This window comes from Aplidium turbinatum, chromosome 11, assembly GCF_918807975.1.
Source record: "Aplidium turbinatum chromosome 11, kaAplTurb1.1, whole genome shotgun sequence".
In the NCBI taxonomy this organism is placed as follows: Eukaryota; Metazoa; Chordata; class Ascidiacea; order Aplousobranchia; family Polyclinidae; genus Aplidium; species Aplidium turbinatum.
Window position 1 is genome coordinate 16,122,513 of NC_137482.1, and position 60,948 is coordinate 16,183,460.

The 60,948-nt window shown below is 37.9% G+C and overlaps 5 protein-coding genes across 6 annotated transcripts; 3 read left to right on the forward strand and 2 right to left on the reverse strand.

Moving 5' to 3' along the window:
• Positions 1-6,794: 6,794 nt before the first annotated feature.
• LOC145779578 (peroxisomal biogenesis factor 19-like) lies at positions 6,795-9,466 on the reverse strand. The gene has a single exon (XM_082591201.1). The coding sequence runs from the start codon at positions 9,375-9,377 to the stop codon at positions 8,580-8,582; it is 798 nt and encodes a 265-aa protein (XP_082447327.1). The 5' UTR covers positions 9,378-9,466; the 3' UTR covers positions 6,795-8,579.
• A 5,596-nt stretch (positions 9,467-15,062) lies between these two features.
• LOC145779308 (asparagine synthetase [glutamine-hydrolyzing]-like) lies at positions 15,063-27,338 on the forward strand. Its single transcript, XM_082590862.1, has 12 exons — positions 15,063-15,348; positions 15,878-15,946; positions 17,444-17,527; positions 17,856-18,009; positions 18,500-18,691; positions 20,110-20,211; positions 20,333-20,460; positions 21,093-21,219; positions 21,455-21,596; positions 22,529-22,676; positions 22,909-23,064; positions 24,224-27,338. Exons 1-12 carry the CDS (start codon positions 15,169-15,171, stop codon positions 24,437-24,439), a joined length of 1,698 nt encoding a protein of 565 aa, XP_082446988.1. The 5' UTR covers positions 15,063-15,168; the 3' UTR covers positions 24,440-27,338.
• A 1,514-nt stretch (positions 27,339-28,852) lies between these two features.
• Positions 28,853-30,667, forward strand: LOC145780140 (uncharacterized). The gene has a single exon (XM_082591852.1). The coding sequence runs from the start codon at positions 28,920-28,922 to the stop codon at positions 30,636-30,638; it is 1,719 nt and encodes a 572-aa protein (XP_082447978.1). The 5' UTR covers positions 28,853-28,919; the 3' UTR covers positions 30,639-30,667.
• Positions 30,668-31,720: 1,053 nt separating this feature from the next.
• LOC145780141 (actin-related protein 2/3 complex subunit 2-A-like) lies at positions 31,721-34,950 on the reverse strand. Its single transcript, XM_082591853.1, has one exon. It carries the CDS (start codon positions 34,852-34,854, stop codon positions 33,955-33,957), a length of 900 nt encoding a protein of 299 aa, XP_082447979.1. The 5' UTR covers positions 34,855-34,950; the 3' UTR covers positions 31,721-33,954.
• Positions 34,951-48,435: 13,485 nt separating this feature from the next.
• Positions 48,436-59,486, forward strand: LOC145779511 (TBC1 domain family member 15-like). 2 transcript variants are annotated; one of them, XM_082591118.1, is made up of 15 exons: positions 48,436-48,581; positions 49,940-50,035; positions 50,913-51,037; positions 51,393-51,617; positions 51,979-52,113; positions 52,262-52,388; positions 52,789-52,992; positions 53,263-53,391; positions 54,111-54,214; positions 55,177-55,251; positions 55,439-55,575; positions 56,084-56,184; positions 57,120-57,317; positions 57,706-57,822; positions 57,936-59,486. In XM_082591118.1, the coding sequence occupies exons 1-15, from the start codon at positions 48,519-48,521 to the stop codon at positions 58,062-58,064; spliced, it is 1,965 nt and encodes a 654-aa protein (XP_082447244.1). In that variant the 5' UTR covers positions 48,436-48,518; the 3' UTR covers positions 58,065-59,486. The 2 variants fall into 2 exon arrangements, with proteins under 2 accessions (XP_082447244.1, XP_082447245.1); XM_082591119.1 differs by having other exon boundaries at positions 48,519-48,581; positions 49,933-50,035.
• The last annotated feature ends 1,462 nt before the right edge of the window (positions 59,487-60,948 follow it).

The following is a 60,948-nucleotide window of genomic DNA, read 5'->3' on the forward strand; positions in this document are numbered from 1 at the left end:
CACTACAAAGATTCTCTCAGCAAAACATGGCAACAAAGTACAGTCGAATAGTGGCGGCCTTTCATTCGGCCACTCCTTTAGCTCTGGTATGTTATAACAATTGATTTCCAACCGCAATGAAAACAAGGTAAGATTTTCATAATTGTTATGTATGGAACCTATACCATGATAAGTCAGTAACAATCTGGAAATTCGCCCTTTGTACGCAGTGCATACTTGAATCTTTCTGGAGTTTGGTGTAAGCAGTAAATTATACGTTGAGCCCTTTCGTGAATTAAATTTACGAATTTTGCCGTTCAAGAAAAGATGTCATACCATTTGAATACAAAACAAAAAGAAAAGTGGATTATTGTGTGCACCGACACGGCTCAAACGAGCAAAAAAACACACCAAAAACTCACTTTGCGATCAAAATTACAATGACTGGGCATTCCATTGAATTGTAAAGTGCTCTGCCATTAATACTATAAATACATTTTTTTGAATAAAATTAGATTCAAATAAAAACTAAGCCTAAAATTGTCATTGAAAATAACGCAACAACACTTTAATTTTTGGAAAGGTTACACCACACAGAAGGAACGTGACGTCATAAAGGAATGGATACTTCAGCTAATTCAACAACTTAAGATGCAGATTCAACAAGAATCTTTTCTCAGTGTTCAATTCTACCTCTATACAGGGAAAATAGTATTTTCAGCTATGACAGAGCAGGTATGAAACCAAACATTGAAAAGTCAAGTCCAAACATGAACGAACATTGGGCACTCGATCAAAATAGCACCGTTGTTTCTCATAAGTCAAAATATGCCCAGAGTTGTTTAAAAATGCTTCTAAAAAAAGTGTCGCTTTGGTAACATGTTGATTTTGTTGCGTAGAATTAGATTTAATTTGTAAGCATATTCTGGCAACACCTGATCTTGTTGTTGTGTGTTTGTCAATGTACTTGTAGTATGATACAGCTTACAGTCAAAATGAGAGTATGACGTCAAAGGCTAATTAACTGTTCTGCTTCACAAGGTTTAGTGATTAAAGACCTGAGTTTAAAAACTACTTTAAGTTACTTTTTGTAGACATTGACTTATCATCAAAACTATGTTGTAGCCTACAATAGTCAGTTAAAAAGACTTAATTTTGCTGTAACACTCGCTTGTGTTTGCAAAGAAATAAAAAGACCAGCTCAGTGGCTGAGTGGCTTCGCCAATGCCTCTGTTGCTGGTAGATCTGAGATTGATTCCAGGTCAGACAACTCGAAGACTTTAAAAACGGTACCGCCATTGTGTTCTTTTTTGCATAACGCAGTAAGAATAAGTTAGGTAATAATGTGATGACATCGTAAACCTGATATAAAATCAAAAGTTAGCCCTATCGCTGAAAGACTTTAGCTGTTATAAAGCGACAATAAATGAAACCACAACATTATTAAAAAAATCAAAGATTTAACAACTTTCAAAAACTTTAACGCGTTTTTTCTCAAAAGTTGTGTTTTGTGGCTTATGTAGTTTTTTAACTCAAGTTTTTAATTTCACAAACCACATGATTTAACCCCATTCAGAAAGCAACTGTTATTTCATTGATGTGAGGCTAATTTAAAAGCAATAGCATTGAATGCTTTTTGTGACAAGGCGGTTCTCAAGAAACACTGAAAAACAGAATACGCAGGATACAATCGTAATAATGGTTGCTGATGCTGTCACTGTGTCATCCGAGTAACTTGGTAGGCCTATATTATCTTCAATTTCAATATCGATGTTAAAATACACCTTCTTGAGAACAAAAATCACAACCTAGTCTTGATGAAGATTGACGCATACCCCTCCAAAAAAACAGTCAATACAATGTTACCCTATCGAATGTTTGTTAGCATTCATGCTATCGAAAAAGTTTTTTTTTAACAAAGCGTTTTCGTATGCTACAAATAATAAATACGCATCTAATAAAAGTTAAGGTGCAACGAAAGTCATTTCTTGTTGCATTGCAGAGACTTTCTAGTGCAGCGTTTCTTAACCGGGGGTGCTAGCACCCCTTGGGGGTGCTGGAATAGACTGTAGGGGGTGCTAAATGCATGCAATATAATATCAAAAAATGCCATTTTACTTTTCTGCATTTTTTCGTCTTTTTGCCAGTATCAGCAGTTGTCACATGAGTTGCTGTTATTGCAGTCATCTCCTAGTCAAGTACTCAAATTGATCCTGATCGAGTAGATTGTGCGAACTTACCTGGTGGGTGCTTTGCTGTAATATTCTTGCTCACCTTTCGCTTCCAAAAACCACCATGGCAAAATACATTCCCACAAATCACTCATATCCAGAGTAAATACAGCAGCCCTTCTAGGCAGTAGGCTACATGAGTGATGATAATAGACTAAAGGAGGAGCTGATTGACATGCAGGTGAATCAGAGTTGTCCCACGAAATTTCGTCCTTCCGCATGCTGATTTCTGGTGTGATCAGTTAACAGCATATCCTGCATTGGCATGGAGCAGCATTGGAATTGATCGTTCCATTTCCGACTACCTACCTGTGTGAAAAGGCGTTCTCCACCATACTCCAAATCAAAACAATTGGCAGGAACCGCCTTCAACATGGGTTGCTCCACAATATGAGAGTGGCCAGGCCCGTAACTAGCTTGGAGCAGCAGGGGGGGCAAAAAGTATTCTAGAGGGGGCCCAACTTTTACCTTTCGAATCATGTACGAAAACGACGTTTGTACACAATGTGGGTATATTCACGCAAGAACATTAATCGTAGGCCTAATACAACGTTTACATCAGACTAGTTTATCATAGAAACAGTCAGTGGCGTAGCCAGGAATTTAGAAGAAAAAAAGGGGGGGGGGGTTGACGGGCGACAGGCAAAGCCCGACAGCGTCTTCGCCAAAGGCGACACCCAGCAGCGGGGGGTCAGGGGAGACCTCCCCCAGAAAATTTTGAAAAATTACTTTGAATTTGGTGCATTCTGAGAGCATTTTCAACAAACATGTGGGTATAAATATTCCTGTAAAATGGTACTGTCCGGTGGCATAGCAAAATGATAAGATCATGTTTTCTAGGGCATTTTTCGGTAATAAAGCTAAGTCTCTATGTTTTCTTGTTGCTAATTCCTGGCTGAGATATTTGAATGTTTGGTATTGGCAAAACTCGCTCTTTTAATGCAGTTTCGTTTAAAATTAGGCAAACTTTGTTTTAGAGACAACATTCTACCCAGTAGCGTAGCCAGAAATTTTGAAAGGGGGGGGTTGACGACCCAGCGGCGGGGGGGCCTCCCCAAAAATTTTTTAAAAATTACTTTGAATTTGGTGCATTCTGAGAGCATTTTCAACAAAAATGTGGGTATGAATATTCCTGTAAAATGGTGCTGTCCGGTGGCATAGCAAAAGGATAAGATCATGTTTTTTTCGGCATTTTTCGGAAATAAAGCTAAGTCTGTATGTTTTCTTGTTGCTAATTCCTGGCTGAGATGTTTGGTATTGGCAAAACTCGCTCTTTTAATACAGTTTTGTATAAAATTAGGCAATTTTTTTTTAGACTAAGCATCAATCTCAATATCGTGACGTCACACGTGTGACAAAGGGGGGGGTTGCAACCCCCAACCCCCTCCCTGGCTACGCCACTGATTCTACCACACCCTTAAACACACAATGTTTACAATTAAACACAAGAAAATTGAGTGTAAAACTGAAAAGTCAGCGAACAGAGCTAATTTAACATAATTTTTTTCAGGGGGTGCCAACGTTTTTGCAGGGGGGGCTTCGCCCCTCCTGCGCCCCTCCTAGTTACGGGCCTGAGAGTGGCTTTGACCAACACGAAGCCTCGAATAGAGAAATTGGTCACACATAAGCAACAACAGAAATCACATTGATACATGATTGCGTAACTAGTTACCCAGCTGGGTAACTTGAGTATGCAGGCCCGGATTTAGGGGGGGAGGGCAAAGGAGGCAGTTGCCCCGTGCCCCCCCGACTTTTGAAGGGCCCACCTATGGGGAAAAAAAGGTGATTTTGTGTTATTTTTTTCCTTTTGGCTATTAAAGTTTCTGCAAAATGCTGTGCAGTACTGGACTGATGCTACTGTAGACGTAGAGATGGTTTTTCGCGCCGTAGACGCGAAAAAGTTTTTTGCACGGGGGTCCCCCGATCTAAAAGTGTCCCGGGCCTCCCATCAGCTAAATCCGCCCTGTGAGTATGCTTAAGTTTGTCCATGTTCTTTCACTATTCTCGGGTTTTCCTATTTCTTTTTTCACCAATGATGACAGTAGTTTTGAAGAATAAACAAAATGATCAGTTTGTACTTCACTTTTCTTTCGATAGTGCAGGCTAAAGTTTAATAGCGGCGCCGAAATTTTGTATTTTTTGTCGCCTAACAAACTGTGCAGTTGTTTTAAGCAGGCCCGGATTTAGGTTTTTTTGACTTTTGAAGGGCCCCCCTACGTGGAAAAAATGTGATTTTGTGTTATTTTTTCTTCCTTTTAGCCTTTGAAGTTTCTGCAAAATGCTGTGCAGTGCTGGATTGATGTTACTGTAGACGCAGAGGTGGTTTTTTCGCGCCGTAGGCTTAAAAAAAATTTTTGCAGGGAGCCCCCCGATCTAAAAGTGCCCCGGGTCCCCCATCAGCTAAATCCGGCCTTGGTTTTAAGAGAGTTGATTTACTTACATATGGTTATAATTGAATTTCTGTTGGTGAATGAAAGCCAAATACCAAATCTTGAATCAACTTCGTTAAAACAATGGCACAGTTTGTTAAACAACAAGAGACTTCATTACAAAATATATCGCCAGCGATCTGAAGGAATGTCAAAATTTTGGCCTCTACTAAACTTTTGGTCGGCACTGTAGTAGCCTAGTCGTATGCCAACGATAGTTAGGGGTGCTAGACTGTTCAGGCCTATTTACAGGGGTGCTAGAGTCAGAAAAGGTTAAGAAACGCTGTTCTAGTGACTGACCAGCTTAAGATTCATTGTTGTAAACCAGAGCAAACAAAGTGAAAGCTCTCTAGCACCAACATGCGTAAGCGCTGAAGGCATTGTTTGAAAGGCAGTGAGCATGAAGAAATTAGATCAGTGAAAGTTGACTTACCATCACAAGCGTGCATAAAATCTAGGATATTAAAATTGGAAATAAACATTTTACGATTAAAAGCCATAAAATCTACCAAAAATACTTTGAAATTGAGATAATAGCATTAAAACTATGCGCAACGGAGCATTTGTTGAGGCTACCACTCCTACCAGCTAACAAACAAACAAATGACAACCAGCCAGGGTTGGAAGTAACGACTAGTTGTCACTATTCGATAGCGTTATCCGTTGCTTTTTGAATATCGAATCCTTATACCCATTCCTTTTAAAAATAAATATCGAATGCGCGTTATTCACTGCTTTTTTATGCAAGCAACAAAATCATTATTCGTTTTTCTCTAGTCGATATTTAGAAGATAGCTGCCGAATAATTTTTTGTTGTTCACTTACTTCGTCGTCAAAACGAATTTACGAGATTTCGTTTTCGGATTACTATCCGATCTAGCCCCCTTCCGGTTTTCGAACTTTAAAGGATTAAGGAAAATTTTGTGGCAACACAGTTCAGAAAAACCATGCCAGTGAGGGTAGTCACTTTTACAAGAAATATTCTGCCACTGCAAACTCTAACTAATCAACCAATCATAAAGCTACGTTTTCCGTGACGTGAAAAAGGGCGAAAAGAAGATCATACAAAGCAAATCAAGTGATGGATTTTCTGTCAGCTGGTTGGCTAGGGGGCTAGAAAATAGTCATTTCGATGACGTGGGTTCGATTCCCGCCACTGCTATTGCTCTTTTTTTTCTGTAACTACCAAATGAAGTTCAAAACAAAGATTAACTCTCTGGCTGAGTGCTAGAAGGGTCACAATTGGACGGTTAGTCTCTTATAACATGTTCTGATTGGTTGGCGGTGTCATTTGCAGTGGCAGAATTTTTCCTTGTTAAAGTGGCTACCGCCAGTGAGAGTCGTTAACAGTATTACCAACCTTGCGATTTTCCTGCAAGTTTGGGCTTGTATTTTATCGACTTTGCGTATTTTTTTTTAGTTTGCGTGTTGCTTGTTTTTTGGCCAGTCAAACTTTTTTTAAACTTATTTTCAGTAATCGCTATCTATTGCTTTTTTTAAGTATAGCCTATCGGTAGCGGAAAGTCATTGCTTTTTTGGGCACTATCAAATAGTGAAATAGTCATTGCTTTTTGACTAACGGCTTCCAACCCTGCAACCAGCATGGGCAAAATACAACTATCAGCAATTGTGCGACAGAGAATCCGCCCCGCTAGCTCAGTGGTTACGCGCCCGACTCTAGATCAAGCGGCGCCGGTTCGGCTCTCTGGCATGCGCTTGAGCAACGCGTATTGCTCTCCATTCAGCGGCACTTAGTGGATGGAATAATTCCCCGGCAAACTCCGCTTTGTCAATCTCGGTCAGTGGTTCAAAGCCTCCACTAGTTTGTGAAACTGCCAGAATGAAGCTCTCAAAGAAGCTTTCCAAATCAATCAATGCTCCCAACATACAAGGCACATTTTATCTTATTCATTGAAATAGGTCAATCCAATTGTTTACTTCGAAGGATTGCTTTGTTTTTCGAATGCACGTAAACATTTCAACCCCTCAAATCCACAGCGGAAGGAGACGAGACAGTGCTGAGAAATGAAGTTACAGTTTAAAGTAGTCAAACAATTAACTAAATTCTTCATCATCGGTTCTACCCAAAAGCTGAACTACTGTCAGCACCAATGTGATTGGAGTCTTTCCTTTGTATTGTCGGTTTCAGTGCATATATATATATATATTTTTTTTTTATGAAAAATGTCACCAAAGAGTTATTCCAAGCAAATATGCCACTAAAATTTTAACAATGTTATTGTTCGTTTAACTACTATTTTCAACCTTTATTCTATCAAAGTGCTACTTTAAAACCATCTTTGCAGCTGTAGTGCACACGTTCGCGAGTCTTTCTTTAATCATCATATTGCAAGGTTCACACAAAACTGCGTAAAATGTGACATTATTTAAATAAATTACTCAAGAACGGAGGGTTAGACCAAAGTTCGTCAAACTAACCACGTGACAGCCAGGATTAGTGAATACTAGTTTTATAATTAACTAGACCTAAACAACGACAGAATGATATTTTCATGGCAGAGTCATTGTATAAACGTGTTTCTGATAGCATTTTACAACTACAGAATTTCACATTAAGCAAACCGTTTTTGCTTTTCTTTACAACTGATTTAAGACATAGAAAAGTATAATATCACTTTTTCTTCGTGACAAAAAAAGTGTGATCAGCAATACTAAGGATTACATAATTAAACGGGTTTTTAGGTTGTAGAAAATGATAATGTGAAACCGCAAAATGGTTTAAAATATTGCTTTTTGATTTTACAAATCATAGCCTATTGCCTCACTGCAGATTAAGGCAGTGAATAGAGCAACTCGTCTACGATAAGAAATGAAACAAACGAAGTTTTCGTTGCATGACACAATCTAAGTAACAATAATATAACCCTCACGCAACCGGAATGGCCCGTTTCGGTGAGTTCGATCCCTTAACGGGGATTTTTTCAATTTTTTTTTTAATTATCGGGTACCGTAGCCTAATTATCATTGCCGTTTTAGGGTTAGGAGTTAGAGGTTAGGAACTCACCGAATCGGACTCACCGAATAGTAGCAGACCCCACGCAACGCACATCTTTGTAAATCAATCAAACCTTGTGTTAAGTGACGTCACGGTCGAGGGAAAACACGACCGAGGTTATAAAGCGCCTGGACGGTACTCAGACATTGGTTCGATGCCTATCAGGAACACGTGGCTGTTTCTTAGTACAACATATTATGTTCTTGAGTCATGTCAAGATTCTTGACATAGTGATTGGTGAACATACGGAGACTGTCTTTCAGTGCACTTAACATCAATTGCCAGCCCACGGACCAAGCTCAATAACAATCTCTCGTCTGGACAAGGAAAATAAATTAAGACTGATCTATGACGTATTTTATTCTTTTTATGAAGTGGCATTTTTCGAGTTTCGCTTGCAATAAACACACGTCGTTTGAGCAATCCATATCTTACACGAAAAAACAGCAATTATGCATTATGCAACATTAAAAAAATTAATTTCAACAACAAAATTGACATAAACAGCATTGCAGAAACTCAGTGCACAACAAAGTATGAGCCATGGACTTCTAAATAGTAGCATCTGGACTGAAAACTCAGTGGGCAACAGTAGGCCAAACAGTTGGTACAACAGTTAGCCAACAGTGGGCCAACAGGGTTAGTTGCTTGGCTGTTGGCCCACTGTTGTACCAACTGTTTGGCCTACTGTTGCCCACTGAGTTTCCAGTCCAGATGCTACTACAGTATTTAGAAGTCCATGTATGAGCTATGCTTCAACTGATTTCTATCAAAAACAAGTATCATAGTGTAGACGAGAAGAAAACAATTACAAACTCTCTGGTCATGAACAGCTCATGGTCTTTACATAATTTAATGTAATTTATCAGCCGCAAAGCATGATCAAACTAGTGATAATTCATAAATTAAACATGAAAAACTGCATCAAGACACAGTACAACCATCAGAAGGAAACGGTTGCGGTTCACCAGTCAAACCTTCGGGAGGTTGCCCGTACTGTTGCATTTCATTTACTGTGTCCATAATGGCTACAAACCTTGCTTTTTTAGCATCATCTGAGTCAGAATCAGTTTCACTTTCAAATTCTATGCAAATCTTTTGAAGGCAGTTTAGTTGTTTTTCATAATTTTCTTTGTCAGCTTTTGATAACGAAGCTTTGTTGTCATCCAACCAAGCTGGGTAATTTTTACACATTTCTTTCATAGGTGGATACAGCATTTCTTTTGAAAGCATGGTCTTCATCATATTTTCCATCATTCCTAACTCAGGAAGTTCACCATCAGCAGAAGAATCGTTCATATCAAGATTCGGAAAGTTTTTCATAAAATCTTCTTGTGGAATGTCTTCTAAACCTTTTGCCATTGACTCCAGAGCTTCTTTCATTTTACCATCAAATCCAACACTACCTCCAGATGCCCCCGATGCATGTGAAGGTGGATCGGTATTCAGTGACATCATGTTCATGTGTTTTGCCAAATCGGGATTCTCTTCATTAAGTTCTTTCAAAGCGGAATTCCATTCCTCCTGCAATTTTGCTGTCATATCATCTCCAAAAAACTCTTTAAACATGTCCGTTGGTGGGGGCACTGACGGACTTTCGTGATGTTCTATTGCCTCCGGATCACCATGATGTTCAGGAAGAGCTTTGCTTCGGCTACTTGAAATTGGTTTTTCAAAATCTTCCAAAGCATCATCTAGCAAGGAATCTAAATCACCTTCCATTGTTCAATACAAATTATTTTGAGTGAATTTATTACAAAGTTAAAAAGAAATGTCAATCAAGACAAACGTCTAATCATATATACTAATATAATACAATCTGCAACAAAAATAATATACAAGGTTCGCCAACTGTTTGCTACAGCAGAAATGGAAATGATTAAAGCGCAAGATATGGCTCTAAAACATTTCAGTTGATATCACTCTACAATTGAGTTTGAAAATAGGTGCCAGAAAATAAAGACCAGTATGTGACATTTTTATTTTTAGCAGGATATATTGTTATGAATCTATACTTTCTGGAATGAAGTTTGTTAAGTCAAAACATTGTGCAATCCTAATAAATGCTTGGGAACATTATTTTATTCGTTCAACTTTCACAACATATCAGATCTTCATTATAATCAGAGATCTGTAAATCAAACAAAACAGAATAAGGTACTGCGTTTGTTCTTTCAGTTCAGTTATTTTACGTGAAGCTTGCATTTTATCTACTTTACTGACATTAAGCATATTTTAGTTCGAGGGTGTTTGTAGTATTCGTTTGTATGTTTGTATGTTTGTATGACTCTTTCATTGAATAAGTTTGCCCACCCCTGGACTATCATAATATAATGGATAGATACCGGTATACGTGGAGTTATTTCTATTTATCACAACAACAAAAACAATATATAATACAGTACGCCAAACATAGCAGAGGTCTAGAAAAAGGCGGAAGTGACAAAATGCAGACATTATAACGTGCTTGATACTAAAACAGGTCAAAATATGACCAGGTCACAACACTTATATAATATATACGGTATTCATTCTATTTGAATAAGACCTTCTGATGATCCGTTAGGTGAAACAATTTGTAAAGGCTTCAGATAGTAATAACTATATTTGATTTAATATATACGGTATACCGGTATTCTTTTTTGTTAAATGGCAAAATTATTATATCTGTAGGGTGGCAATTGACTAGTAGACCAGTGGCGTAGCTAGGGGGAGGCGGACCGCCCCGGGCGGCACTTTCAGACTGTGATTTTTGATTTTGATTATATATAATCTGATAAAAAAACGCATTTCATTTTCACATGCTTTTTCTTGAAGGGGCGGCAAAATCTGAATCCGCCCCGGGCGGCACATTCCTTAGCATTCCCTAGCTATGCCACTGTAGTAGACCATATGGTCCAGAGGTGAGCAAATCCATGATTTATAGGATTCTGGTCCGATCGTGTTTTGCTTTTTGAGATTTAGACCCAATCTGGCAATTTCTAGATATCTCAGATCCGGATTCAAAACAGATCCGAAGTAATTTTATGTCTGGAATTTTATTATAAAAGTGTTTCACCACATGACAGATTCACACTTTTTGTGATTAAACATACTTTACAAAATGGATTCATGAAATTCAGTAGCTTACAACTTAGTAGCCTAGGTGTATGGTACTTAGCCCACTACCATGTATTGCTGTCTGATCACCTCTTATAGCACTTTTGATCAATACATAAAAAGCATTCTGACTTGCCATGTGTTATCTTTCTTCATTCAAATGCATAATCGCAAATTATATTGACACACTCGCTGTGGTTGCTGAAATAGCTTAATCATTAATGCCTATCTCGTAACCAAGGTATGTTTATTTCTCTAACACTAAACATTTTCAACACATACCATACTGTAGTAAATGTGAAGAGAGGGGCGTTCTTCCCGGCTATCTATATAGTAGTAAATATGCAACAAACAAAACTACTGAATTAGAATTTGGAAAAACTATGTTCTTGCAAGTTGCAACATCAACTTTGAATAAAGTTGCCAGAGGTTAATGTAAAAAGAGCCCAAGCTTATGCAAAAAGTAGCCCATTTTATTGGGGGTTCTAAAATGGAGCACAAGCAAAGAAATAGGCTATTATACAAAATTCTTCTAGGGCGCATAATCATCAGTCCCAAACTATAAGTGTTTTTCCAGTTCTTCACATCTCTTTCAGACAGATTGGCAACCATGCATTCACTCAACTGTTTGTTAAAATAACTACAAACAAATACCTAAACACAAAAAATGGTTTAATTGCTTTTCGTGATGAGCTAACGCATCATGAGTGTTCCCCTCAAAACCATCAACAATTTTGACAACCCACCAAGGTCGATCAACATTGCAACTATCTTTTTGTCTTGTTTTTTATTTTTTACTCATATATATTGTTAAAAAAATAAATTCACTAGCCTTTTTTTCTCATTTTCCTAAATTTGTAGGTGTTGCGACCATGCCATATATTAAACTGATTGTCTTGCTTTGGCATCATGCATGTTATAGCGTCCATGTTTTGTCGCTTCTACTTTTTTCTAGACCCCTGCTATATTTGACATATATTGTTTTTCGTTGTGAAAGTCAGAAATAAAAACAAACTGAACTGCACTGATGTCGACTGCATTTACATGGAAACCTGGCATCACTTAGGTTGCCAGAGTTGCCAGATATTAAAGCTGAGACATTCACATTTTTAAAAATTGGCATCTTTACACCAAATTCAATCTTATAAACAATTATACCAAATTGGTAACCCTTCTTGACCGAGGCCTCCTAAAACGTTGCTCCTTAATGAAATAACTACGAATCAGATAAAAATCCTAAACATGATACAATTTTTACATAAAAAAATTATATTGTATTTTTAAAAAAAGTAGCCCTATTGGGCGCCAGCCAAAAAAAGCGCGCCAAACGCGAATTTTTGGCGCCTGGAGAAATCAAAAGTAGCTTAATTGGGCGTAGAAGCGCTCAATTTGTCCGCCCCGATAGCTCAATTGGTTAGCGCGTCACTTCTGAAGGAAGAAACTTCAAGATCAATAGCGGCGCTGGTTCGACTCTTGGGGTGTGCGCTTGAGCAACGCATGTTAAGGACTGCTCTCCATTCAGCGGCATCTAATGGATGGAATAATTTCTTGGCAACAAGGCTTCAACAATCGTAAACTTCACTCTGTCAATCTCGGTGACCGGGCCTGCGTCAGTGATTCAAAGCCTCTACAAGTATGCGAAACTGCCAGGATTAAGCTCTGCAAGAAACTTTCCCAGTCCGAGGATAAAGATTCAATCAATCAATCAATCTGGCAACCCTAACTTTGACCTGAATAAATTTCAGTGTTGCCACAAACGCAATGGTTCAAAACTTTCTCCAGGTTTGGAGATGTTGCCATTAAAATTTGTATCTTGTGTACAAAATTTAAATAAAATGATGAAAATTTAGGATCCAGATGCTGTTTCTTTCAAAAAAGACAATATCCAGATCGGATCCGGTAACAAACAGAAAAATCTTGTAGCGATCCGGTTCCTGTACATTCTCTGGTATGAGCTCTCGATGTTGGGTTGCTTAGCGAAGGCAAGTCGACCCTTGTGTTCTATCAGAAACAACTTAGGTTTGTGGTACGTAACGAAGTACAGCAAAATCCCGAAAACGGATTTAGCTGCTTCGTGCCACAAGCGAGTCGAACCAACTCCCTTGACCAAGAAGCTTGTTTGTTCACGTAGTCACGCGCTAACCAACTGAGTTTGCACGCAATATGCTTGTATAGAGCTTGCAATAGCCTATGTTTGCAATAAAGCTTTGCAATGTATGCTTACAATAAGAGCTTGCACGCAAGCACACCACATACAATATGTCATTGCCAGTAGCATTGCTGGTCGTAGTGGTGCCAGATGTTTCGTCCCTGAGATCTTTCGGCATGGGCCTTTCTTTCGCCCCTCGGCACTTCGGAAATTATCGCCACATTTTCTGGTTGTGCGGATCATCGTGGTTCGGATTTTATTTTATTTGAAGTCCACAAGAGATGAAAAATCTTTTGAGCCTGAGCTTCGAAACTTCATAAAAATTTGATGACTTGGGAGATAGGCTAATTTACCAAAGAAATAATTTGGCAAAAATATTTAATCTGACACTTTAAGAACAGGGGAGAAACAACTGGCAAGCCAGGCGTGGTGGTCCTGAGAGTAGTCTGCTTCAGAACCCGGCCTGGAATGATTTTTAGAGCCCGTAAGTATTCCAAGAAGTCCGGGAACTTGAAGAAATCACCTCGTATTTGTTAGATAGGCTGCGTTTTTTAAAGACGTTTCTAAATTTGGAGTCTGAGTCTCATTGGTGCTGGGCAGTGGTCCCATCCACAAATTTGAAAAAAACCTAGATTTTATCTTAAAAAAACCCAGATTGCCTAAAAAAAACCCAGATGTTCATAATAGCTAATAGAAAAGCTTTGAGATGTCTACTACACTTTCTGCTATCTTTAAATTTTGTACCACCCATCGACTATTCAAATACATTTCATTCTAAACTTACAAGATTTATTTTCTGCAAGTCTTTTTGTCCTTGGAGTCGTTTTTCATAACATTGATGGCAAACACCCTCCATTACTTCGCTCACCAATTTTCTTTTAGGTTTCCAGGTATGACAATTTTGCCCCGCTCTTTTTATGGCCTGTTTTGCTATCAACAAATCTTTCACAAAACTAGCAATTGAACCAAAACTAGTGATACTCACTCAGCAGAGCAGCCTGGTAAAACTGCAATTGAACTTGACTGAAAGTCATTACTGGTACTCAAACTGGAAACTGAATGCATTACTTGTGATCAAGAGGGGGAACTAGCTTATAGCTTTCAAATCAGACAGAATTTATTTTAGATAGGGAACGTTCAAATATTACGTAACGCTTTTTTTCCGAATTTTTGACCCCCCCTCCCCCATGTAACGCCAACGTAACGCTTTTTTCAATCCCCCCCTCCCCCATGTAACGCTTTTTCACTACGAATTCAGCACAAAAAACTACCATTCCGTACTCGAAAGCGTTACGTAACGTTTTGCTTGAACCCCCTCCCCCCCCGATGTGACGCTAACGTAACGCTTTGCATAATCCCCCCTCCCCCTCGAAGGCGTTACGTAATATTTGAACGTTCCCATAGGCTATATTTTGTAGCGAAATAATTACTTAGAATGGTTAATTCAGCTCGCGCTTCCTATAATTTTATGCAAAATCAATAGATATTTAAGAAAAGTTAAAAATGCAGAAAAAAACCCAGATATCAACGTTTTATATAAAAAAAACTTAAAAACCCAGACGGGTAGCAAAAAACCCAGATCTGGGTTTAAAAACCCAGGAATGGGAGCCCTGGTGCTGGGCGTCTGGGCTCAAATTATTCTCTTAACGGTTTTGGTCATCGCTAAAACACTAATTTTACTTACTAACGTTTAAAATAACTTACCAAATTTAGTGGGGAGAGCAGAGAAGTTTTAGCCGGGAGGTAATTGCCCCCACTTTCTCTTGAAATGGCCTTGTCTGCTGTAGATACAAACAGACGTGACACCAGCACACAATAACATGTCGATATCACTTCTATTCTATGACAGCCGAATGTTCTGATCATGATTTCTAGTTCAGATGGTAAAAATGTTTAAATTATACAACGTTATTGTAACTCATGCAAACCGTTGGTTTAAATAATGTACATTTTTTCTTATCTCCTTATGGACTTTGTTCAACATGTTGGCAGCTGTAATGATTGTGGGCTACGGCGTTGTTATGTGATAGTTTCGCTACGAAGATGATGCAACAAAATGTAAGACAAAGCACAGGAAAAAGGCTGGTAAGAGGAAACCTTTTTCGCAGGAAATGCTCGCGGTTAGCGTAGAAAATTTTCATTCGCGTTTTCATCGGTTGTGGAAAGGATTGAAATATTTTAGTAAACTGATTTCTTTGCGTTGTTATTTGTCAGTCAGTTTTGCAGAAGCAACAGACCTACTTTGTCAACGAAACAATCAGCAAAATGTGTGGAATTTGGGCTTTATTTGGTTGCAGTTCAAAAGACATACAGCATTATGCAAGTGCGTTTAAAATTTCCCACCGAGGACCAGATTGTTATCATCTGCAAAACATTAATCGGCTTCAAAACTGCACAATGGCTTTTCATCGCCTGTGTGTTGTTGATAACGTCCGAGGAATGCAAGTGAGTTTTTCGGGTTGTAAAGTAGTTTAAACGAACGGTTGTATTGAGATGTATATGTTCTGTAGGCACATGCAAAGTTATCTATGGAGTAAGTTACCGATTAATACTAACTGTCCATCAGCTTTGTTTGTAGCAGAAAATCTTTGCGATTTTTTGTATTGTTTTCACTGTTGTTGCCGCCGTTGACTTTTGTAAGCTTGTAATTAACACGTCATTAAGTTTGCTGTAAACGGATTAGAATCGTATCAGAAGTTGGTAATTCTGTGGCATAAAGGCAATATCAACTGTGACAAAAATGTAACGGACATTTCATATAGTCCTAAGCACTTGCCGAAATAAAACGTAAGATTGAACCACTACTTGCGTCACTTTGCTCAAAACAGTTTTAGTAGACATAATTGGCCTTCTACGGAACTGAACCAACCAGTTTGTAATTCATGACTAAGCCTACGTGTAGGATTGTGAACAGTATTAAATTACCCAGTGATGACCTGCTGAGTAAAAGTTGAATAGCGTTTTTCTTTTTCAGCCCATGAGATTGACACAATATCCTCACTTAACCCTTATGTGCAACGGAGAGATTTATAATTTTATAAAGGTACGTGCGCTTGTTTCTTGTCTGGAACATTTTCTAACTCCAAAGTTGGACTGCACCTGTGACAAGCAATTTATAGACTGCTAAGTCAACTCAACATATTTTGATTGTTTTCTTTGCAGTGTACTTAATGTGTTAAAAGTCCACCAATGAGTGAGAACCAGCGGCGTGTTACAAACAACAAAAGTAATGACAATTGCACTGGAAAGCTGTTGCAATTTCAGTTTGTCAACTAAATTCACCATTACTGCTCTAGCATTATTCAGACACTTTGTGCGTTAAGCTATATTAATACACAGCGTATTGTGTGGCTAAGCTTCTGTAATGAATCCTATTCAAGATTAGCTTAATTGGTTTGAGCCTACCATTAACAATTAAATTTTTATTTGTTTGTAATTATGGAATTATTGCGCTGTATTATTTGTTTTAAGCGTAAATCTTTGCTGATGTAGTCTATGCAATTTATTGCTTTGAGTACTAAAGCTCACCCACATCAAATGTGTATCCACTAAAGCAGTGCTCTTTAACGTTTTTCCTTTCAAGGCGCACTTTTCCAATCAAACACTGGGTGATTTCATGTCACTCGCCCAACAGCAGACATGGTGCATGCTTGCAAGCCTTGTCACCAGGGTACGAGGTGGTATGAAAGAACAGATTTTGTGATTTCTGCGTTTGTGTGTGCCACAGTATGCTATTCAATTGTGTTTGGATTACATTTGAATCTAGACTGGATTATAACGAAATGGAAACAGCGCTTCCTCGCACCATCAACTTTTTAAGCTGAGCTTGGCTTGAACGTTTAGTCAGATTGATCTATCACAAATGTTTCTTCTTATTTGAACCACACCATACCATCACGTCATCCTGTTTTCATAGTTAGCGCTCTGCATGCTGCTGCATAATGTTATTACTTCTCGGACTGATTCATTGTTTGAGTGTTCATCCAAAAGAGTGATGAAGTGCATAAATGACTGAACTGTAGTGAAACTATGCTACTCACGAGGTGTGAATGTTGTCGACTTCTCGTTCTCGCACAACTGTCCGGGCAACAGTTGCCTTGGTTCAATTGTTCAACACAAACCGAAACTGGAATTATTTAAGTTTAAGAAAAGTAATCAAATGGAAACTTTCGCTCAACTTATTTTACAAATTTTGTATGTCTTCATGCGGTGTGAAATTCATGAATTGGGATGGTAGACTGCCTTCTATCCTATCATCTTTAATTCCTGACATTTTCCATTCCAAAATCTGTCTTTTATTCCATCCCATATTCTGCTTGTCACTCCCATACATACGTTGTCTACAATTTTTGGTAAGTCTTTGTACCCATTCACGCCTGTGGCTGTTGTGGTACACCCTCAATGCAACGTATAGCTTACCCTTGTTGAAGAGCACTGCAAACTGTGCCATGGAAACAAATGCATCAATCTTCAAATGCCCAGTCAATATTTTATTGCAATTATTTAAAATTGTTATATCCAGTCTATTCATTGTTTACAGTTGAAAAAAGAATTTGGCTTCAATTTCGAAACAGCTTGCGACATCGAAATCATTCTTCATCTTTATAATAAGTTTGGAATTGAAGTGAGTTTTCTGAACATTTATTTAAGGTTTAAAAGCAACTGTAGTGACTTATAGTCATTCATATTTTTACAGAAAAACAAAACAAAAACACAGTTATGTCTAAAAAAGGCAGACGTAATCAACGTGTCCACCTGTTGCGTTAAAAAGTGTTTTTTAAGCAACATAGTAGACTAAGCTCATAGCAGACTATAACTTTTGTGCACTGCCCAACAGATATGGGGTACTTGCAAAGGAGGTACGGTACCCGCCTACCTACATTTCATAGTTTTGTTGAAAATTTCTTGTCTATATTGGCACATTGCATTGAGGTTATTAATATTTTTAACAGAAAACTGTCGCTCTGCTGGATGGTGTGTTTGCATTGTTAATATTGGACACGCAGAAAAACCAAGTGTTTCTCGCCAGAGACACTTACGGTGTTCGTCCTTTGTTTTACTTTACTACAAAGGCTGGAATGTTGGGGTTATGCTCTGAGGCAAAAGGTTGGACTAGACACTTTGTTTCGAATTTAGTACATTTCATGTATTTTTAGGTCATCATAAATTTGTTGTAACATTAATATTCAATTGTCAACCTATTGTTTATGCTTGTGATAGTTTACAATAATAAATCATAAAAGTGCTTAGTCAGTAGCAAAGCCATATAGACTGATGGTCTACCGATGATGATGCCGAGGTTCTCGCTTTTTAACTTGTAAAGCTGCAGTGGGCTATATCTATAACCTTGGTGGCACGAAATGAAATGAACGTGCAACTGAGTGGAATGTCAACAAGTCATTACTTGATCTAGCCCCGTAAAGAAGTCAGTTGTGTTTGATTGACGAAACGTCGAAATAAATGCAGGTCATCACCCGAAACACCTTACGATAGTTTAGCTTAGTTTCCTCCAGAAGAGCGTCTCATGTTATTGAACTAAATGCCTAGTGAACAGCCTCATTCGATTTTTGTGCAATAACGATGTTTACTTTTTTAGGGTTAGTAAATATTCTAAATGTGAAAAATGGCGACGACAAAACAAAACTGCTTCAGTGGTTTCCTCCCGCTCACTACATGACGTTCAGTGTTATTGAAGGAGGTAAAGTGAGGTATGAAAATGAAGGCAAGTTTCACTCTTTCGCTGATCGACCAATTCACTGGCAGTATCAAAACTTAAAATTGAGTCCAGGTGAGTTGCTACTTGCTACCACTTTAGGTTAAAGCTTTTTAAATGTGAAATGTTGCCCAACTTGATTAAGACCTTTAGCAAAACTGAGGGTTTAATTTGATTTCCGTGTACGATTGCAATCGCTTAACTTTTTTGCATAGTTCACTTGCAGAAGCCCTGAGTCGCCGTGCAGATCTGCAGTTTTCGGTGTTGTAAGCACGCTCTCTAGTCTCTACCTTGCATGATCAACCACATCAGCGGTTATCAAACTTTTCCAAACATTTTGCTTGGCGGACCCTTTGACATTTTTTGATGATTCGGTAAATTTTTATGATCAGTTAGAAGATAAAAAAAATCACAATAAAGCTTTACAAAAAAAAAATCAAAGAGGAAAAAAGCCTTTGGAACAAAAAGCAACAAAAACACAGTAGCCTACAAAAATAAGATAAAAAGTAAAAATCATCAGTAAAAGAGCTAGTGAAAGTAAAGAAAAAACTATCAAATACCAATAAAAGTTTATTGAGATGGCTGCACTTGTTTTGCTGTAATTAATTTACGACTATTTGGTTTGGTCTTCGATAGCGCAACTTTCCTGTCGTGCGCTACTAGATGCTACCTTTTCTGTCAAACTATCATTCTGTTGCAAGAGATGTCAAAAACTCAGTGGAAATCTAATCATAATAATTCGGAAAACAATATTTGTAATTTGTACCACGGTTGGATGATCGTTAACGATGCTCAGCCACTACTGGACGTATATGAAACTCATTATCGCAGGTGCCTACCCAGTTACTTCACAAACCCCTCCCCGGATATGTATTTATAGCATTGTACAAGCAACATATGTAATTAAAACAAGGGGAATTTATATCATAGTTCATTAAGTTCAAATCTATTTTAAATATCGAATCAAAATTATTAAAAATGAGCTTTTGTTTTGCTGACCCTGTGAAACTGCTATACGGACCCCAATTGGTCCGTGGACCCCAGTTTGGGAACCGCTGGACCAGATGGTGGTATCAACTTGGAAAATAGAAGATGTTATCTTGTTTTGTAACAAAAACGAAACTGGGATCGACCTTGCTGACAAAATGGTGAAAACATACCTTAGGCTACCAAAAAAACGAATAGATGTGGTGTAACATTTTTTTTTGAACATGGTTGATGTCTTCTCCCAATGTGTTCATTGTGTGGCAGGAACTTAACGGCAAGGATAGCACAGTAGGATGATAGTACAACAGAAAAGGGTTAGAAACGAAGGTTGATCTACTTTACGCTATATTAGTATTATGAACCAGCAGCAAGCATAAAGTTTGTGTGTATAGACTAATCTGCTAAAGTCTTTGAATTTTCAGAATCTTGCAACGGAGCCCAATTGTAAACCAAGCGAGTTGTTTTTAATAGGCAAATCGGAGGATTGAAATGCTGTTATTTTACAGATCAAACCGTGGAAGCGATCAAAGCGAATATTCGTGTGTACTTTACCAATGCTGTTGAAAAACGTCTAATGACGAGCCGGCAAGTGGGAAGCCTTCTTTCAGGTAACATTCAGCTAACGATGTTTTTCGAAACATTGAAAATCAAAATTTATTTGAAATAATTGATGTTCCTAGTGTAAATGTGAAAGATAACAGTCCGTTTAAGAGCTAGATTTTTTCGCAGGAGGTCTGGACTCCTCAGTAGTCGCTGCTATAGCTGCCGCTAAACTAAAAGAACGAAACAGCAAACGGCCTTTGCCAACATTTTCAATTGGAATGGGTTCAAGTCCAGACGTTGTGGCAGCAAGAAAGGTATGATGGATAGCCAGGGTGACCAATGTTCAGATCTTAATGGTTATATTGCATCACCTATATCAAAATTAAGCGAAACACTGGATCTATTTGTTGCTTCCGATAACTACCGTTGGCTTAAACCAGTTTCCTTGCTTCCTTTCACGTGTTGGCAAGCTATTAGCCTATACAACTAAGTAAGCTCCATATCAAAGCGTTTTTAAATGCTTATCTTAGACAAACAATTTTCTCAAAATAAAATTTCTTTCGACAAGTATTTTTATATTTGCTTGCAGATAAAGGGCATGTCATTATATTTGTTTTTACAGTAGTAGGCTAGGGGCTAGGTAGAGGTAGGCTACAGCCTACAGTCTACACCCTACAGTAGGCCTACTATGACGTATGAATTTAATCTCGACTTTCTTCTAAAAGCATTATATAGGCCCTGTAGGCTACTACAAACAAATTCACTGATGTAGGACTGTAGGTCTGCGTTACTTTAAGTTATAATCCACAAAAGCTAAAATGCCCATGAAATGTTTCATTTACTGGGTCTTCAACTTTTTATTGGATTATCATTATCATTTTTCGTACAAAAGTGTTTCATGTATGTGACATCTGAGTGACTTTTACTTGATGTGATAAATTTTTAGGTAGCAGAACACATTGGAAGTGAACACCATGAAATAAGCTTTACACCTGAAGAAGGTTTAAAAGCGATTGAAGATGTTATTTATGCAATCGAAAGTTTTGATGTGACTTCTATTCGAGCGTCCATTCGTAAGTAGCCTATGTGAGTTTGCATTTGTGAAGAATAAATTATAGAAAAGATAACCTTTTCATAAAAACACGTTTTGTGTAAGATTTTCTTCGGATAATTAGGCTATAGATAATGTTCATAAATTATAGATAATTATCGGAGTCAAAACTTAAAATTTTTGTGTTTTTTTGCAAACCAAGCAATTTGAAGTTTTGATACAGTTTTCTTCTATAATTACTTGCATCTTTTTTTCAGCAATGTATCTTCTGGCAAAGTACATTAGTGAAAAAACGGATATTATTGTGGTTATGTCGGGAGAGGGCGCTGATGAGTTGGCTCAAGGTTATATCTATTTCCACAAGCAACCGTCATCAGAAGAAGGAGACAAAGAAAGCAGGTAGGCTACTTGGTCCTTTTAAAAAGTAGGGGCTTGATACCTTCCTACAATTCCTCATTTGCTTGCTCTACTGCCTTGCACATAATTTGCAACCTTTATTTTATGGAGTGAAGATAACCCCCCCCCCCCCTTTAGCTCAGTGGTAACGCGCCCGACTCAAGATTATGCGGCGCTGGTTCGACTCTTGGGGTGTGCGCTTGAGCAACACATTTCAGGACTGCTTTCCATTCAGCGTCACTTAGTAAACGGAATAATTCCTCGGCAACAGGACTTCAACAATCGAAAACTTCACTCTGCCAATCTCGGTAACCGGCCCTGCGTCAAGAGCCTCTACAAGTATGCGAAACTGCCAGGAATTTGTCCGAGGATAAAGATTCAAAACCAACCAAACCAACTATTTTTGTCGCACACTTAAGGACGTCAAATTAATCAAAAAAAAAAGATGGCAAGTTATGTTTTTGGCAGTAGGCTACAGCGAGCAAATGAGGGATTGTATAAAGGCATCAAGCCCTTAGCCTGCCCTTCAAAGGAACCAAAAATAAAAACCTGGTTTACGATGTCACTACGTTATTACTCGACTTATTCTTACTGCGTTGAGCAAAAGAGAACACAATCGGTACCGTTTTCAAAGTCTTTGGCGTGACCCAACCTGGAACCGATCTCAGATCTACCACTAGTATTTTAGGGTTGGTAAATTAATAATTATATTTTTATTCTATTTTTTTATTTTTTTATTTTATTTATCTTTATTACTGTTTGCTTTGTGCTGCAGGTGATATCAATCTTATTTTTACTGTAAAAAAACTTCGAGAATTAAGTGGGCTACAGGGTCGATTTGTTGATTAAGGTGGAAATTAAACCAAATCAATTTTACATTGCTTTTTGTCAGCAGCAACGCCTAACTGCAAATGCTTGTATGACATGTCATTCAGACGCTTGTTGGAAGACTTGTACATGTATGATGTTCTACGCACGGACCGTTCCACTGCGGCTCATGGGTTAGAAGTTCGAGCTCCTTTTTTGGATCACGCTTTCACATCTTACTACTTGTCTCTTCCAGCTGAAATGCGAGCGCCAACGGTTGGTGATCTTTCTGTTTTGTTTTTTTTTAACTTGCCACTGCTTAGTTTACTTCAGCAACCTTTGTAATTTTGTCGCAAATTTTTTACTTTTGTTGGTTTTGTTTAGAGCATTTCTATCAATGGAATCAATTTAATTAGGCCTACTTTCGCTTCGTTTATGTTATCATTAGATTTTTTTCTGGCTAATTAACCTGCGGTACTGTGTAGCCTAAGTAACTTTTCTTTTTTAGAAGGGCATTGAAAAATATCTTCTTCGATCTGCGTTTGACCACAACAATCTACTTCCTGAAGAAATTTTGTGGCGGAAAAAGGAAGCATTTAGCGATGGAGTTTCTTCTGTAAAAGCGTCATGGTTTGAGATTTTGAAGCAGCACATAAACGATCAGGTAAGGTAGCCCACGTACGCTTCATCTACCCTAGGTGATGACTGCCGCCAAAAGCGTTCCTTAACATTTAAATTTTAAGCTGTCGTGTAGGCTCTTAATGTGAAGGCTTACAGTATCCTATCCTCTTCTGTAGGCCAACTACAGATGATAGTTCACATGTAAATTAACCTACGCTTTATAGCCTAGGTACCCTTAAAGAGTCTTACACGTTGGCACGGTAGGATTAATGTCCCACAAGTAAGAATAAAGTAATTTTGCGGGTTAATCTTTTCAGCTCATAGTCTACACGTGGCCTATACAATGGAATCCCGGTTAACGACCACCCCAATAATGAGACCACCTTATTATCATGGTTACTTCAGGTTCAGGGTGGTCTTAAATAGCCTATTTCTCTATTAGCAGTGGTTCTCAACCTTTTTTAGTCACGGAGCCTTTTTAATACATTTTCAAGCCTGCGGAGCGGACCCCTATCTAAAATTTCTTAAAAGTTCGATCAGAAAATGTTCAACGGATAACTTAGGCTACTGAGGGGTAGCCTATTTATTGTAGGCTAATACTAAATATAGGCTACACAGATAGCGGATGTAGTAAAAAAATTTTGGAGGGCAGATTTTCAACAACGTAAAAAGTCCTACATCCTATAGGGATATGATCAACCATATGTTGTCCTGTGGTGGTCAGATAAGCGGTGTGTTCCACTGTAGCCTATGTATTCAGTGGCCAAAATCGAGGCTTTTAACCAATCATTGCTTTTTAACATAGCCTACTGTAGTTATTTTTAGTTTTTATTGGTGTTTATGAGGTTTGTGTGTTAATCATGATCGAAGAGTATTTATATTTCGATATTAGCCTACAAACAACTTGTTTCTGATTGAACTCTAGGATGTAGCTTAGCCTATTTGCCCAGTGAGTTCACAACAACCAGAGCTCATTGTGGAAAAAAATTGTAAGTCCATTCAAACAACATCGACCAACCGCCAGGTTCCCCGCTAATTTAGCCGTAGCAAACGTTAATCCTAAAATTTGTTGTAAGCATTAGTCTACGCGACACTCAACATATTGCAAAGATTTATTTGTAGAAATTGAAGCACTGCGTTTCCTTTTACGCATCTTTTAGCCTATTTGGTCAATTAAGTTCATCTATTTTATATATTTTTAGGTTACAGAGGAAGAACTTTCAAAATCTGCTGAGTTGTTTCCACATTGTCCTCCAAATACAAAAGAGGCGCTGTATTATAGGAAAATTTTTGAAGGAAAGTTTGGCCATAAAATGGAAAAACTGATACCATACATTTGGTTGCCAAGGTGGATGGGAGACATCAGTGACCCAAGCGCAAGAGTTTTATCTTGCTACGAAACCGATGAAAAATTGTAACTATTGGTTAACAAATACCACATCCACCATTAGCTTATTGCAGGGGTCGGTAACTAACTGACTATCAGGGCGCGATTCAATGCCGGTCCGGCAAGTATTTATTTGTCAATGCCGGTCCGACAGCCGACACACGAAAAGGATAAATTACGCCATTCTTTAAGTTAACAGATATTTTTACAGATTTGCAATTAAGAGCAACTAATAATGCTAGTTATCATTTTTTATTTTAAAATTTTTTAACAGTTTGATGATTGATTTTTGAAAGTAGGGGAAGACGGGGCAAAGCGGGACACTTTTCGTAAAAACGTAATTTCAGCAACAGTGATGGTTGGATTTAGTTAATTTCTTTTTTAATCGAAAGCCTTAGTTGGTCAGCATATTTGGTTCGAAGATCAAGCGGAATCTTTCCACTGTTATAGTACAAATCAAAAAAAAAAAATTTTTTAAATGTCCCGCTTTGCCCCAGCCGTGGGGCAAAGCTGGACACTTCATTTTTGCATGATTTGGTACTGTTTAACCGCTTCTCTCAAAGACAACTTCTTGCTTTTCACATCTTCTATTGCATTCTTAATATTGATAGCCTATCCGTCCATTTACCTATTTCAGTTTTTCTATTATAGCGACGAACCATTGTCAGAATTAAATTGCGTAGGCCTACCGGTACAATATAAATGAATGCTGATAAATATTTTACAATCTTGAAGGCTAAAAGAGTTATTAACAAAAATTCAATCAACAGAAGAACCACAGATACAATCTAGACTTCTAGAGTCTCATATTGCCCTAATGCACTGTCCCACTTTGCCCTAATAAAGCTGTCCCGCTTTGCCCTAAAGTATAGCCTTTAGAAAATAAAATCTATGCTGAAAACTGTAGGCCTAAAGTTTTAGGTAAAAGTTGCTTTTGTTACCAATAAATGCTGTCTCAATGTCTAAGATAAAAACAAAGCTACAAACAAATTCGCTTATGCTAACGAATGTGGTAGCTACTTTTCTATCTTTTTCTCATAACAAACCATGCCAAAACACATTTTGCTTTCTCACGACACGCGTTGTGCTCTGCCAGTCGCCATTTTTTCACAGCAAATACAGTTTATAGTTGCCTAACTAGTGCTTCCGGTTAGAGGGAGCCAAAGAATACAAAACGTGAGAAATCGCGATGTCCCGCTTTGCCTCGTCTTCCCCTAACTCAACTTAGGCTAGCGGTAGCCTACCTTTAAATAAAAAAAAATGTGTAGGCAGCAAAAAAATAAAAAATAGTCAAAGTCATGTAATTTTCACTTTGTGTGTTGCTACATGTACTTGAGAGGTTACTGATATTTTTTTATTCACTTATTACCATAAATCAGTTTGTGCTGCAAAATGATTGCCGATCCCTGCATTATTGCATACTTCGTGCAAAAATTGCATTTGTTATTGGAAACATTGATTGCCTAGCAATATTTTTTCGATTGTTTTCAGCTCACCCAGTTTGTACAAAGAATTTAGATTTGTATAAAGTCAAGCAATTTTGTAGGCTACCGGTAAGACTAGAGTGGGTGAACGCACGTGAAGTAAATAGTCAATCGCTATGTAAAAATCTGCATATGCATAAATATCTTGCATGATTAGTCTATAGCCTACTTATTTTGATTAATGTACAGTGGACATTTGAAATAAAGTAGGCTACAGAATTGGCTACCGGTGCTGAGATTTTTCGTAACTTTGAGACTGTTCTTAAAATACAGAAAACTAATATTATTCAAGGTAGGCCTACTTGCAAGTCCAGATTAATCAATTACTGGCCCGCGGGCCGCATGCGGCCCGTCAAAGAAATTTGTGCGGCCCGCAAAACAATTTGACAATCGCTCATGCATTAAAGACATCTCAAAGCTGTTTTATGCGTTCACTTGTACCCCTTTCCTTTGCTATTTTCTTGCCCTAAATACTAACTTTCAGGGTTTAAAGTTAGAAAATATGAAAACTACAAGGTAAAGTTGTGAAAACACCATATTCACCAACTTCACCTTGTATTTTTAATAGATTCCAATCTATGTCGTTACGATCAAAAAGTTGTGTGGCCCGATAACTCATGTGTAATTGACAAAGCGGCCCGCGACCGCAAAAAGGTTTGTCACCCCTGATTTAGACCTACACCCCGTGTTTTATGGAAGAAAAGAGACAACTACCCACCCCCGACTGGTAGTAGTGATAGGCCATGTAGGCTACTATTCAGAGCTAATTAATGACGTGCAGAATCTTGTGTTGATGTTTGTCAATTCAACCTATTTATATTATTTTCAACTGCGACGAAGCCATTTTGATGCCTCAATGTTGGCTGTTCGTTGATCTTGCTATTTTTGCGTTTTCAAAATCGGTTGTTTCAAATGACTAGGCCAGGGCTACTCAACTAATGTTAGCAAAGGTCCATTTTGACAAGTTGAATATTTTTGCGGTCCGGTGAATATTTCATATGCAACCACGAAAATTAAACAACCAGTAGCTTACGAGCCCCGAAACACTATTCAGGTAGTAGGCTAGGCTATATTACACGACTTGGATTTTTGTCTGACACAAACAAAGAAATAAACAAGGAAAAAATGTATTGTGTTTCTTTGTAGTGTAGCTGTGTGGATCGCCCATCAAAGAAGACGGCAAAGCGTTGGGGGTCTGGCGGCGAAGCCCCCCAGCTCCTTGGATAATCATAAAAATTGCTTTTCCCTAATGAAAATTTGTTTAAAGAGGCCGTAAAATGTGGCAATAAGGTTATTCTTCCAGAAGCCCGAGGTCCACCTTCAACACCCAGAAGGTCCGGATTCGGTCCGCCAGTTGAGTAGCCCTGGACTAGGCTATCGGAGCTGCTGACAAACACATAGGCTATCTTATTTATAGGCGATCATTACAATCTTTTTAGTCTGTTACTCTCATGTGTGATCCAGTATTGACAGGTTTTAATACCCATGCAAAACAACCTCCCACATTACTTAATCAAATAGGCGTAAGGCTAATGTTAAAATTGGAGTTTGAAACTTTAAAGTTTTTCCGAAAGACCTTTACCCAGCTCCAGTGCTCTTGGCCATATCAAAAGATACATCCAATCCAACCCAGGTTGGTCCAAGACTGCTAGCATGAAGGGCATTCAGTTCATCAGTTACTTTTATTTCTAACCATCACAGAAAAACAGTAGGTTACCGTACCATCTGCGAGTGCTAGCGTTCAACCTAGGCTGCTGAAGCTCACTTGATTTCCATTGTTACATCTACTTTTCAAAATGCAGCCCACTGTAGGCAGCCTATAATTTGGATATGAAACTTCTTATTAGCATGTTTTTTGGACAACCATCAATCATTTGTATGAAAAATAGCCTACACCACATTGAGATTACACATTACCGGTAGGCTATGTAGACTACAAGCAGACTGCATCTCCTTACACAGGTTGAAAAAACAACTGCAAAAGCTCCAGCTTTTTACAAAGTCTATATACACTCTGCTTTTGCAAAGTTGACTATACCTTGATAATTAAGTTCAGGAAACCCTTCATTGCTTCACTGGAGGCACAGTTTTGAATGGTTTAGAATCTGGTTTGGTTTTGAATCTTTATCCTCGGACTGACAAAGCCTTGATTAGTTATTCCTGGTAGTTTCGCATACCTACTTGTAGAGGCTTTTGACATAGGGCCGGTTACCTAGATTGACAGAGTGAAGTTTTTCGATTGTTGAAGTGTTGTTGCCGGAGAATTATTCCATTCACTATAGGTGCCGCTGCATGGAGAGCAGTCCTAAAAATGCGTTACTCAAGCGCACATCCCGAGAGTTGATCTTGACCTGGGCGCGCAAGCACGTGACCACTGGATCCGTTACTGATGTTTGGTTAGACCAGCCAACGATTTTCTGAGGTACAAAAACGTACCATTGGACAATATAAACGATAAGCCGGCACACTGTGTACAACATAGGCCTACGACTCGCAAAACGTTTATTGCGCCCGAGGCGATTCAAATATTCGGTAGCCTACCCTATTTAATCGTTGCAACCAGTGTTTGCCTCGGAGGGATACAACAACTTTTAGAGATTTATGTTTTTTCGATTATTCTTTCATTGTCGTAGCGAAACTTTTTTACCGCCCATTAAGTTTTAAAAACAACAATGAGATGTAGGCCCATTTGTAATTGGCTACGCTCATTCGATGGTTGCTTTTTAGATGGGGAGATTTTATATTTTCCTATCTAGGCAGTAAGAAAATAGTCAAATTACATAAACGCTGCATCAACGTCAGCATGTAACACGCCAAATATTATATAGTATCTTGTGTTGCGCCCCTTGTAGCTTACAGGCTTGAATTACACAACGGTGAATTGAACAATCACAAAGTATTATATCTAAACCATAGGCTAACATCTTTCTTTCTGATAATTGTAACTTTCATTTAGGCACCAGGGAAAAACTTTACATCACATGTATGTTATGTATAATTTATTAATGAAGCTGGTTGAGCATTTTTATGGAGAACGACAGTAAAACACGACGCGAAACCTTACTCGAAGATAGAGTTCTCACCAAGGATGAATTCATGGCGGCTAGCATTGGGGATTGTGAATGGCTGGAACAAAGCTTACGAGATGGTCATGATCCCAACAACTTTGATAAACATGGCCTTGCTCCAATTCACGTAGCGGCTCTGCATGGACGGCTGGAGTGTATACAACTGCTAGTGAAAAAATTTGACGTTGATATAAACCTACCGTCTTCAAGCGGATGGCGTCCCCTTCATTTAGCAATCAATAAAGACCACGAAGAAAGAGCATTGTCTTGTGTTGAGTGGCTTCTGGAAAATGGTGCAAGTGTAGAGAGTGCAAATGATAAAAATCTCACAGTCACTCATCAAGCGGCATCTGAAGGTTTGATTGACTGTTTGCAAGTATTACTTGATTACGATGCACCGATAGATACACGAGATTCCAGAATGCAAACACCTTACAGTTTAGCAAGGTTGTGGGGTCATAAGGAGTGTGCACGGCTCGTGCAGCAGGAGGAATGGCAACGAAAAAAAGAAATCGAGGAAAACGAGAAAAAAAAGCTGAAAAAATTAAAGAGTAAATATAAAGGACTGCAACAAGAGGCACTTCAACAGCTACAAAATGAACAGTTGTTCTATAATAACGTAACGTTTGGAAACTGGCTTGAAGAAAAAGGATTTACAGGCAATGCCGTACCCACATACATGAATGAAAAATCTACTGAGCAACTGACTACAGGTATGACACAACGACTTCGCTTTAGTGGTGGTAATGGAGATTATGCTACTAGAATAGAAAAATTTTACCTTGGAAGAGAATCTAACTCTAACACCCAGCACACATCTCGAAATCGCAATGATTCTATGTATGTAATTGTCCCAGAAAAATCTGCAGTGTTAGGCCAAGGTAGAACAACAGACTCCATAGTTCAAAAACTTCTCGAACTGGGGGACATTAAATCATCAAAACTTCTGGGACTTGATAACGTTAAATCATCAAAACAACTTTCAACACCAAACCAAATGGAAAGACTCCTTGTAGTTGGTGGTTTAAAGTCATCAAAACAACTAGGCCTATCGACAGAACACCAATTGGCCAAGCCTCGTGCAACAAATCGCACATCTAAATTCAGAAAATCTAGGAAAAAAACAATAAGCGTGGAAAAGAAACATGAAGTAACACATGAAGAATCTGAGCACGTTCTTGACTCATGCATGGAGAAGATTGACTCATGCAATGAAGAAGACACTGAGTTTTCAATAACTGTTCCGTCATGGAACTTCAGTACCAACGTTAACTCTGATCCAGTCACAGATATAAGAAATCCAGAACCAATACCTCTCAGTACAAAACCATCCGAAGACAAAGTCATCATGTTGTCAGCAACAGCTAATCTTTCCATACATTTGATAAAAGATGAGAATCGCAAGCTTGTGTTAACAGTGTTACGACCTGGAGGAATTGTTGAAAACGCTAATGTAATCATTCCTTCTCTCCCTGCTAACATTATTCGAAAAGCTCTGGGTGGAAAGCCGAAAGAACGGATTCAAATACCGGAAGAGTTTGAGTGTATACATATTTATGATGTTCAACGCAAGAGACGACCCAAAATATTGCCTTATACAGAAATTCCGTGGCACTTGAAGGAATTTATGGATGGATGTTGTATGCATTGTGATGGTTATTGTATAAAATATAATTAAACAAGCAGTGAGTTTTGCTGAGTAGTGCAAATCCACCAGTCATACTTTGTGGTAATCACCATAAGGGAATAGTACGCTTCGAGCAAGGTAGCATATTGTGACTGTTTCAAGCTTAAAGTTCATACAACAACCTACCAAGTAGAAACCACAAATAGGATTTAAAATCATTTGTGATTAACACATGTGAGAGCTCATGTGTTAAACAAAGCAAACCTTTCTCACTAGAATTAGAGTTTCCTTAGTGTTCACTGGGGCTTCTACCAATTTTTGTAATACGGCACGTGGAATAAAGATATTACGTAGAAGCAATCCACCTTTTTATAGTTACATTATTTCTTATTGTTCATCGGTCGCTGTTTTAAAAACGGTTACCACTTTGGGGCAAAATGGTTGGGAGAGGAACGCCTGGTCAATCTGATTAAAACATCAAAAGCCCAATAAAAACATACTAACTCATGTTATTGTTCAGCAAACGCAGAGGATAAAAAGCAAGCTAGTGTTCAAAACGTTTGCTGAACATGAGGTTAGCATTGTCATTTTGGGCTCTCTATTTTTTAACTTGTTACGAGTTCTCGTGAAAGATAAAGCAATCATAAACTTTTCCTCAGTAATCACAATTACGGTTAGTTTAGCTACGTAACACTTGCACTCAGAATATGCTATGGTTTCTTAATGGTAACCATTTTTCAAACAATAAGCTATGTTTAAGTTACTTTCAGCGGTGGGATTGTATATACAATGTACATTTGACAGTGCATGAACAAAAGAGCTTTCCGTTGCAACTTATGTGCTGTTTTGAGTTTTGCAATTGCATTATTAAAATAGTAAGAGAAAGGGTTGATGAAGCTTACTTGAAACCACAATAAAAATAATTTGACTTTCCATGGGGCTATTGTGGATACAAGGGTATGGAAGAACCCATAACTGCCAACACCAAACTTTCAAAAGTGTATTAATTGCAAGGTTCATATTCCAAACAAGCACAGTTTGCATGTCACTGGTTACTCTTAGTTACTCATCTTCATTCTTAGTTACTCTTCTGTCGCATTTAGGGGAGAAATTTTCCAGAAGCATACCGTACATGTGACACTGAAGTTGTAATTACACTGTAGAATATGTTGTAATTACAATCAGCTGAGTTGAATGATATTTTCATTGCGCTGTATGCAAGCTCAAATGCGCACTAACAGTGTAGGCCTAGCTTCAATACAAACACCAACAATACATGATTTGTAAGCTGTGGGTATATTATACAAATAGTTCATATGTTTTTTCATCCCACAATTTCTCCTATTGAAAGTCTGCATCACAACTATACAAGCTTATATGCCTAAGACCTTGAGCATATGTTGAACAATGCATACTAGCAGTAGCCTAAATAAATCTTAAACTAACAGATTATTTCCAAAAATTATTAACCTTGCCATCATCTTGAGTATGAATTATATTCGCTATGTACATCACAATAACAGCAAATGAACAGACAAAATCTCACCCAAAAATACAATGTTTATAATATAAAACACACTTTAAAGCTACCAACTAACAATTTAATAAAGATTCCCTCAGCAAATAGAATATGACTAAAAAGAAATTTTAGCTACAAGCAATGCCGGGGTAACAAATAATATTGAATTGTAATTTCCTTTGCAATACATCGATAAACAATATAAAGTTTCATCTGGTGGGATTTTGTCTCAGTTACTTATAACAAAGCATGTATATGTACATGAGTATAGAAAATGCATGGCTACAATACAATCCATGTATCATTCATTTAAGAAAGTGCACAAAAAACATGGACAATGGATTTAAAAGGTTCTTGTCTTCAAAATCAATCAATCAAGTCTATTTCGGTATAGCTCCACATTCATTTTCTTCCACATTCAAAAACGCTCCAAGAACTGCTAGCATCAAATCTTACATGACATGTGATGACAAATCTTAAATGACATGTAGTTGTTGAAATACATAGTCAAATTGAATACAAACAACTGACAAATTTGCAGAAATCAAATTCACCATTCAATTTCATTTTCAACACATTAGCAATAGCATACAACATTAGTTTCTCACTATTTTTTTTACATAACAAAATGTAAGAGATAGTTGGTCTGTATTAATGCACAACGAAACTCTTTGTTGATTAAACTTCTCTTCAATTAGGAGTTATAAAACTATAGATCACTTTATGATTGGGCTATTTAATAATACCTAACTTTAGGTATTATTAAATAGATGTGCACAACAGTAGAATACAGCTTTTTAAAAATGTTTCTCTCTGTACCAAATCTTGTTTTACCTAAATTACAAGTATATTAAACAAAAATAGTTGAGTAGATCATAAATTCACTGTATTTGCAGTAAATGAAATGGAAACAATATATACTTAACTTACTGTCCATTTCTAGTCAGTGAAGAATACTGTATGCAGAAATAGTTCACATAGAAATCTGCACTTGGAATCTTACAAGGCGTGATACTTATAAGACTGTTCTAAAACCTGTAAGGTCATGTTCCAAAAATGTCTTAAATTATGAACCTCATATATAATATATTATATGTTATACCGTAAATATCCTAAATCAATATCCTAAATGTCAAATAATCAAGCAAACACCAGTTTATAATTATTGGCATTAAAATTATAGTACAGGCCTATATTTCTACATGATATACCATGCAGCACTTTAAAAACATTAATGCTTAGCTTGAATTTTCTGTTTGGGCCATCATAAAATTCTATTGGCTTTTTAATTGTAAAATAGCTGTGTTTAAAATATACAACCATTTATTTTATTGGACATTCAGAAATGTTTTGACAAAAACAAATTCAGTCATGGTTGTATTTTCATGGTTGCATCATTAACATCATTATGCCCTTTGCATTAACAATTAAATTTTCTCAAGTGTTTCTCATAAATTCAAGTCAATGCATTAAAACCCAACATGCTTTAATCACATCTGCCTGATTAGTCCATACCTGTAATCAAATCCTACCTGTAACAACTTGTTGTCATTCACAAAACTATGTAACAAGACTGAATAAATATGATACAAATATTTTGTAGCTTGCATGCATACCGGTAACATGTATGTAACACGGATTTTAAGGTTTAAACAGTATAGAAGATTGTAAATGCAAGGATGGTCTGTTTTAATAATTGTTGCAAAAATGAAACACAATGATGTATCAGCATGTTCAACATTCCTTTAGAAAATACTTGATCAATAACTTTCTGTTTGTAACTCAATTACAGTTCATCTTAAATGACTGAGTTTCGTAGTAAATTTCAGTCAAAAATAACTGTGAACCTTAGCGTTGAAATGTCTTTCCTGAAATTGTTTTCTTTTCCTTGTTTTTATCTTCTGGTCGAGCTCGATTGAGAACCTTCAAAAAATCTGAAGTTTTTGCTCTCATTCTTTGATGCATGTAAGCCTTGCTGCACTTGATGTGGTAGTGCAAATAGTTACGAAATGTGTGAATCAAATCAATGGTGTTGTCACGCACATTAGGCGCAGTGTGTCTTGGAAATAAGACAAATGTAATGTATCCAATATTATCTCCAACTGCAGCATTTTGACCTTGCAATTCCAGTGGAGGATCTCGGTGGCTATATAAAACTTGGGGTGCTGTTTGGCTACGGCGCCTGCTTTCCTTGAATTCTTGCATAAAAACTTTTCCAAATGTAATGTCAGATTCATCACGAAAAACTGTGCTAAAAATCACAGTCACGCGATCCTTTTTGGCTTCAACATACATGGTTTCATCATCCCGATAGTTTATTACTGCCCTTTTACCTACTTCACCACTAGATTGTGCTTCAAAATATTTTTCAAAAACTGAAGCAAAGCAATTTCTCTTGAACTGCCCAGCTTTCTTGACAATATCTTTGAAGTTTGTTGGAACTTTTGTGAGGTCATACAGCAGAGTCACGCTGAATCCATCTTCTGCAGTGGTCTGGTAAAAGTCGGCATATTCTCTTTTAATGAGTTCATCTGCCCCATGTTCCAGCAAGTCCTTGTAAAATTTTAATCCAATACTTATTCTAAGCTTAGATTTATCGCCATTTGGATTCGAAATGTGATACAAAGCTCCATCAAAGTCGGCTACAGTCACTTCTGTGGAGTCCTGTTTCCCTCCTGCAACAGCAGTTTCAAACTTATACGTAAGAGTATCTTCAATTACTCTGTTTGCAGTTTCCAACAGAATCATGCTTTCTGATAAATGGCAAGAAATGTACCCTACAAAAATTGTAAATCAAAATCTGAAACGATGATGCTGCCACAATACCAGGAAACGCAGTCAGTCATCAACAAGGAGTGCCAAATATTTTCAGAGTTGCCATTGAAGCAATATTTAACGCTTTGTTGATGATGATCTTTGAAGCTTTGTTGAGAAAAAAGAATTGAGATGGTTGTGAGTCAAACGAATTTATTTTCACACAATATTTGACTTTCTTTAGAAGGTAGTTATATTTTTCTGAAGCGTGTATTGCACGATTGTTGTTGAATGTACATTTGTTGAGTTCCATGTTTGTTAAATGAGTTGTAGCTTAAAAAATGTTTAAATACATTTCGCTTCGTGAAAGAAGAAGCTTCAAGGTAGCGACGCTGATTCGACTCTTGAGGTGTGCGACTGATCAATACACGTTAAGGACTGTTCTCCATTCAGCAGCATCTAATGGATGAAATAATTCCCCGGCAACATCACTTCAATAATCGGAAAACTCACTCTGTCAATCTTGAGGACCGGCCGCAAATTTTTTTCCCACGAACTTTCTGTCTCATTTCCATATTTCTGTAAGTGTAGCCATTACTGGTTACCGCAAGTATCAGTTTTTACCAATTCATTTTTTTTTTTGCGCGATTTTCAAAGTCAGCAGCCAATTATTGCCATCCAGGTCCAATTCTAAACATTGAACATTAAAAAGCGCAACCTACCTGGAGAGTGGAGACACACCTAGTCTAATCAGGTTTAAACAAGTTGAGAAAACAAATTGATTCTAGTCACCATTACACTTTACAGATTTGCGACCAATTTCTTTATTGCCAACTTTTGCCAAAATTTTCGAAATTTTTTTATATAAACAGATGATGAATTTTATTGACAAATATAATATTTTAACCCCAGCTCAACATGGTTTTCGTGAAAATGATTCAACAAGCTTAGCATTGACAAAAATTTATGATGATTTACTTTCTAACTTGAATGATCACAAATACACATGCTCGGTTTTTGTTGATTTAAGTAAAGCTTTCGATACAGTTGATCATGGCATACTTTAAAAAAAACTTCACCATTACGGCCTTCGTGGCAAGTTTTTAAACGTTTTAACATCTTATCTAACAAATAGAATGCAAAGTACAAAAATTAATGGTAAGAATTCTAATTTCAATGTTGTTAAATGTGGTGTCCCACAGGGGTCAATCCTTGGTCCCTTGCTTTTTCTTCTTTATGTAAATGATCTTCCAAATGCATCTTCTTTTTCAACTACACTTTTTGCTGATGACTCAAACTTTCATATGTCAGATAAATGCCTGTCATCTCTCCAAAAAAATGTCAATAAAGAGATAGGAAAAATTGATGTGTGGATGAAATCCAATAAACTTTCATTAAATTATAGTAAAACTACTTATATGATCATCTGTAACAAAAAAAGTGCAGCATAAAATTTTAATCTGTCCATCAGTGGCCGATCCATCGAAAGGAAGAAATGTATAAACTACCTAGGTGTAACTTTGGATGAGCGATTGACATGGGATAGTCATATTATTAATCTTAGAAAGCAGCTTGCAAAGGTCTGCGGCATAGCATTTAAGCTGAGATACATTGCCCCTTTAACAATATTACAAATCTTATATTATGCTTTGTTTCAATCCAAGATCCAATACTCGATTATAAATTGGGGAAGAGCAAACTCTACATTGCTTGCTCGACTACAAGTGTTACAAAACAAGTTCATTTGATCCTGGTTATTTTTGCCAAGGTCAACAAATACAACTGTTCTTTATCACCAATTTACTGTGCTCAGAATTGACGATATTATTAAATTAGAGACTGCAAAATTTATGTACAAATATGTGCACAAAATGCTGCCCCGGGCCTTTGCTGGCTGCTTTATTTTTGTAATCGAAATTCACCATCATAAAACCCGTCAGAACCAAAAGAATGATTTATATTTGTCTTCTACAACGTCAAACTCTGGTAAGAAGATGCTATGTTTTAATGGAGTGAAACTATGGAATCAAGTACCAAAAGAAATAAAAGAAAAGTCTTATAATGTTTTTAAATTTAAATATAAATGTTTATTAAAGAATTTGTACAATGATCACTCCTGAAACGTATCATACGCTTATTTCTCTACGGTAGGCACTTTTACGTATTACACTGCCCGAAGAGGTAACCGCAACCATGCGTATCGTATATGACATTACTGGTGTTTTAGTCACAACTTTTCTCATAAACTCCATTGTTTGCAGTCACTACGATTCTTCTTGCACTCAGTTCAGTTGAAGAAAAAATAGTATTAGCAGAGGGTGGGAATCGAACCCATGCAATCGAAATTACTACTCCTCTGCCCTAACCATTAGGCAACGTTTGTTGTGGCGATGCATTCAGTTAAATTTCTTTGTATCAAAATCTTTCGATAAAGACGACCAGTTAATCACGTTGTGAGTCATGCCACGCATGATAGCACTACCAACATCAGCGATGTCGTATGTCACGCATGGTTGCGGTTGCCTTTTCGGGCAGTGTAATACGTAAAAGTGCCTACCTTTCTCTACACAGTTTTTTTTTATGTTGCCCTGTGTTATTCCATTGTTATTGTATTATGTAAAGTGCTTGTATTGTGCTATATATTATATATGTGTTAATGTTCTTAATTTTGGGTCTTTTGTTTAAATGTTTGGGTGGCAGCCAGTGGCGTACGCAGGGGGGGGGGCATTGGGCCATGCCCCCCCTAAAAATGTTTTAGTAGTTAACGACGTAGATTAAGGCATTTAATTTGTTTTGCATTGCTCTGTCAAAGCAATTACTGTAACAATGTTGTTTTATAGACTAAGCCAATACGAAATGTATGGCCCACTCCACCTACCCCACCCCAGGTATGCCAATGTAGCATAGTGTTCTTCTGTAAGCTTATTACAGTGATTAGTGAGAGAGAAATGGATATAGTCTAAACTAAAACCATACTGGGATATCATGAAGACATCTGGGATATCAATGGCCAGTGGCGTAGCCAAGGGGGGGGGGGGGGGGGGGGGGTTACAACCCCACTTGGCACGCGTGTGACGTCACGATATTGAGAATGATGCTTTCAGTCTCTTTATGCTTGGGAATGATGCTTTCAGTCTAAAAAAACTAGCCTAATTTTAAACAAAACTGCATTAAAAGAGCGAGTTTTGCAAATACCAAACATTCAAACATCTCAGCCAGGAATTAGCAACAAGAAAACATAGAGACTTAGCTTTATTTTCGAAAAATGCCGAAGAAAACATGATTTTATCCTTTTGCTATGCCACCTGACAGCACCATTTTACAGGAATATTCATACCCACATTTTTGTTGAAAATGCTCTCAGAATGCACCAAATTCAAAGTAATTTTTCACAATTTTCTGGGGGAGACCCCCCAGACCCCCCGCCGCTGGGTGTCGTCTTAAGCGAAAACGCCGTCGGGCTTCGCCCGCCGGTCTTCAAAACCCCCCTTTTTTCTTCAAAATTCCTGGCTACGCTACTTTCAATGGCCCCCCCCCCCTTGAGAAAATCCTGCGTACGCCACTGGTGGCAGCTGACTTTGGTGACCTTTTGGTCTTTCGCTGCCATCCTTGTTGTGCGAATATTAAGCTTCAATTCAATTCAATTTTATTTTTTCTGCTGGCGCAAACATGTACAGAACGGCAAAGCAAACATACGAATTTGACACCAACAAAAGGTAAAGATGGCAAAACCCAAAAGTTTAAAATAAATTCATCGATAAAACAGTGTTACCATTATCTTAAAATTGCACAGCCACCAAACCTAGAAGCGAAATAGAAAAAAGTTTTTTTTTTGTGAAATAGTCCTACAATTACAATTAACACTTGCAAGTGCAAGAGCGATTAAACTTTATAACATAAAGAAAAATTTCAAAAGGTGACAAGTGTCCTGAACTTTTGCTTTGTGAGTCTTCAAGAGCATTTAAAAAAATTGATGCTATAAAAGATTCAATCAATCAATGCAAAAACATAAGCGTCTTGTATTTCGTGGTAGCCTATTCAGAGTGCATGAACAGACAATAGGACTACATGTGAAATTACAAGCGAAAACCAGACAGAAGTAGGCTCCCAGCCGGAGGTTAAGAATCAGCTATGTGGTCACAGCGGTAAACCATAATCTCTTCGTGGGAAAATTGTAACATAAGATTTCCGGGTCCGTTCGTCTGTATGCAATGACCGAAAAGAAACACTCTTCTGAAACGTCTATTCAAGAATTGTATTTCTGTAAAAAATAGCCTCAAAGCTGTCGAAATTGGGACGCAACACCGTACACCACTAAAACTTGTCACTACAAAACAAATTACTTGGATAAAGACGGAAATTCGTCCAGCTGGCAAGCACTAAGCAAACAGTTAAATATTCGACCACTCTTCAAGCAACAATTTTAAAAATGACGAGAATAGATTGCAATATTTCAAACGCACGTAGGCAGTTACTGTGACGTAATAATGATAACCAATGATAAGCTATTCAAGTAGCTGTTCAAGTTTAGCTTACACCTGTTCAAGCTTGGCCCACACCTGTTCAAGCCTGGCTTACACCTGTTCAAGTACAGTAATTAAAGATTTAACGATGATGTAATGTTATGCTGCAGCTGCAATGTTTTACAGGTCTTGCAAACAATTCTGCAATCTGCTCATTTGTTTAGAAATATCCCATTACGTAATACGCTAAGCTTCAGTAGACCTGAACGGTTTTACATGACGTTTGATTTGGTGAACAATTGTCTGGAACACTATATGGCCTTATGTAATTTAAGCTATTATTTATGTCGAGATTCTGTAGCAGCTTTTTTCTGTTTTAAATACTAAATAAACAATACACAGACTAAAATGAATGGACCCCTAAACAGTAGTGACCACCCTGCCGAGGGGCACGGGTGGGGGTTAACACGGCCCTGCATATGAACGGACGAAAAATCTCATAGCGGCAAAGCCTACCATAAAAGAGGACAATAAAATGCAGAAATCAACGATGTATGTTTTCATAATTTCATAGCCTACCTTGGTCAATGGTAGGCTAGAGCTTTTTATTAGTCCTGATTGTTTATGCAAAAACTTGACTGTTTCACTCTCTGCTTGTTTGCGTCATCAAGGAAATATAGACTATTGCAGGGATGGGGAAATTTTTTAGTATTGCGAGCCACATAAAATGAGAAATAACACAGGCGGGCCATTAAAAATTTCGAAATGTTATTTACAGATAAAAAATGCAGCGAAGTAGATTCAATAGACCGATCCATCGCCTAGCAACGTTCAGCCAATCAGAGCGCATGAGAGCAAGCTATCTTCGCTGGCCAATTATGTAGCATTGATTTTATGCAGTTTCTGTCACATTTATGCTGTGATTTTTTAGAAGTAGAATTTTCTTTTGCTGTACTTGCAGGTTTGACAGCAAATACCTATTTGAGATGTCTTAAAAAACTTAAAATCGGAAACTTGCTGCAAATAGTGCTTTCTAAGACACAATTTAACTGGGTTGTTAGAGCCACAGCCATGCAGTGTTATCAATGTTTTGAATAGCTGATCATATTTTTATAGAAGAAGTTACATAGCCTGGATGGTGTGCTGTGCTGCAACTGCTACCTTGTTTGTTTGATTTGTTACAATTCACTGGAGTGAAAAATTAAATCTATAATAAGCCAAATCTTTTAAATGAAACCCATTTCTTAGCCTGCAAAGAGTCAAAAGTGGCTGATTTTACAAAGACAATTTCAAACATTTTTCTTTGCATTCTTTGTATTTAATGGCACTTGTGGCATTTTGCGTCAAAAAATCAAACAGGGTTTTAAATTGCACCTGACAGCGTGACTTAAACCAGTACAATATGCAAACAATTCATTAACAGGAGAATTTAAAATGGAACTTGCACTAAAAAATGACCCTTCTTGCAATTGTAGCAAAAGAAGAGATTGCGATTCATATTGCAATTTTAAAGCACAAAGTTCTTCTTTCAAAGCTTGATTTTCAGTTACCAGCTTGCATGATTCTGCAATGAATAGCATATAGCCTGTAAACCATGGTTGTTTAAATTTAATGGTTGCATAAGATAAAAAAGGAACCGAAACATAGCCTATAATACCAATAGCCTAGTACCGTAAGCTACCAGTAATTAATTCATACAAATCAAGAAATAAACCAATTAGCCTAACCCATTGCAAAATGACTACATACGGTAACCTATCATTGTTTTGTGCTTCTGAAATACTTTTTTGCTTCTTTTGTACATGGTCATAGTCATCTTGTTCACTGTTCATTGTCATGAGACATATCTGGCAGAACTCGTTTTCGGCTCTTTCGAGTTGTTCGTACTTTCATTCCATCAGCTGGAATTGGGTCTGGATGTATGTCAGAAGGTTTTCCATCCACAAAATGCTAAAAATGGTAACACTTCATGTATTTATTGTATTTTAATACATTGCAAAACCACCACCACAAATAAACATTAAAATCAGTCTATCAGTAGGCTATATAGCCTACCCCCCAGCAGAGCTAGTAGCTTGTTTAGGCAATTGATGCAGCATTGTAAGACGGTTTCTGTTTTGATAAGATCGCAAACAATTTCAGATTCTAGATAGTATAGTTACCACCTACCTTTGAACAAACGTATGAATGTTCAAAGGTTAATTCTTGACACGTTTAGCTGTACATGAAGCCGACCATATGCTTTGATCCAACGTAAACAGTCTTCCAATCTTGTTTTTGGTTTAGGAAAGCAAATGAAAGTGATATCTTTGCATTTGTCTGGATATTTGTCGTCAAAATTGCAAGTGCCATAACTAAATCTCTTATTTACCACCACGAAAACAGCATAAACGTGACAGAAACTGCACAAAATCAATGCTACATAATTGGCCAGCGAAGATAGCTTGCTCTCATGCGCTCTGATTGGCTGAACGTTGCTAGGCGATGGATCGGTCTATTCAATTTATTTTTCTTTGTCGGAAAACAACAGCAATGATAAAGTTACAAATAGTGAACGGGAACAAAAGGAAAAGGTGGCAAAACTACAAAAGTTTAAAACGTGCATGCGATGCAAATTTAAAGGTTACGTACCAGGCCCGTAACTAGCTTGGAGCAGCAGGGGGGGCAAAAAGTATTCTAGAGGGGGCCCAACTTTTACCTTCCGAATCATGTACGAAAACGACGTTTGTACACAATGTGGGTATATTCACGCAAGAACATTAATCGTAGGCCTAATACAACGTTTACATTAGACTAGTTTATCATAGAAGTAGTCAGTGGCGTAGCCAGGAATTTAGAAAAAAAAGGGGGGGGGGGTTGACGGGCGGCGGGCAAAGCCCGACAGCGTCTTCGCCAAAGGCGACACCCAGCAGCGGGGGGGTCTGGGGGGACTTCCCCCAGAAAATTTTGAAAAATTACTTTGAATTTGGTGCATTCTGAAAGCATTTTCAACAAACATGTGGGTATAAATATTCCTGTAAAATGGTACTGTCCGGTGGCATAGCAAAATGATAAGATCATGTTTTCTAGGGCATTTTTCGGTAATAAAGCTAAGTCTCTATGTTTTCTTGTTGCTAATTCCTGGCTGAGATATTTGAATGTTTGGTATTGGCAAAACTCGCTCTTTTAATGCAGTTTCGTTTAAAATTAGGCAAACTTTGTTTTAGAGACAACATTCTACCCAGTAGCGTAGCCAGGACTTTTGAAAGGGGGGGGGGTTGACGACCCAGCGGCGGGGGGGCCTCCCCAAAAAATTTTTAAAAATTACTTTGAATTTGGTGCATTCTGAGAGCATTTTCAACAAAAATGTGGGTATGAATATTCCTGTAAAATGGTGCTGTCCGGTGGCATAGCAAAAGGATAAGATCATGTTTTTTTCGGCATTTTTCGGAAATAAAGCTAAGTCTCTATGTTTTCTTGTTGCTAATTCCTGGCTGAGATGTTTGGTATTGGCAAAACTCGCTCTTTTAATACAGTTTTGTATAAAATTAGGCAATTTTTTTTTAGACTAAGCATCAATCTCAATATCGTGACGTCACACGTGTGACAAAGGGGGGGGTTGCAACCCCCAACCCCCCCTCTGGCTACGCCACACCCTTACCCTTAAACACACAACCCTTAAATTCTACCACTCCCTTAAACACACAATGTTTACAATTAAACACAAGAAAATTGAGTGTAAAACTGAAAAGTCAGCGAACAGAGATAATTTAACATAATTTTTTCCAGGGGGTGCCAATGTTTTTGCAGGGGGGGCTTTGCCCCCCTGCGCCCCCCCTAGTTACGGGCCTGCACGAAAGTAAATTAAGCACGGCCACCAAGCCTAATACCTAATACCTAGACAACGATGTTTCACTTTCACAGCTAGTGGGATGGCTGAAAGTTTTTATTTTTGGTGAGTCGTGTGATGTCTGGTGACATGGAAGATGTTGCAACTCTTAACTGCATTTCCACGTTTTTATCAGTCAGTCTGAAGCGAAGCCGACTTTTTGTTAAATTCAATTTTGAAAAAAAACTGCTCGCAACGGTAGGTCATGTACTTCTAGACTACCTAGAAAATACATGGGTAGTCTAGAGAAGTACATGGGTAGGTGCTTCCAAAGTTCCAAACAGAGACACATATTTCAAAGCATGTTTCCGCATGACTGGAAAATCATCAGCATTTATGTAGCGTTGATAAAAGTTGAGCAGTGGAATGTTTTGGTACATCGCTTTCAACGTACCGTCACTTTTCAACGTAGGCCTACTGGCCTTTTATGATAGATAAACTAGTCATTCGCAATACACCGAGAATGCAGAGCCTACTCTTTTTTGAGCTGTTGTTACAATATATTTTGGGTAAAGAAATTTTGACGCGGGCAACATGGAGTAGTCACGCTGGCCGCTTTCGGCCCGCGGCCACAGGTTACCCACCCCTGGACTATTGTAACGTTGAATTTTTGTCCTATTGAAGGAGTTTGTGACATCATATTCCTGTTATCACATGACATCGTGTGCAAGTCACATGACTGCTCAGACTTGGTCACAATAAACAAAGATTTTGCAACTGCAAGGCTGGGTGAGCTACAAACCCGGAGATAGATTTCGACAAGAGTTGTCCTTACGATTGACATCGATCTTAAAGTTGGAACGTTTCTTTCAGTGAATGTATAAGGCTGTAAGATATGCGCACCTTGTATAGTTAGACAATATACTGTAGTTGTTTGTAAGATAAATTGTTAAAGTAGCCTAAAAGAGTTGTTTATACGTTACTGTTGGCACCAGTCTATCTACAGTGGCGTGTGGCTGGTTGATTTGCTATTCAGCAACACGAATTCCCAACTGACACAAATACTGCTAATACCAGCCTTTTATTGCCGCTACTGTAGACTACTAATACTATGCAGCTTACCAGCAGGGCTCCTGTCCACCCCGATAGCTCAGTTGGTTAGCGCATCACTTCTGGAACGAAGAAGCTTCAAGATCAAGCGGCGCTGGTTCGACTCTTGGGGTGTGCGCTTGAGCAACACACATTAAGGATTGCTCTCCATTCAGTGGCATCTAATGGATGAAATAATTCCCTGGCAAGACTTCAACAATCGAAAACTTCAATCTCAGTGACCGGGCCTGTGTCAGTGATTCAAAGCCTCTAGTCTACAAGTATGTGAAACTGCCAGGATTAAGCTCTACAAGAAGCTTTCCCAGTCCGAGGATAAAGATTCAATCAATCTGTGGGGCCACTATAAAAGAGGTCTGACTCCAGCTCCAGTGCTGTCAGGCTTCATGCTAGTGGCTCAAACTCTGAAAAAGTTAAAGGCAGTGGCTATTTGACCGGCGCCGGTCTTTGAATTTGAAACACTATTTAACCGGTCATGACGTCACTATATAAGGCACTTTTTTTCTTTTTCTCTTTCAAAGCAAAAGACGAGAAGCGCCTATATAAGTTCTAAATTCGACAACTTTATTCAACTCGATCCGTGGCGCGTATGATATTTCTCCGGTTGCTATTCCAGAGGGAATGAGTTCAATACCGGTACTACCCGGAAGCATTCCTTTTTTTTATTTTTATTATTTTTTTTTAACTAAATTTTGACCCGAAGTGCATTTTTTTAGTCAATTTTTAATTTGAGTTGCCTACAGTCCTATTTTTTATGTCCTTTCAAATGTGAGTAATAAAGTTAGAGTTTTTTTAATTTGTTGGAATTTGAGATTTTCTCTGGGTACGGTAATTTTCCGTTTGTCATAAGAGGATGTGGCCGTGTTTGCCGAACGACGCATTACATTTTTGCTCTCAACAAGTTAGTTATAACTTATACAATGCTTCTTTTGAAAAAATGGTAATGGTATGTAATGCGTCGCTTGGCAAACACGGTCACATCCTCTTATGACGAACGGAAAATTACCGTACCTAGAGAAAATCTCCAGTTCCAGCAAATTAAAAAAACTCTAACTTTATTACTTACATTTGAAAAGACATAAAAAATAGGGCTGTAGGCAACTCAAATTAAAAATTGACTAAAAAAATGCACTTCGGGTCAAAATTTAGTTAAAAAAAAATAAATAAAAAAGAACGCATCCAGGTAGTATCGAACTCAGTCCCTCTGGAATAGCAACCGGAGAAATATCATACGCGCCACGGATCGAGTTGAATAACGTTGTCGAATTTAGAACTTATATAGGCGCTTCTCGTCTTTTGCTTTGAAAGAGAAAAAGAAAAAAAGTGCCTTATATAGTGACGTCATGACCGGTTAAATAGTGTTTCAGATTCAAAGACCGGCGCCGGTCAAATAGCCACTGCCAAAATTAAAACGTGTGTCCAAATTACATATATACATTTTTTTAGAATTGGATACAATAGAGTTTTTTAAAACACTGCACCTCAATGCAACAACAATTATGAGAAATATGGACAGTGTAGTAAATCTGCTTTAGTTAAAAGTTGTCTCATACAACGTCGTTGTCACGACGAGTTTTACGTAATTTGTGCAATGCAGCGACTTGCAGCGTGTCATTTTCCTATCTTACATAATTTTAATAAATCATTTTCATGTGCTGTCTCTTGGGAGCAGTAATGTTGACTACAGGTATACTACCTGTAGGGGTCATAACCTTTTCAAAGGGCCTGAGTGTTTGAGTAAACTTCCACATATTTTTTGAACTTTATTTTTTGGAAACCAACTTGCCAGTTTCATAATTTTGCAATACAACATATTCAGTCGGAAACTTGATTAATCTCTGGCTCTGCTTGCTTCTTGGAATTTTGTGTTTAGGCCTACATTATCTTAAATATGTGTTTTTTTTTTTTTTTTGGTGCGTATGTTGAAGCGCCGGAACGTTTTGACGTTTTATTTTATTTTTCTTTTGTAAGCTTATTTTAAACGGCAAAATCGTCATTTCCGTAGGGTGGCAATTGACTAGTAGACCGTATGGTCGTCTCGTCTCCCTGTCGGTATGGGAACTTGTGTAACTTTTGCGTAGTGTATATTGCTTGCATATTACAAACATGTACCTATGTTCCTGTTACTGACAAATAAAACATTGATTGATTAATGGCAGTGGCTATTCGAACGGCTCCGGTCTTTGAATCTAAAACGCTATTTGACTGGTCATGACGTATTCTTTTTTCTTTTTCTCTTTCAAAGCAAAAGACGAGAGGAGAAGAAAAAAGTACCTATATATATATATATAGGTTCTAAATTCAACAATTTTATTCAACTGAGTCTGTGGAACATGCAATTTTTCTCGGAGTGGTGTTTGCAAGTGAAAGAGTTTGATACCATCCTGAAGCGCTTTTTTTTAAAACTAAATTTTGACCCAAAGTGAACTCAATCGTTAGGCTGCTGCATTTTAGTGGTCAATTTTTAATTCGAGTAGCTTTTTTACGTCTTTTCAAATATAAGTAATAAAGTTAGAGTATTTTTAATTTGCTGGAATTTGAGAATTTCTCTGGGTAAGTTTCTGTTCGTCGTAAGAGGATGTGACCATGTTTGCCGAACAACGCATTACATTTTTGCTCTCAACAAGTTAGTTTGGTGGCTGTAAAAAGTTACTTGTTGAGAGCAAAAACCAAACTAACTTGTTGAGAGCAAAAATGTAATGCGTCGTTCGGCAAACACGGTCACATCCTCTTAGTCTTACGACGAACGGAAACTTGCCCAGAGAAATTCTCAAATTCCAGCAAATTAAAAATACTCTAACTTTATTACTTCAATTCAACTCAATTGAATATTACTTATATTTGAAAAGACGTAAAAAAGCTACTCGAATTAAAAATTGACCACAAAAATACAGCAACCTAACGATTGAGTTCACTTTGGGTCAAAATTTAATTAAAAAAAAGAAAAAAGAAGCGCTTCAGGATAGTATCAAACTCATTCACTCGCGAACACCAGCCCAAGAAAAATCGCACGCGCCACGGACTCAGTTGAATAAAATTGTTGAATTTAGAAGTTATAGACACTTTTTTCTTCTCTCGTCTTTTGCTTTGAAAGAAAAAAGAATACGTCATGACCAGTCAAATAGTGTTTCAGATTTAAAGACCGGAGCCGGTCAAATAGCCACTGCCTTGATTGATTGATTGATATTTTTTGAAGATTGTGCGTTTTTGTTAGACGTATCATGATTTGAGTTCCGAGAATCACGTTTATACCAGGACCAAGTTATGCTCTCAACGACCTTGCTTGAGAGTACTAATGTACCGTAGAGCTGGGCGATATTATGACATTTCGATACGATACGATATTTTTTCGGCAGCGATATTTATTTACAAAGCTCCGATTTTATCGTTTATAAATGTACTGAAATTATAGCAGCATTTTTGCATGCGCAGTGCCACAGACATCGCATGCGCAGACAACCCAGTGTGTGTGCATTGTTTACGCATTGCGAGCAGTCTGACATCGCATGCGCAGACAACCCTCAAGCGTGTGTGCATTGTTTACGCATTACAAGCAGTCTTTGTGATTACGCAATCCTGCTTATTGATTCCCATGTGTGACTGATTTGAATTTACGTAGCATAGCGTAGCGGCCGTAGCATAGTGTAGCGACCGTAGCATAGTGTAGCGGCCGTAGCCTACGGTAGCTCGGAATGGCCCGTTTCGGTGAGTCCGATTCGGTGAGTCCGATCCCTTAACGGGAGATTTTTTCAATTTTTTTTTTTAATTATCGGGTACCGTGGCCTAATTATCATTGCCGTTTTAGGGTTAGGAGTTAGGGTTAGAGGTTAGGAACTCACCGAATCAGACTCACCGAATCGGACTCACCGAATCGGACTCACCGAATAGTAGCAGACCCACGGTAGCTACAGCTATGTAGATACTTTATTTTGTTTTGCTACTCACAGCTGCATCTCTATTTTGCATCAAAAACTATCAACAAGGACAGCTGCATCTGTACAATAAACATGGTCTACTGGTGTGGTAATTTCAGAGGGCATTTAACGACTTTTCGGTGGTGATGGCTGCCGGGAGCATAGAGGCTTGTAATAGTATCATAAAACCTAGGTGACTCTAATGTTTGATGGTATGTGAAGGATGTGTCGTAATATGTTGCATTTATATTGCTACATTGCTACCTAATTGTCATAGAATTGATTTACAGTTGTAAATTCTGTGTATTATTATAAAACAAGATTTTAAATTGTTGTTACTTTGCGTAATTTTGGATTCTTTGAATTATGGAAGCCGCTGCATATCTCAGTGGTAAACTGGATTCACATGATAATGCAAAGGATTATGTGGTAAGTTGTAGTACTGTATCTAGTAAAAGTGGAACATTGTTAGTTATTTTGGCTATAAATTGTTCACTACTTTTATATTGAACTCACCTGTCTTACCTCAAAGCTAGGTAACAGCATGTTTTGTATGCAGCAAATCTTTTGTTTTCCAGCAAGATCTGTATTGTGTCTTGTGATGACAGGTTTAGCTACTGTAGTGGGGAGTCTGCTACTATTCGGTGAGTCCGATTCGGTGAGTTCCTAACCCCTAACTCCTACCCCCTAACCCTAACTCCTAACCCTAAAACGGCAATGATAATTAGGCTACGGTACCCAATAATTTAAAAAAAAAATTCAAAAAATAACCGAATAGGGAATCGGACTCACCGAATTGGACTTACCGAATCGGACTCACCGAAACGGGCTATTCCGTGTAGTGGGCGTATCACAATGGTGCTGTAACTTTCTTAGAACTTGGAAGTTTTTACTCAACTCTAACAATTACGCAATTGATTGAGTTTCGCTTTTAGCAGCATGATGATTGCTTACTTCACAGTGTAGATTCTAACGATCTGTTTAAGCCTGATGCTGCGAGTTCATTGTGGTAATATCGAATTACACGAGCTTTCGGAACACAGTTCCCTAGTCATGTGCTATGATGAATGGTGTTGAATTCAGTGAGTGGTTCTTTCATGTGCTTCTTTGGTTTATCTTGAGGCTGCCGGCTGTTGAGTTTCTGTGCTGTTAGGCGCTATTGCTGTGAAATTTTGTTGAATCAGTTGTTAGTAGATTAGGTGACGTAGTTCTTCCCTTTCGGCACGGTTGTTGATTTTTGGATTTTGTCTGCTTATGAAGATGGTCTCTTTGAAACGTAATTGTACTGCGTCATTTTCTCTGGCAATAATTTTACATTCAAAGTCGGCGTGGCACTGTTGATGATCAAAGACCGAACTTTTATCTGAGCTAAGGTGTTCTTTGATGCGGGAGTGGAGTGTGCGGATCATGCTGCCTATATAGCTTTCCCTGCATTTTTTGCATATGATCTTGTAGACACAGTTCTTGGTGGTACACATGTCGTCGTTCCGTAGTTGGCAGTTTTGCAGCCGGCAAGGTTCGGATTTTTGTGGTTTTTTAATTGCGTTTTGGAGGATTCGTGAGCGTCGAAAGAGGCGGACTGGCAAGTCCAGGTCTTTGAAGACATTCTTTATTTTACGATCTGCGTCGTCGGTTATATACTGAAAAGCGGTATCCGAAAGCTCGTGTAATTCGATATTACCACAATGAACTCGCAGCATCAGGCTTAAACAGAACGTTAGAATCTACACTGTGATCTAACAATTACATCTGAATTCATTTTATTCTAACATTGCTTGAGTTTTTAGGTTTCATTTGCGCAAGGCGGAGTGTTCATTCATTTATATTTGGCTGACAGCGATGAAGAGCATCTGATAGGTGGGACTCTTAGAATTGTTGAGAAGGTACATTTTAATTAATAATTTTTAATGCTCTTTAACTATAAAGTGTGTACTGTGTAACTGTAAGTAGTTATAGTTAGATCTGAGATTGTCCCATTTTTGAAATGGTTTCAATTTCAATCTACTTTCTCAACAACAAAGGGATTAACATTTTTCTAAAATTATAATGATTGTACCAAAGACAGGCAAGACACAACGATCCAACAGGGTTGAGCATTATGGGCTTATGGCAATATATTTTACATATTTACAAACACCATATCATGAAGTATTCTTTTTGCACAGATCGAACATTCTCTACTGACTCATTTAAACTTTTACGCAAAGGCAAATCCTAATTTGACACAAAAATTCTTGAAGTGCTGTTATCCTGTTAATAAAAGGCTACAACCCAAATTTAAGCAAACAACTAATTGTGTTATAATCTGATCGGTTATGTTCTATAGGCTAAGTCACAAGTTATAGTGATTTTTTTTCTATGCATTTTACTTCCTATGATTTAATACCTTATTCAATTCTCAGTTGTACAGACAGTGCTATGGGCAATGGCCTACAATTAGGGTAAGCTTTTTAAAGCTTAGCCAGTATAGCCACTATTTCAGAACTGTCTGTTTGGTAATTCTTTAGTTTACCCCACCCAAACCGATTTGTAAGTGCCAAAAGTACCTGAAACACTGTGTAGTTGCTGTACCATCAACCATGGAATTTAATCGTTTTAACTGATAGTGAGTTTGAATGTGAAAATATTGTCTTCTTGTACAATGTACAATCGATATGGATTCTATTATTTCTTGAGTTGTTATATTACGATCGCACCAGTCTTCCAACTAAACTTAATGCAATGTAAAAAAGGAGTTTAACTAAATATTGTTTCTTTTAGGATAGTGTAACTGAGATGGAATGGAAATCTGAGCCAAAAGATTGTTTTGAATCCAGTTCCGCCGATACTCAAATTCTCAACAATTCATGTAGTGCTGTTGTCGGTGGCAACGACACTTTGGAAGGGTAAGAGTGTTCTTTAAGTACCGATAGTTTAATAAATTTAAAGTTATGGATATTAAACAATTCATCCTAAATGTATCTGTACTGAATAAAATTTATTGAGACCTTCGCATTCATCTGATGAACGTTGCAACTATTTTTAGAGAAGAAGAAATATTTGGTTTGTATGTTTCTGAAGATCTGACCACTCATATTAGAAAGTTGAGTGATTTGACATATGGTCGTTAATCGTTATCTTATGATTTTTTTCTGTCATTGCAAAAGCTGCCATTTTTAACATCGCTTCAACGTTCCCATCCAGCTCGATGTTTCCACTTTGTGGATGATTTTACCAGTTTAACTTATTGTCTCTCTGCAGAGCACCAAGTCAAGAAATAACAACAGAAATGCGACTGCCTTCCTTGGATGAAAGAACTACTTCCGAGCCTGATTGGACAGTCGTGGCTGACAAGCATTCGTCTCAAAAAAAGTTGAGCCAAGACTCGTTCGCTGGTGACTTGGATGCTCTTGTGCCGAAATCCTCCGATATCTTGGACCGTTGCAACTTTACAGTACCTTTGGATGAGATACGCTTGATTAAACGGTAAGATATTTACTCATGTGGGAAAGATTGCTCCATTGCAAGTTTTTTATCACACGCAAACAAAGTAGTTTCTATTTTTCCAAGTGGTGTTCATTTTCTTTTTAAGAAAATATTGCTTTTTGATTTACGAGGTTTATACGCCAAGAAGCACAATATATCATTGTGTATGATCAAAATTTCATGATGTTTTCATTCACACTAGCATGAACTTAATTAAGATGGAATTATTTTATGTACGCTGTGCAAGTGTGCGTCACATGATCCATTTTGGTGTTTATTATCTGACTACCTTTCATGGTTAGCGCAGCATTCCCTTTCATGGCATAGTTAGACACACTCTAAATGTCGCTAATCTTATTAGATCAGAAAAAAATGTTGGATGGAAATATTTGACGTTGGAACTAGCAGATGGTGCGTCACTTCCGGCTCTCTATTTTCACGAGGGTGGATGCAAGAAGTTTTTGAAGGCACTAAACATATATATAATCACAAAGCCGTAAGTGCTGCCATCTCCAAGACTTTATTATTTACCAAATGATTTTATTGTGATCTCGCATACTTGCTTTTTGAATGTTACTGTAGTGTTTGCCGGCTGCTAGTAATTTTATCCCATTGTTTGATAATTAGAATTGTATCTTTTCAAGGTCCGCAAAACATCCAAGGACCCTGGAAGCTTTTCCTCACAATCGAGATGCACTTACTCAATCCTTTGATGAACTTAATTTGTTCGACGAAAATGCTATACCAGCATTTCACACCAAATTCTTGGAGGTAGAGTATGCTAATTTCCGGAATGGCCCGTTTCGGCGAGTCCGATCTCTTAACGGGGGATTTTTTCAATTTTTTTTTTAAATTATCAGGTACCGTAGCCTAATTATCATTGCCGTTTTAGGGTTAGGAGTTTGGGTTAGGGGTTAGGAACTCACCGAATCGGACTCACCGAATCGGACCCACCGAATCGGACTCACCGAATAGTAGCAGACCCCTAATTTCAAACATATTCATCAGCAATGTTTTTGAAATGAATAGGTATGTAAGTAGAATGCAGTGGTTAATAGACAGTGTTGTGTTGACATAACAGTGCATTATGCTTTTACACTACAAATACAAGACGGGCAAACAAAAATCAGTAGATCTCAAACTATTCTGCTGCATCTCTTCACCTTTTCAGCAACCTGTCAATTCAGCATTGAGTGGATTTTCAAAAGTCACTAACTTCCTTCAAGAGATGCTCAATCCTGCAGAAACTTCTTCTCGGCCCGCCCATGAAAGAGCAACTCTACCTGAAGGTGATGTCACTCAAGCAGTAGGCTCAAGTCGAATTCAGATTAAGCAAGAAGGCGAAGGGAGCGGTGGATTTGAAGTTATTACATGTGTAAGTGTTTCTCACACGTCAGCTTAAGACTATTTTTTTGAAAAGTTGAGCTGGGTTTTTTGTTAATATTATCATCTAAAAAAGGCAAATTCTACTGAAAAGATTGTATTCCAGTTAGCTAGAATTCATTTAACATGCATTTTTTCTTCGTCTTACTTTTTGATATCGAAAAATGCTGCTTTTTTGTTCATGTGATGAGGACTGTGCGAATAATTAAATTCTTCATGTAAATATATGCACGTCAATTTGTCTGACTTCATACTTTTTCAGGCTGATCTTGGACCACGTCGTGAACCGCCTCGTGAAATACCATTGAGTACCGAGCTTTGGAACGCGCAGAAAGATAAAGAGGGTAGAGTGGTGAATGTGGATGAGGTCAAGATGGCTATTTTTAACGGAGTAAGTGGCTGTTGCATTTTAGTCTTCTGCTCAGCAGCAATGATGACATACACAGTTTTAGCTGCCCGTAGAACCAGTAGAATGTTGCTAACGTTAGTTTGATGGGCAGACTTGTTGTTTTGTCATTTCTGAACCCCTTAGGTTGACTTTCACCCAGCTTTTGTGTTTGAGAAAGCTTTGGAACAGTAGTTCTCACAGTATGGGCCATGGCCCAAATTTGGGCAACGAAAAGATTGAGTTTGGACCTCAAATCCGTTTGATTGCAAATGTATTTCAAGAGAACTAAAAGTGAGGCGAGATGCAATCTGGCCACAAAAGTCATTTTAGCAAAAAAAAATCAAGTGAATTTTGGGTCGCCATGAAACTGCTCTTGAACATTGTTTAGGACCATGTAAATGATGATCGAATGAGCTGAGACTATCAAATAATTTATTGGAGCAGTTCATGTGCTTTACTATTAGAACAAGTACAGCATTATTTTTGCAACATCCTCTGTAAACAAAATCTTGAGGTTGACAACTCGGATGGCCAGATTTGTATCAATGACTTAACGGTCTACTATACTGTAGTTATGTGTGAAATTGCAAAGTTGAGCTATAGAGAAAACTTTCTTGTTCAACAAACGTTTCTCCTCCAACAGTCACAAGGTGTGCACTGTGCAGTGACATCATACCTGAATTGTAGACAATATCTGTATCATCTTGTTATTCTTTTTTTAGGGAGTTGATCCGACCTTGCGAAAGGAGGTGTGGAAATATTTACTCGATTACTTTCCTTGGAATCTGACCAGAGATGAATTGAAAGAACACAAGCGTCAGAAAGAGTAAGTGCAGGCTTGCGTTTAGTTTCTTTTAAACGTAAGTGTTTAATTGCATAGATATTACTTTTTAACAAAAGTATACGTTTTTAATCCACAATTTTTTTCATTATGTTAATGTTATAAGTTTTACGTTATATATGAGTAGTCAAGGTTTTTCAAAATGTTTGCTCTTTTCCAAATTACAGAGTATCTCTGCCTGGATTTAGTGCGAAAATTTGTCATGTTGTGCACAGACGAATTTCACCTGTCTAGTTTTTGCTCTGTTAGGTTTCTTTTGGAAAATGTGACGATTAACTCTATGCTGAATTTTGCTTCTAAATGCGTAGTTACGATTTCTTTTTGGCTACCTTCCTGCTTCTGCTTGATTTGCCCATACAAATGACCAACACATGCAGCTAAAAATCATCCCACACTTTTTCTTACATGTTTTCTGTTTAGTGTTCAAAATACTTTTGCTAAGTTTCCGCGGAATAATGCAATCCCATTTACTTAAAAATTTAAATTTGCGCAACTTGTTCTCATATTCAGGGCTTTGGAACCGGTATAAAAAGGAAACGGCTCCGGCTCCATTACCCTATTTACTCAAATGAGATACGACTTCATTGATAGTAGCCCTCGATCAGTAATCGCCCCAAATGAAAAATCTTACGAAGTAGCAGGCGCACAACGATTAAAAATACCAACCAACAATCAATTTTGTGATGGGTTGCTGTTAAATTAAGTGAATCAGCCAATAGCATCTCATGAAATTAATTGAAACTGGAGCTCTCTATCAAATAACTGGCTCCAGCTCCACCAGAATTTTACAAACAGCTCCAGCTCTTTTTGAAGATACAAAGCTTCGGCGCTCCAGCTCCAAAACTCTGCTTCAACTGCATGAAATATAACTGAAAATATTTCTATCAAATATATGTTTATATACAAATACATTGCCTGCTAACTTTAACTGTTGATCTATCTTTCAGAGACGAATACTATAAAATGAAAATACAATGGAAATCCGTTGACGAGGACCAGGAAAGTCGCTTCAGCTCTCTAAAGTGCGTAGCATGCTTTGGATGTTGTCATTTTTTTTTATTTTTTATATTCCAATAATTGTAACGCTTCTTCGACCAACGTGTAGCGTAAGTTGTCTTCCATTTACCTTTCTATTCCCAAACTCTGCGCAGTGATAATTTCTTGCGATTAAAACATTAGTAATTTACGTTGTCTGTCTTTTTTTTGAAGAGAAAACAAGTGTCTGATCGAGAAAGATGTATCCCGAACCGACCGCACTCGCATGTTCTATGAAGGAAACAACAACGTGAGCCTGAAGATGCTCAACGATATCTTGGTCACCTACGTCATGTATAACTTTGATCTCGGTACGTCATAAGTCATGCATGAGTGCAATGATCCATCTGCATGAAGTTAGTGCAATGATGCAGTACAGTGAATGATCACTACTCTTTCTGCATATTGTTTTATGCTGTATGATGCATTTCCTAAGGTATGACCGTTACGTTTTTTCGAAAGTCCATTTTCACGCAATTTTTCAATATATTTAAGTCACATAAACGTGTTTTAAAAACAAAGTTCATTCATGCACAACAACTCTTACGACAATCTTCCCCGTTGACGGCCACGATATTTTACATCACTTTTTATAAACCAATACCTTCCACGCTCCTCATTTTCTACTGTATGTACTGTCATCACAATCGTGGAATGTCATGCATATACCTAAACAATAAATCAGTCGTTTTTTACATTGATTTAACGTCTGTAGACTAATTTGCTGTCTGGGTACAGTTCAAAGTAAATCTAATTTAGTTTGCGAAGCAGGAAACTTTAACCTTCAAACATGACGACGTGTCTTTGTCGTTGTTGCAGGATACGTTCAAGGCATGAACGACTTGCTCTCTCCCATCCTAGAAGTGATGGGCAGTGAAGTCGATGCTTTTTGGTGTTTTGTTGGATTCATGAATATCGTCGTAAGATTTTTTTTTATACGTTTGTATTTTTAATTTTTATTGTGACTGTTATAAAACTGTCTCTCATGTTCTGTTACGCATGAGTCAGACTTTTTTTAGGAAAAGCAAGAAGACTCTTAGCGTAAGTCCCGTTAGTCAAATTGAAAAGAAGCTAAAAGACTTAGCCTATACAGTCACCACAAGAATGCAAGTCACTTTATTTATCAAATGTTTGGTGAACAGTTTCACTTTGTCTTTACCATTAAAAGACTTAGTTTGTTAGTGATGAGTTGACCAGCAGCAAAGCTTCTGTCTTCAGCTATGCTCGAGCATTGATTGAATCCAATAAATTTCGGTGCTATGGCTCTTTTTGTAGATTTACAATGGTTTCTTTTGTGTTTTCCTGTTGGAATACAAAGTATATGGTGGTTTGGACACTTCTGCGCTTTAATGAACTTCATAAATGATTCGGAAGGAGTTGGTTGTAGCAGTCTTAGTCTATTCACATCGAGCATAGTCGTAGATCATTCAAAGAAATCGTTATACATTTCACATCTTGGAAAATAATCGAAGTCAAAATATTAGTATAAAAGTAAAGTGATCAAAGTATCTCAAGCTCAAAGCAAATTTGTTTGTCCTTGGGTAAGTTCAGATTTGAAATTAGATCGCAGTTCAGTTCAGACGATAGTATATTCAATTATTCATAGTTCATAGTAGATAGTATTATTCATAGTTCAGTTGCATTGCCAAGTTTTTTCATACATAATATTTAGGCAGTCAAGTGCACTATGCCATAACGTTTTAGTTTGTACCATAAAGATTGTAGGCTAGATGTCAATTTATGGTTAATTAATGTGAATAGTTAACGTAATATTTGTGGAAATGCATGGTAAATACAATATACTGTGTGAGCTCATTGTTGTTTCTTTGTATTTGCATTATATTCCATGTTTCAGCAACACAACTTCGAAATGAGCCAGAAAGGGATGAAGAAGCAACTGCAGGATCTTCGGACACTGATCCAGTTTCTTGATCCCAAGTTTTTCGATAGTTTAACGGAGAAGGACTCCGGCAATCTTTACTTCTGCTTCAGATGGCTCCTGCTCAGATTCAAACGAGAATTTTCCTTCGAGGACATCCAGACATTGTGGGAGGTACCGTCTGTGATATTCACTATCGGTGTCTATTGATACTCAAACGGTTCCGATTCCTTTGTCAAAAATTGTGCCCATGAAGATCGTCACAATTTAACGTTTATCGGTTGCAGAATGACTAAAAAGCTTGGTCCGTTTTCATAAAGCATTAAGCCCCAAACATATTAAGACAAATTCGTGACTAAGCCAATATTTCAAAAACTGAAATCTACCCACATCGGTGCAATCACTTTTATATTGCAAAATAGTGTTAATTGTTTCACTGGGGTTTTGCGATGCAACTTCGGTCAAAGCCAAGTCTCATCTTAAAATAACATAGCCAACAGACTGCGTAGTTTATTCGGTCCTGGTTACTGTGACATGTTTTTAAAACCCTGTTAAATTCCAGGTGATGTGGACAGGATTGCCTTGCCCCAATTACCACCTGGTTATTTGCGTTGCACTTTTGGATTCCGAAAAGCACATTCTTATGCAAAAAGAAAACGAATTCACCGAAATATTAAAGGTATCCTTTGTGAATGTGCTTATTTGTTTCATTGTTACTGTATGATCAAGTTTGAGATTTATGTTGTACGTCTGGTTTTTCATACGTATTCACATCCCGATTTTACTTTGCAGCACGTCAATAACCTTTCCTGCAAAATTGACCTTAATGCGACTTTGCGGAAAGCGGAAGGAATCTATCTTCAGCTCTCCACCTGCAGACGCGATCTATCAGACTCCGTACGCTCTGTGCTGAGTTTGTAACGTTCTTGAGCCGCTGCGTTTCCATCATAAGTTATACAGTATATAATATTGTATTGTGTATAATATAAGTTATATAATATATAACTTGTAAACAATAAGGAACGATCCATCCTGATCTTGAATTAGTCTTTGCTACAGACACTTTGCTACTTATTTTGTACTGTGTTTGTTTAGGCTTGGTGTATGTATATAATGCTTCTTCATTATTTGGTGAATCTTTTATCGTGAACCGTTTGCTAGTTTGTTTTTTTTATCATACATTGTGTTATTTTGTGCTGTCGTTTTTATGTTTTTCTTATTGTATGTTAAAAAATTTCTGCCTTGTTTCTTTTTTAATGAAATTAAGGCGTCGAATATCAGTTTTGAAGCTACAACTTTGGCTTGTGCCAAGTTCATGAGCCCACACTACTGAATTTTCACCCACTTGCTATTCCACATGACGATTTGCTCTGCTCGTGATCGTGAGTGACATTTTGCATTTTAGCAAATTTCCTTGTATGCTACATGGTTTTGAATTTAACTCAATGCACTGTCCACATGAAAGATATTTTGTCAACACGTCAAATGCAGCAACTTGAGTGGACCGACCACGAATTGGAAGTTTGCTTTTTAAATTTTTTCGTTGTGGTACTAGTGACATGGTAGAGAAAAGTTTTCAGTACTAATTAGCTGTAGGCTACGTACACCTTTTACTACAACAGTGTTTCCCTAAATTAAGCTTCATGTAAAAACATTATCGAAGCATTTTCACGTGACGTTTAGCTCACGAACTCCTACTTGCCGAGGCTGGCTTTGACGCATGGTCGTTCAACCTTTTTCTCAGCAAACATGCACATTGGATTTGCATTCAGTTTATCGGCCACAGGAAGCACTTTACAAATTAAACCTCTCCCTCCAAAGAAACTGCAGATGTTTTGTTTCTTGTCACGGTGGGTACACACCGTACACTCACAACGGGTCTTAGTGAAAGCCTCAGCTGGTTGAACATCATCCCTGCTTTAACGTTTGCTCATTGCCAAATTTCTTTTTCCGTACTTACAGCAATCACGGCCATGTATTGGGCTTCCTAGAGTGGGGACATCTTTCCAATAATTTTTTTAGTGATTTTTTAACTAAATTATTTTTAAAGCCATTTTCTGCTTGTAAGTTTACAAACCACCAAATAAAAGTTGTTACTGTTGACTCTGATAGTAACAATTGATGGAGAGTATACAGCTACGTTGTTTATTGAAATGTTTTTAAAAGTTGTAGAACTCCTTCTTTGAAGCACATAAGAAAACTTTTTGGCGACATAGTGCTCTAAGCTACCAGAATAGCGTATCATAGAGCCCATTGGACAAATAGTATTTTCAATGCGGTAAAGTGGCAATACAGTACTTGTTCTTGTGATGTCAGTATTCTTTAAACATTAAACAATTTCGTTTCAAAGTCTTTATTTGATTGAGAGTCACGACCAAATGGTTCCTGGTTCTCGGTGTACCAGACAGCGAAAGGTTGCATTGACATCTCGATGTTGTTGTGCGGCGTTTCTGTTTTCAACAACAGGTGAAGGACTTGAACAGCATTTTTTCCTGATTTCAATTCTTAAAACACAAATCTAAATTTTATGTCTCCACAAACGTTCGTTATGTCAGCCGACGTAATTGGTTTGTATGACTCATCATCATCATAATCCATCGTCGGTTTGTTCCCCACTAGTGGGGGTGGCCGATTGTTTCCGCGCAGCAATTGTCTTAATCCCTTTTCTCCATTTCACCCTGTCCCTTGCATCTTCCTCCTTCAGTCCGACTTTTTTAAACTCATCCTTCACTTGTTGTTTCCACGTTCTTCTTGGACGACCGCGTTTCCTCTTCCCATCCACCTTTAGATCTAGTGCCTTTCTAAGAAAACTTCCTCCCTCCTTATCACATGTCCATACCATCTTACTCCATTTGCCCTTGCCAGTTGGTCTATGGTCTCTCTCATCTCTAGCATATCCAACAATTCTTCAGTCCTTTTTTCCCTTCTCGTTTTCACCCCACACATTGCTCTCACCATTGACCTTTCCGTTCTTCTCAGGATTGCCAGTTCACTCTCTCTCAATACCCATGTCTCGCTACCATATAGCATTGCAGGCCGCACACAGCTCCGATATACTTTTCCTTTCATCCTTAGTGAAAATTTTCTGCCATGCAACATTTCCCCACATTTCCTGAACTTTGCCCAGCCCAATCTTGCCCTTGTTGTCACCGCTGCTTCACATCCACCACTTCCATTTATCCGATCACCCAGATAACAGAAGTCTGTCACTGTTTCGATGCCACGGCAGAACTCATCATCATGGCCTTCCACTTCATTCCTTCCTTTACTGCATTTCCCACAAACAAAACACTTCGCCAATCTTGTTGCGGCTCTCTTGACATTAGCACATCTTGCATGTACCCACTTTCCACATTCCTTGCATTGCATTGAATTTCTCATCACTCTCTTGCCACATATTCCACAGGGATCTACTTTGCTCTCAACAACTGTTCCTTCTGCTCCACTCACCATCACTTTTGTTTTTTCAAGATTCACCTTCATACCCTTGGTTTCAAATGCTTCTTTCCATTTCTCAAACTTTCTCTCCATTCCCTCCATACTATTACTTGTCAAGACCAGGTCGTCTGCATACAAAATTTCACTCAATAAGCCCTCCCTCACTCCTTCAGTTACAACGTCAACCACAATAGCAAATATCAGAGGTGACAAAACTGATCCCTGGTGTACACCAACCTTCACAGAAAACCCGTTTGAATAATTTGATCCAACTCTCACTTTTGTTCTTGCATCCTCATACATAGACATCACAGCTCTCACTAATACCTCCGGTATACCTCTTTTCCTCATTGCCCATTCCATCACT

Excerpts from the sequence above, each read along its gene's own strand:
- LOC145779578 (XM_082591201.1), bottom strand. The coding sequence starts at position 9,377 with ATGGAAGGTGATTTAGATTCCTTGCTAGATGATGCTTTGGAAGATTTT.
- LOC145779308 (XM_082590862.1), top strand. The coding sequence starts at position 15,169 with ATGTGTGGAATTTGGGCTTTATTTGGTTGCAGTTCAAAAGACATACAG. Across the intron at positions 18,010-18,499 it reads GTTATGCTCTGAGGCAAAAG|GGTTAGTAAATATTCTAAAT; the intron begins GTTGGACTAGAC and ends TTACTTTTTTAG. Across the intron at positions 20,212-20,332 it reads AGTGGGAAGCCTTCTTTCAG|GAGGTCTGGACTCCTCAGTA; the intron begins GTAACATTCAGC and ends ATTTTTTCGCAG.
- LOC145780140 (XM_082591852.1), top strand. The coding sequence starts at position 28,920 with ATGGAGAACGACAGTAAAACACGACGCGAAACCTTACTCGAAGATAGA.
- LOC145780141 (XM_082591853.1), bottom strand. The coding sequence starts at position 34,854 with ATGATTCTGTTGGAAACTGCAAACAGAGTAATTGAAGATACTCTTACG.
- LOC145779511 (XM_082591118.1), top strand. The coding sequence starts at position 48,519 with ATGGAAGCCGCTGCATATCTCAGTGGTAAACTGGATTCACATGATAAT. Across the intron at positions 48,582-49,939 it reads ATAATGCAAAGGATTATGTG|GTTTCATTTGCGCAAGGCGG; the intron begins GTAAGTTGTAGT and ends TTGAGTTTTTAG. Across the intron at positions 55,576-56,083 it reads CATGTATAACTTTGATCTCG|GATACGTTCAAGGCATGAAC; the intron begins GTACGTCATAAG and ends TCGTTGTTGCAG.